General features: G+C 33.7%; 3 protein-coding genes and 1 pseudogene across 6 annotated transcripts; 2 read left to right on the top strand and 2 right to left on the bottom strand.

Moving 5' to 3' along the window:
* Positions 1–25,493: 25,493 nt before the first annotated feature.
* On the bottom strand, positions 25,494–27,028 carry LOC150038047 (uncharacterized; annotated as a pseudogene).
* Positions 27,029–28,065: 1,037 nt separating this feature from the next.
* Positions 28,066–30,040, top strand: LOC150038048 (transcription factor MYB87-like). The gene is made up of 3 exons (XM_090310636.1): positions 28,066–28,289; positions 28,408–28,537; positions 29,388–30,040. Exons 1-3 carry the CDS (start codon positions 28,154–28,156, stop codon positions 29,842–29,844), a joined length of 723 nt encoding a protein of 240 aa, XP_090166762.1. The 5' UTR covers positions 28,066–28,153; the 3' UTR covers positions 29,845–30,040.
* A 13,631-nt stretch (positions 30,041–43,671) lies between these two features.
* Positions 43,672–46,558, top strand: ATMND1 (Mnd1 family protein). Of its 3 annotated transcripts, none has more exons than XM_039024311.2 (10): positions 43,677–43,763; positions 44,301–44,381; positions 44,536–44,652; positions 44,822–44,860; positions 44,956–45,063; positions 45,141–45,203; positions 45,301–45,352; positions 45,463–45,507; positions 45,607–45,686; positions 46,137–46,558. In XM_039024311.2, exons 1-10 carry the CDS (start codon positions 43,761–43,763, stop codon positions 46,203–46,205), a joined length of 657 nt encoding a protein of 218 aa, XP_038880239.1. In that variant the 5' UTR covers positions 43,677–43,760; the 3' UTR covers positions 46,206–46,558. The 3 variants fall into 3 exon arrangements, with proteins under 3 accessions (XP_038880241.1, XP_038880239.1, XP_038880240.1); XM_039024312.2 differs by having other exon boundaries at positions 43,711–43,763; positions 44,295–44,381; XM_039024313.2 differs by lacking the exon at positions 44,956–45,063 and having other exon boundaries at positions 43,672–43,763.
* Positions 46,559–46,572: 14 nt separating this feature from the next.
* On the bottom strand, positions 46,573–49,929 carry LOC120071897 (vacuolar protein sorting-associated protein 32 homolog 2). 2 transcript variants are annotated; one of them, XM_039024310.2, is made up of 8 exons: positions 49,608–49,929; positions 49,319–49,433; positions 49,057–49,156; positions 48,130–48,215; positions 47,937–48,028; positions 47,572–47,686; positions 47,267–47,486; positions 46,573–47,070 (listed from the first exon to the last, which is right to left on the bottom strand). In XM_039024310.2, the coding sequence occupies exons 2-7, from the start codon at positions 49,394–49,396 to the stop codon at positions 47,295–47,297; spliced, it is 663 nt and encodes a 220-aa protein (XP_038880238.1). In that variant the 5' UTR covers positions 49,397–49,433; positions 49,608–49,929; the 3' UTR covers positions 46,573–47,070; positions 47,267–47,294. The 2 variants fall into 2 exon arrangements, with proteins under 2 accessions (XP_038880238.1, XP_090166819.1); XM_090310693.1 differs by lacking the exon at positions 46,573–47,070 and having other exon boundaries at positions 47,265–47,486; positions 49,608–49,830.
* Between the last annotated feature and the right edge of the window lie 22,160 nt (positions 49,930–72,089).

Consider the following 72,089-nt stretch of genomic DNA (forward strand, 5'->3'; position numbering starts at 1 on the left):
TTAGGACATACAACCCAACAAGGACTAAAACTCTAGCAGGGTTATATATACAATGTTAAGTATGAGAGAAAAAGCATAAATATAATAAACTAGGGCATCACATATCGACAATTTCTCCCAGTCTTAGACTCACTAGGTTCAATGATCATATCCACGATTGGACTGAAACCTGCTGAGGTTCCCTACTGCATTGCATATGTCAGGTCGTGTATGCAACATGGCATACATCATACTACCAATTGTTGATGCATAGAGAATATGTTTCTTTTTCTCAAATTCTTAAAGTGTCTTAGGACACTATTCCTTAGATGACATCTTATATCTAGACAACATCTTGTCTATATACGATGCTTGAGACAGGCCTAATGTTCTATTCTTGCGATTCCGAACAATTTGGATTCCAAGAACAAACCGAGTTTCTCCAAAAATTTTCATTTGAAATTGCATTAATAGCCACTGCTTAACGTTAGAATGCTACAATTTTGTTGACAGTCTTCTTGTAGACACAAGGTTCACCAACATTCTGTTCAAAGCCATAAGATTTGATCACGGTGTCAAATCTTAAATTGATCATCTGAGCTTGCAAACCATTTGCTCTTGATCCTGTTCAATGAACCCTTCTGGTTGGGTCATATAGATACTCTCTTCAAGATTTTCATTCAAAAAGGTTGTCTTGATATCCATTTGCCAAATTTCATAATCATAGAGGCGGCTATGGTCAAGAATATCCTAATCTATGGCAATAAGAGAGCAGGTTTCTTCATACTCCACCCACTTTATTTGGGTATCATTTTTTACCTCTAGTCGAGCTTTAAACCTCTATACCTTACCAACTTGGTCTCATTTCCTCTTATAGATCCATTTACAACCAATAGATTTTACCCCATCCGGCTGATCTACAAGTTCCCAGACGAAATTGAAGTACATAGACTCTATTTTGAGGTTCATGGCTTTTATCCACTAGTCTCGGTCTACATCATCCAGTTCCTGTTTAAATGTAAATGGATCCTCAATGTCATCATCAAGTATGATGACCTTAGTTTCTATTAAAACCATATACCAATCAAGCTATTGAATAACCCTCCCACTTCGTCGAGGCACTTTAAACTCTTGAGAAGGATGTGACTAATTAGAAGTACCAACTCTACCAACAAGTCTTGTTGAAAGACCTGCCTGATGAACAACTATGGTTGATTTATCTATAGCTTATTTGGAAATTTTATTCAATACCAGTTTACTATGAGGTTGATGATCTCTTATATGGTTTTCCTCTAAGAATGTAGTGTTTTTTCGATACAAACACTTTGTCACCTTGAGTGTAAACCCCAAAACCTATTTCCCTATTTAAATATGACTAATTAATGTGTTAAGTGACTTATGATAGTTTTATGCTTGTAGGGGAAAGATTTAAGAAGGAAGGAACGAAGAAGAAATGTTTTAAGTGTTAAGCTTAAACTTTTAGGTGTTAAGTGTAAGTAAACAAGGTTAAAAGAGGGAAATGTTGGCTAAGTCTTGATGTTAAGATGTGTTGAAGACTTGATGACCAAGGAAGTGTGCGGAAACCATATGCATTTATTAATGTTAGGATGGGCGTAAGACTTGTGTTGGGGCAAGGAGTAGGTGTACTGGCTAAGTGATGGCCGAGGATAAGATTGTGCGTTGGGCGAGGACTATGCGCCAGCCAAGTATTGTTTTGAGGTTAGAAGGTGTGGACACGTGTGGCATAGGGCAAGGTTACTTTAGACGTTGTGGCAGCGTGAGCATGCGATGGCCGAGCGAAGGCTTGCATGCAATTGAGGCCATGTGATGGCCATAAGACTAGGCGATGGCGTGAGGAGGCGCTAAAGCATGCATGAAGCCGAACATGGTGTATGCGTTCGAGTGAGCTTTCCATTGGTAAGTGCTTGAAGAATGAGCCATGCAATGGTGGTTAGTGAAAGCCCTCATCTTAATCATCGACCTAAATTTTCCAACTGTCAAGGTTAGGGAAACAAAACCCACTTAATGAGCTAGCTGGCGTCTTAAGATTGTGTAAGACATGCAGTTCCTATTATAAAAAGGAAGATTCACTTTAGGCTCTCGATTCAGCCATTTTACTCGTGCAAAAGAAGAAATTCTAGAATTCACTTGAAGCTTAAGGAGTGTTATTGATGCTCTTGGGCTGTTGGAAGGAAATTCCTAAGGAATCGAGTTGATATATGAAGATTTCCTCAAGAAGGTCAAGCTCTCAGGTGACAGACAGCAAGGTATGAAGATTGAATTTTTTTTTTTTTTTTTTTTTGTTAAACCAAGAAGAATTTGAAGCTCAAATTTTAAGGTAAGAAAGTTAAGATATTTATAAACAAGTTTGTAGAAAGAAAATTTCCAAAATAAGGTCTGAAAAAAGAGTTATTCGAGCTAAAAGTTGAATCTGGAAATTTTGGTTGAATAAACAGGTAGCTACTTCAGTTGAGTAAGCAGGCAGCTCAACCAGCAAGGTGGAAGTGCTGGTGGACGTGCACGCAAGGACAAGGTTGGGCGTTAAATGAGCACTAAGTGTGCGTGCAAGGTTTACACTGAGAGGCACAAGGCATGGTGGTATGTGACGGGGCACGTGCAGATGCGTTAAGGCAGCATGCGTTGGCGCATGGGAGAGGCGTGCAGCATATAAGTGTTGTAGGTGTGTCAACGTAAGGAAGAGGCACTTGTGGCCGCATAAGCCTAGAAATACAACTTAAGGTATTTGTCTAAGTGTTTAACTCATAAGATGGATATGCATTGAGAAGGAAGTTTTGATGCTCCAAGTTAAATGTTAAGTTTGTTTAAGTAAATTAGTCTCACAAGGGGACTAATAGTATTGACCAAAAATGTTTATCATTTCCACAGGGTTAACGCCAATTGGGAAGGCTTATGAACCCTAGGAAGGACGTCCAAGGCTGTGAGTAACAAAACCAAGTGTTTCCAAATGCTTTAGTAAATGCATGTTTTATTTTTAAAAAAAACTAGTTTCATACTTGCTTTCATTTCTAAGTATGATTAAGATACTTTCCCAAGAAAACTAGTTTCCAAAGAGTTTCAACGCATGCTTAGTTTAAAGGTGATCATGAAAGGATGATTTATATACTTCTATTCTTCATGTTTATGAAGCATGCGTTAGTAGTTCCATGTTATATAATGAAAATGTTTTAAGCATATGAATTAAGTTAATTATGCTTTCAAAGTATGCTTTTACTTCAAAGTATGAGTTTTATGATGTTTTATGATGAATCCGATACTAAAGGACTTTGAGAAGTTATCCAAGCCTTAGTACCTAAGGTATGACGATACTTAGTTATTATCACATGCACATAGGTAGAGTTAACATTGTTTGTGTTGAGGTTACTCCATACCAACTAAGGATTGACATTGAGGGATTGAGCAAAAGGGTTCTTTCTCAACTAAGGATTATGTTAATTAATATTTCCCAGCAGTTTTATGTTTAAAAGTTTTAAGTATGAGTTTGCTTGGTAGTTTTCAGTACATATGTTTTAAATGATCACTCACTAGGCTAGTAGCTCTTTTTCTTTTTTTCCAAATGTTTTCTTTTCTCCAAGTAGCGATCAAATTCCTAGAAGATAATTGTGCTGTTGCGCTGCCACTCAAAGTACAAGTTAGAGATTAAAGGAAAATTAGATGTTTATCTTGACTATGTTTGTAATGATGTTATGTTCATGTTTAGGTACTTGTAAAGAGTTTTTGGGTTGTTTTTATAAGTATGTTATGAATGCAGTGTGTGTTGAACCCTGGTTACTCAAGTTAAGCCATGTTAAAAGTTATGTAGTGATATCTTGAATCCATGATTGTTAAAACAGTTTAAGGAAGTCTAGATGGATAGTAAGTGCCATAAAAGGAATGGTAACTGTTGCCATCACGTTCTTTCCTTGATTAAGAGGGTAATCTGGGAGGGGATGTGACATTGAGGATCATAATACATACCACCTTTCGTTTCTTTGGGATATCTTACGAATTAGCATAATTTTGAACAATTCCAACTTCTTTGGGTTTTGCACCAACACATGTGTCAGACATCCCCAAATTTTGAAGTGACGTGAACTACCTTTACGCCCTATCCATAATTCATAAGGTGTTTTAGAAATACTTTTCGAATGAACCATATTCAAAATGTATACAATAATTTGTACTGCATATCCCAAAACGAACTAGGCAACTAAGCATAACTCATCATTGAACGAACCATGTCTAACAGGGTTCTATTTCTCCTCTCTGATACACCATTCTGCTAAGATGTAATGGGTGTTATGAGTTGGGACTTGATTCTATGTTCTATCAAATAGTCTTTAAAATCCAAGTCCATATACTCACCACCTCGTTTTGATCTAAGTGTTTTAATTTTTTTTAACTAACAGATTCTCAACCTCAACCTTATATTCCTCGAACTTTTTAAGAGTTTCAGGCTTATGATGCATTCGGTAAACATAGTCATACCTTGAACAATCATCAATAAAACTAATGAAATATTCATACCCTCCTCATGCTTTAACATACATCGAAACCACAAAGGTCTGGATGTACGAGTTCTAAGGGTTCTCTAGTTCTAAAAAATTTTCATGTAAAAGATCTTTTGGTCATCTTATCCTCAAGACATAATTCATATGAAGGTAAAAAGTTGTCTAACAGGAGTCTACTCTTAACCAATCTCCCAATTCTATTGAAATTAATGTCTCCAAGTCTCACGTACCAAAGATAGACATTAGGAGAAACTTTTTGCTTCTATTTTGAGTCTTAGTTGTTTTAAATATCTCAGTAGCTTTTTGTTCAATTTCACGTCGCCATAAAACTTTGTTCCCTGTGATAGCCCATCCACTCTTCTTCCAATAGCAAGCAACTTCAAATTCTCACAAGAATTCAACAATGCAATAAAAATATCGTCATAGGACAATGTTTAAGATTTGGAAAAAACTTCAATGATGGAATATTTAATATTGAAGAAATAGAGGGGGGGAAAAGACTATGAAGATCTATATTAAATTAAAATGGAAAAAATCGACAAAAATATATAGAGAATCTAGACATAATCGTCACTTACAGTTGGTAAAACTAAAAAAGTGGATAAAGAAATATAAATTCTTGTTAATTAATTGAAAAATATAACCGTTTACATTTAAAATCGATTTGATGGTCAAAGATATTGCAACAATCAAATTTTCAAATGAATATATCATATTGTTTTCTCAAATGAACCAAAAAGTAAGGAGGCAGTCCACGTATAGATACCTAATAAAACCGTGCATTAGGTGGGTATAAGATGCGTGAAAGATAAAATCAGAAAATGGGTTGTAACTATTAGGCCCCACTTATCCACTAGTAGATATATTTTAAGAAAATCTAAAAATCAACATCTATCAAAATGTACCCAATGTTTTAGTCATTCATGGCAAATTCTGAAGGTACATCCAAAGAAGTCTTTTATGGGCTTTGACTTTACATAGGCCCGATTAAATTTGAATGGGCTTTATGACGATATAAGTAGCCCATTACTCTTTCGGCCTTTTTAATTCCAGGAATCGGTGAGAGCAGCAAAGTGTGTAGTCTCTATTTCCATTTTTCAATTCACTAATAAATTTTTAATTTTGTTATCAATAAATATTTGGTTTTGGATTTTTCTTCTCTTCTCAAATAAAACTTTATGATTCTTAAATCGTCAATTAACTCAAAATCTTATGCTCGTAAATGAAGGTAAATTTAATTATATATCAGCTAACACTCCCTCTTACTTGTGAACTTGAAATATGAATGAGAACTGTTGGGATTAGAGTCTTAATTCTCCCAGAGTCTCGTAGTTTGTAAGCATTATACACATTGTTATGAATAAAATAAGAGTTATTTTATTTGCATTTACTCATATCCAATAAACAGAGATCCATGGTTATTGTATGTGAACTTAAGCATGTATATGAGATATACTAGTAGATCATGCCTTAAGTAATAACCTTAAAGATCTGTAGTATAAGAATAAAGGAGGGATACTTTATTCTGGTGACACTACAGATACAATCCTTTTTGTAAAAGTTTACAAGTATTGTGAACTACTACAGATGGTCTGATGCTGATCATTCATGTGGAGACATACGAGCGGGGGTGTCCTATACAAAGAGTTTGTATAAGATCGGACCACGAAATGATTCATCTCTTTATATAACACCGTTGACACATGAGACTTACATCTCACCGAAACAACCATAGGTGACATGACTTTAATCTTAAGTGTTTTGGAAACTCCTGCTTTGAGGGAAGTCCTTTGATTAGTATGGGTGAGAGTGGCCAGATTATCAACTCAACAAGCCTACCTTTTTTAGGGTTTATCTGATTGGGAAGTTAGGTACTCAGTTACACAAGATGGAATTCACTCTTTCCCTGAAGCAGGGGTAAATAGATAGATTGCTCCCTTAAGGGCTGATTCCGGGTCTTGAACATAGTGGCCACATCCTCTCTCTAGAAGAGAATACTCGACTATAGTAGGACTATAACGTATGTTCATTAGAGGAATCAGTAGTACTTAAGGAGTTAGATGTAACTATAGGGGCATAACGTAAATTGGCCCAGTTGTACTTACGAGTGATCTGTGAAGGGTTATCGTACTGTTGATTGGTTGATATGGACATAGAAATATATTTATAGTGAGAAGAGTGCAGTTGTCAGTCTTTAGTGGAGTGTTCGATAGTTAACGGATGGTGGATCCCGTGACTAAAGATTTTAGTCAGTTATTCACGTATCGTTGGAGCTTTAAGCTACATGTCCATAAGGTCCCCTTGGTAGCTCAATGGATTCAAATCGAGAATCAGTTCTTGGAGTTCATTTGAAATGTTCAAATTGACAAGAGAAAATTCAATTATATATGATATAATTGGTGTGATATATGAGATACATCATGTGGAGGATTAATGTAAATATGATTTATATTAAATACCATAAAATAGAAAAAGAACTACGGTTTGTATATTTCATGAGATGAAATATTAAAACTATAGGTTATAAATATAATATAGTAAATTGGTTATCATATTTATTTATAATAATATTAATTATTTGATAATTATCTCTTTTTCTCTAAAAACCAATTGAGTGGGAGGTTATTGGTGGTTTTATGGTAACCGTGAGATAAAAGGAAAAATGTTTTCCTAAAATTAGAAGTTACTTAATTCGGAAATAGCTCACAGACAAGGCTATCAAGTGAAAATGTTTCACTAAGCGATAGCTTATAGAGAGACTAAATGATCGTGCACATTGACTATACGATAGTTCATCAGCTGATTGTAGTTAAACGATCGTGTGGCTTTGTCTATATGATAGATTTTCATTTACTACACGATGGAGCACATCATCTATACGATAGACAACTTCCTATCTCCCACTTGCTCGATCTCTACACGATTGTTGTCCTCTAGTCTCCCTCAAGCCAAGATCATACAGAGCCCACAAATCCTGAATTCTTACACCAAAAATACCAAGATAACCATTGTGGTGGTGTCCTCACTCAACTCGATTGATTTCATGAATCCGTTTGGTTATTCGTGTTGTTCGTGTGGTGTTTGATGTTGATCATGTTGTTGTACCGGTCGTTGTATTCGAGCGTTGCTGATTCTTAGACACTTGGAAACTGATCGAGGGAGTTTGAAGAATGGTTCTTCAAAGGTACGCATACTCTATCCCTTGATTATCTTGTTAGCATGCTGTAATTTATAGTTGTTTTCATGAACTGTGTGTTTCCGTTTTAAGACTGTAATTGTTAGTGTTCAATTTTGAATGGAATTTGGAACGATCCTTCCATTGCTCATGTAAATCCTCATGTCTGATTTTCTTCAAGAACAAAATAAGTGGAATTCTTATTAATTTAGGAGGAAACAATGTTGCAAGGGTTTGAATACAGGACCATTATTTTCCCAGGACTAATGCTTAAACTAATAAATGAAGATAAATTTAATTTAATCATCTAACAATGACCTAACACAACACTTAGGAAAAGAAATACTCTAAAACATAACACTCTCTTCTAAGACAAAGGAAGACGAAAAGGCACAAAAAGTTCAAGAGCATCAATGACCAAATTACAAAGTCTTGGACAATACATAAAAGAGAAGACACCCAACTACTATCGCCTCACTCCAACGATATACTTCGAAAACCACCTCCGATAGCCTAATTCCAACAACCACTTTCAGATGACAATCTCCTCCGATGACTATCTCCGCCAATCATCTCTAGCGACCACTTCCAACATCCAACTTTGTGCCATTACCACCTTCTACAGCCAACTTTGATGATCACCTTTGATGACCAACTTTGTGTTAGAATTTGTCCTAAAATCTCGTAGATTGTGTATTTCGTAAACAAATTGTTGATGAATAAATAAAATATTTATTTAATGAATAATTTATTCGACATTATTTGAATAATTCAAAATCCAATAAACTAATATCTGAGGTTATTTAATGTAGCTTGAACAGCATGTAGTTGACATACAACTGGATCGCATTCTAGGAATAACCAGAAAGGTCTATAGTATATGGATAAGGTTGGGTGCCTTATTATCTTAGTAACGCTATGGATACGATCCACTTTGTAAATGTTACAACAGTTGTAAGTGTTACACGATTTGATCTAAATCGTTTATGTGTTAACATGCAAGTGGGGGTATCCTATACAGTGAGTCTGTATAAGACCAAGCCACAAAATATAATCTCTCTTTATAACACTATTAATTGAAGAGTTTTATATTTCATACGATAACCATGTAACTCGATTTTAATCCCGAGTGAGTTATGAACTCTTGTTCATGAGGATCATTCTTTGATTTGTATGGGTGAGAGTGGTCTTAGCTATCAACTTAATAAGCCTACCATTTTGGGGACAATACCATGTGAGGAGCTGAGAACATAACTTCACAAGATGAAATTCACTCATTCCTGACTTTAGGAAAAGTAGACAAATTGTTCCCTTAACTGCTGACTCTGAGACTTGAACAATGAGGTCTTACCCTTTCACTGACCCAAGAGCGACTTTGTTTATGTTTGGACCACAAACAAAATTGTTCATTAGAGAACCAATGGTACTTAAGGTGCAAGAGGTAATAATAGGGGTAGACTATAATTTTGACCCCATTGTAATTACAAACAACTTGTGAAGGGTTGACTTACAAAATATGGTTAATTCAATGGAAACATAAATATACTGCAATCCATAAGTTTGTAACTATGGGTCTTTAGTGAAGTATTCATAGTTAATGAATGATGATTAACTTAAACCCCGTTTGGTAACCATTTTGTTTTTTGAAAATTAAGCCTAGTTCGTCCTCATTTGTTACATGATTTGCATATATTTTAAGTACAATGGTTGAATTCATAACTAAATTCAAAAAAAACAAAAACAACTTTTTAAAAGCTATTTTTTTTTAGTTTTCAAATTTTAGCTTGACTTTTTAAACTATTGGTAAAAAGTAGATAAAGAAAAAAGGAAGAAGAAGAAGAAATTTGGAAGTGGAAGTAGTGTCTATAGGCTTAATTTTCAAAACATAAACAAAAAACAAAATAGTTACCAAATAAGACCTTAATTAAAGAGTTTCATTAATTAATCATGAACCATTGGAGCTTATAACTGAAGTCCATTAGGTCCCTTTGCTAGCTCACAAACGGATTAAAAAAAGATTTTAAAGTGGAAAGAATTTGAAGAGTTCAAATTATTGTAAAGGGTATATGATACAAAAAAAAAAAATAGTATAATGTTTATTGCATATGGTACAATAAATATACATTATAATATAAAGTTAATTTTAAATTAGATTTAAAATTAAATTATATAATATGAGAGTATTAATATTTAAATAAGATTCAAATATTAAATTAATATAAATTAGATTTAAATCAAAACTATACGTTATAATTAATATGAATAGTATTCATATTAAAATTATAGGTTACATTTAAGATATGATTAAAATTAATTAAATTAAATATTGAATATTTAAATTAATTGATTGGTTTTATTTAATTAAATTAATAAATTTAATTTAATTTAATTCCTTTGCATTGTAAGGAAGTGGGGGAGTGGTAGAGTGGAGAGAAGGCAATTTCCCTCCCCTCTTTGTCTTTAAGTTTGCAGTTGAAAAAGGTTGCTTGAATGAGATTCACGTAAAAAATTTATATTCTCACTCTCTCTCTCACACAATCTGACCATCTTTCACATTCTTAAAGAAAATAGTTTTTTGTGTTGTTCCATTTCCCTTCCACAAAGTTTCCACAAACTCTTCCTTATCCAAGAGAATAGTAGAGAAGACTCTTTTGATGGTGTCTTGCACATGAAATTGATTCGTGTAGTGCTGTAAGGATTCAATTCTTTAAGGGTGAAGGTTGTTCTTCAAAGGTACTAGAAACTGAAAATTAAAAAAGTGGTTACTTGCACTCTATATGATTGTTTCACACAACGTCGTAGCAAAAGCAGACAACAAGAAGACAACATAAAGTAAATCAAGAATAAACACACAAAGATTTGTAACCCAGTTCGGTGATGAACCACTTACGTCTAAGGAGCAGTTTGCCCAGAAAAGATAATTCACTAATATATAAAGTCAAGCAATTACAACATTGTACTTATCTAAAATAACAACGATTACAGTGACACGCGTACAGTTTGGCTTAGCTGATCACCTAGGCTCCCCTTAGATGTGAGATTCCCTCTCTATTGAACTTAGGCTCCCCTAAGTATGTGAATATTAGTGTTAGAATACTTAGGCTCCCCCCCCCCCCCCCCCCAAGTGAGTGAGACTCCTTCTCACTTGATGATATCTTTCTTTCTACTTGTGAACTCCCTCCACATGAGAACTTAGGCTCCTCCTAAATCTTGAAAAATCCCTTTATAATGAAACACACCTTAGGCTCCCCCTAAGGCTTGAGAAATCATTCTCGATGAACAAAGTCTTAGGATCCCCCTAAGACTGATCAACCTTTGCGAATTGAAGTAAGAACATACTCGAAAACAATGTAGTGCTATAAGAATTCTGTAAAGCTCACACAATGATCTCACAAACAATTGATGCAACAATCCTAACAATAGGGCAACTTAAGCTTAAATAGAAAAACAGAATGATGGAAAATATCCCCACATAAAATTGGAGGATCATCAAAAAGGAAAATATCCCAAATAAAAGATTTTGCAAAATAAGCTAAATAAGGAAAGAAATATTTTGTAGATTTAGCAACTTGAAGAACAACCTCTGAGACAGATACCACCAGAGACAAGCCAGAGAACTCTTAAAAACCCAAGGAGTTAATGCCAAGAACTTAAACAAATATATTCAGCCAATATTATATTTCTAACAAACTTCTCCTTTGGCTAAGATATATTTTTGAAATAACTTGTAATTAAAATTTAGCAATCTCAGACTGGCACCAATGGGCTCATCTGCTAAGAACAAATCAAGCTCCTTAGATAAAAAAAAGTTCCATAAATGAGTCGACGATAAGCTATACGTAATCTTAAAGCTTATGATTTAATATGTCTTCATAACTGTCCAATGACAAATTTTCCATAGTCAAAAGGAGCACCCTTTCCAATTTGAAATAACAAGGTAGCCAGAGCAACTGATAGATTAGAGTGGTGAGATGAAAGGCATCAATTTGCAATCCTAATGTGAAGTAACACAACATATTTAGTACTGAGTTCAGCTTATACAAGCTGCCTAATCTTGGGCCAATCATTCTTCAAACCTTCAATCAATTCAGAATCTTGCGAAAGTCAAGAGAATTGGAATCATCAAAAGCAGGCGACAGATTCACAATAAATTCTCTTACGATTTTATGATAATAGGGACCAAGATTTAATACAATCTTCATTAGATCAACTTTGACAATAAGTTCCATGATGTCAAGACATTCTTGAGCCCTATTAGACAGTTCTTTTTCAGCAAAAATATTCCTTTTAATCACAAACTTCCAGAAGAAGACACTTTCCTCTTAACGAAAGGATACACCACCGAGAGGCACAGGGAAATACTGTTGAAGTAGTCTTTTTCTTTTGGATCCGAACATATGCTCTAGAACAGAACCCTGAATCTGTTCAGTTTCTTCAGCAAAATTACTTCTTAAAGCCCAATCTCTAGATGGCTTGGATAAATTCTTATCTTCATCAGGAATATCTTGCGAAGTCTCAGAACTTGTGCTAGCATTCTCTACAACATCTTTCATCTTGGACAGCAATTAACTCAGAGGCACATCATTGTGACTGGACTTATTTGACTCATGAGGATTAATAAAAGGTTTTGCAAAACTCTCCCCTTTTTCAAATTGATCATAATCAACATTTAGTCTATCTAATTCACTACCTTCTGCAGTCCCCTTGGCTACATTCTCACTCTAAGTAACAGGATAATAGAGTCCCCAAAAACTTGATTATTTGTTTCTTCATTTTATCAGAACCACAAGTATCATTATGAACAGATTCAATTTTAACAGAAGCTTCAACAACACTTTGCTTTTCAAGCACAGACAATAAAATAGCAGGAACATTGGAATCAGTAGCAGACACATTTACGCCAACGTCAACATTAGAACTCAGACCAAACTCATGCACAAATCAGTTTTGATGGACTAACAATATTTGAAACTAGTTCTAGAGACATTAATATTCTCAGCAATAGGGCTATTTTCAACGGTAGAAGCAACATTAGTTTTATCATAAACTGACGTTCAGAAACCCTAACTTGTACACTTGATGGTTCACCATGATCAATCATGTCTTTTTGCTCAGAAACATGACTCACAACATGGTAATCTTGTTCACATTCAGAAGAACTACCGGAAGATGATTTATTTGAATCAGCCAAGATAGCCTTACTTGATCTTACCAAGTCAGTCATAGTCGGGGCGGTTGTAGATAACAAGTTGATCTTCCTCTTAGTAGATACAGGAGAAGCAACATTCAATCTCTTCTGCTTAACAGAACGAGAAACAACAAGATTATTGTTAGAGGAAGAATGTAACCCTTGCATTTGAACCCCATGTGCATTAGTTGTTGTTGCAGGAACATCTACTTCAACAATTTTTTTTCGATTTGTTTTCTCTTTGAAACAGACCATTTTCTATTCAAGAACATTCACCATCATACAAATAAAAGAACAAAAGAGAGCACACGGCAATTTGAGAAAACGTGGGGAAGAAAATGAATGACCACGTTGAGAGAAGTTAGAGCCTCAATTAATAAGGTCACCTACTTAGTTTCAAATCTAAAATAATCACATCATTAGAGCATATTTGATCCAATCGTAAATGTTCAACAATGGCCTTGTTAATCATGGCCCAGTCATGCTAACAACAACTAATAATTATTAGTTGTTATAAATTAATTTTACGAAGACCCATACTTGCCCTTAAGGCTTCAAATTGAGTTGTGTCCAATGCTTTAATAAAAATATCTACAAGTTGGTATTTACTCCAAACATGCTCAGAACAATTTGCTTATTTTCAACAAGATCATGAATGAAGTGATGTCAAATAACAATGTGTTTAGTTCGACTGTGCTGAACCGTACTCTTTGATATATTGATAGCACTAAGATCGTCACAATAAAGAGTAATAACTTCCTATGGAATATCATACTCCTTTAACATTTGTTTCATTAACAGCGAGTGAGTATAACTACTACTTGTTGCAATGTATTTGAATTCTACAGTAGATAGAGAAACACAATTTTGTTTCTTGCTAAACCATGATATAAGATTGTTTCCAAAAAATAAACAACCTTCTGAAGTGCTCTTTCTACCCTCAGAACTTCTTGCCTAGTCAATACCACAGTAGCCTACAAGAGAACTACTTATATCAAAAGTATAGAATAATCCGTAATCACTTGTCCCATTAATATACTTGATTATTCTCTTTGCATCGAGGAGATGATTAGATTTAGGACAAGATTGCTATTGGCACAGACTCTAACACACAAATGCAATATCCAGTTTACTAGCAGTAAGGTATAGCAAACTTCCAATTATGCTTTCATATAAGCTTTCATCAACACTATTCCCATTTGTATCTTTAGACAGCTTAGAGTGCGTGCGAGTTGGAGTTCATTTGACTTTTGTATTTTCAAGCCCAAATTTCTTCACAATGCTTCTAGTGTACTTACTTCGAGAAATAAATATGCCCTCTTCTAGTTGTTTGATTTGAAAACCAAAAAGAAGGTAAATTCACCTACCATACTCATTTCGAACTTTTTCTTCATTGTTCTACAAAGAGAGCAACCATTTTCTGAGGCATCCCATAAAACACAATATCATGAACATAAATTTGAACAATGACAATCAGATTTTTTTACAAATAGAGTTTTATCCACTCCTCCTCTACTATAGTCATTCTCAATAAGAAACTAGGCCAGTCGTTCATACCAGGCCCTGGAAGCCTACTTAAGACCATAAAGAGCTTTTTTGAGCTTGTACACATAATTAGGATGTCAATGGTCAACAAACTCTTTGGGTTTCTCAACATAAACTTCCTCATTTAAGTATCCATTCAAGAAGACACTCTTTATATCCATCTGAAACAATTTGAATTTTAGTAAACATGAAATACCCAGGAGTAATTTGATAGCTTCAAGCCAAGTCACAGGGTAGAAATTTCATAAAAATCTACTCCTTTAATTTAAGTATACCCTTGTGCAACTAAGCGAGCTTTATTTCTGGTTACATTTCCGCTTTCAATTTGGCAACTTGAAGAACAACCTCTGAGACACATACCATCAGAGACCAGAGACAACTTCTGAAAACCCAAGGAATTAATACCATGAACTTAAACAAATATATTTAGCCAATATCATATTTCTAACATAAATAAACTTGAGGAGGAAGTGTGACTGAATTTGTAATTTAAAACTGAGTTTATTAGGCCCTATTTGATAACAATTTAATTTCAGTTTTTAGTTTTTTGAAAATTAAACCTATAAATATCCTTTCCATCTCTAGGTCTCTTTTATTTTGTTTTTCACTTTCTATCCATGTCTTCAAAAACCAAGTAAAGATTTGAAAACTAAAAAAAGTAGTTTCTAAAAATGTATGTTTTGTTTTTTGAATTTAGTTAAGAATGGAACTATTTTACTTAGGAGCGATGAAAACTATTGAAAGAAATTGAGAGAAAACAAACACAATTTTTAAAAGCAAAAAACCAAAACCAAATAGTTAATAGACGAGGCTTAGATTTTGTTTTAGTTTTCTGTTTTTTAAATTTATGCTTGTTTCCTCTTAACTTTTCAATTTTGGTTTTCACATTCCTTAAAATAACACATGAATTCTTAGTCAAATTTGAAAAACAAAAATAAGTTTTGAAAACTATTTTTTAGGTTTCAAAACTTAACTTAGTTTATAAAAACATTTGTAGAAAGTAAATATTAAACCTATAAACTTATTGATAGAAATAATATCTATAGACTTAGTTTTTAAAAAATAGAAAATAAAAAATAAAATAAAATCTATATTATCTAAAAGAAACTCCCCTATGTAATTCAGGGTTTTTTTAAAAGAAATCCTATTTTTTGCATGTTAAATAATAGTAGATTTTTTTAAAAAAAATATTACATTTTATCCTTCTATATGTCATGTTATATTACGATAATATAAGTAGATTCAAAATAAAATCAAATTATGAAATCAAAATTTTCTCTGCAAATAGTTAAATCCAACCTTTCATTTTCATTAGTATCTCCTCCCCTTTTCTTTTCTTTTTTTTTCAATAATTTTTTAACCCCTCTCTCCAACTTTTTTGCTTCCAATTTTTCAGAAACGGTAGAAATTTTATTGTAACGTTCAAGTATATGTATATATTCTCCAACTTTTTTGCTTCCATTTTTTTTTCTGGGTAGAAATTGTAGAAATTTTATTGTAGCATGCATACATATATATATATATATATATATATATATATATATATATAGTAACATCTTTAAATTTCCTTCTTTTTTAAGAAAAGTTTAATGGTTATGATTCAGGTATCTCTTCTAAGTCTAGAAATTTTTTTTAAAAAAATTATATGCTATCTAAACCTAAAATCTAAAGGGAGGTTTAAAAAGATTTTAAAAAAACACATAAGAAAACTCTAAATCGTGTTAAAAGAAAGAAAAAAAAAAAAGATAAAATTTAAGAAAAACTTTAAATCGGGATAAAAAGAAAAAAAAAAAAATATCACAAAAATGATGTTCAGAAAATAAACATAAAAAATATTTTAAAAAAAATCTATAATACTATCTAAATCTAAAATCTAAAATGGTATACGAAAAAAAATAATAAAAAAACTCGATAAAACTCCAAATAACGTTAAAATATGAAAACCCACATAAATCATGTTAATATATATATATATATATAGAAAAAAATATTTATCTATATACCATGAAAAATCACATTAAAAAATAAATATTTTATTTATAATCTTAAGTTATCTGTAAAAATCATGGATGAAAATTTCATTTTACCTAAAAATAATAAAAATTAACGTTAAAAAAAATTCAATAAATAAAAGATAAAATATATATATATATAATATCTGAATTTAAAATCTAAAAAGGGAGATGAAAAAAATAACGGAATAAGGAAAATTAAAATAAAATTTAAGAAAAATTTTAAATCGAGTTAAAAAGAAAAAAATTAAAAGCATCCCAAAGATCATGTTAAGAAAATAATCATATAGATAAACTATATACTATTTAAATCTAAAATTTGAAAGAGGATATAAGAAAATAAAAATATAATAAAACTCTAAATTACATTAAAAGAAGGAAAATTCTCATAAATAGAAAAATCTAAAAAATATTTACACTCTATAGTAAGAAGTTCTAAAAATACTTTTAAAACTTTTTGCTATGAAGTGTAAATATTTTAAAATATTTAAAAACATCCCTTAAAATAAATAAAATCATATATCACGTTAAAAAATAAAAATAAAAAATAAAAAACTTATTTTCTATCTAAATCTAATCTTCTAAAATCTAAAAATTACTATGAAATGTATTTATATACTATGAAAAATTACGTTAATTTTTTTCAGTGAAAAATTCTAGATTTAGATTTTATCTATAATCTCATGTTATCTAAAAATCTCATTTTATCTAAAATAATAATAATTGACATTAAAAAAATTTTAAAATAAAATAATCTATATATTTTCTAAATCTAAAAGGGAATATAAAAAAATTAAAAAATAAAATAAAACTCTAAATCACGTTAAAAGAAAAAAAATCACATAAGTCACGTTAAGAAAACAAAAAATCTAAAAAGGGCCTCTCTTTATATGTGTGTATATTCTATATTGTGTAATTTCACATTATTTAATTAAAAAATTTCTCCATCGCGTTTTGGAATTCACAAAGTTGGAGTGATAATAGATTTTTTTAAAACAAAAAAATATTTTATTTAAAAATAATTCACTTTAAAAGTTTATTTTTATAGAAAAAACTATATTTAGATTTTTTTTATAATCTCATGTTATCTAAAAATCATGAATAAAAATCTCATTTTATCTAAAGTTAATAATGATTGCTGTTAAAGAAATTTTTAAAAAAGAACTTTGATCTCATTTTATCTAAAAAAACCATTTCCAATAGTTTTATAATATGTAAATATATTTGTTAAAAGAAATATGAGGTTCAAAAAATTTGTTCAATGTTGAAGCAATTTTGAAATCGGAAAGTGATAAGAAAGAGAGTGTTTGATTATTTTATGCTTTTTGATTATTTTATGTTATGTAGTTTTCTTCACTTTTTAAATTTTATAAATGCACACCAATGAGAGGATTTATAAAGATTTATTATTTTTACATATTTTCATATTTTTCTCTTCTCAAATTATTGTAAATGTAAAACAATTTATCTGTGTATAATTTTGAAATAAATATAATAGAAACAGATTTTTTATTAATAATAAAAGTGATGAACTTTTATTTGATGAGCTTTTATTTTAAAGTTTTCTCATCATAAATATAAATATTATTTGTTCGTTTACTCTCTTGCTAACAAAAGATTTGAGCTAAGAGATCAAAAAAATCAATTAAAAAACTTTAAAAAAAAAAACAGTTTAAAAAATATAATAATTTAAATTTGTTTTGAATAATATGATTTTTTAAAAAAATATATAAAAAAAATAATACGAAATAGAAAACATTTATTTCAACTTATACACGAATATTTTATTTTCCACGTCACGAAATACGTGCACCGTGAGTAATTTCGACTCATAGTTGTAAAAGATGTTTAATAATTGAATATAAAGAAATTAAAGGGGAAAAAAAGTGAGTAATAGTGAGAAACCGCGTAAAATCCCCTAATGGGTAAAAAACAGTAAGTGGAAAGGCATTTCGTATTTATCCCTTGAAATGGTAAACCTTTTTTTTTTTTTTTTTTTGACAGCAGCAGAAGCATGCCGTCTCCATGTCTTCACCACGCATGTGTATCCTCCCTCTCTTTCATTAATCCCTCTCTCCCTCATTCTCCAATCTTAACATTATTTTGGTCATTCGACGAATCAAACCTTTATTATAGTCGATATATTAACATTTCTTTCCTTTTAGTTTATATATTTTCGAGATATTTTTTTTACGTTTATATTTTTTATTTTTGTTCATTTTAATTTATGTATTTTCAAGACATTTTTTGGTTCCGGATTAAAGTATCAAAAACACTCTAAAAAGTGAGGAACTATAAAATTTGTTTTAATTTATTTTTAAACTTCGAAAATTTTCATTCTACCCTTATGAGTTTGTTTAAAGACAATCCTTGTGTCTTTTGTCATTGAACCCATAAATGGAAAATTTTGTGTTTTTGCACTTATGTATTATTATTTGTGTGAACAAATCTAAGTATGTATGAGAAGTAAATTTGGGTTAAAAAAAAAAAGAAGATAAATTTAGGGGTTTGGACTAGGAAAATAATCATAAATTAAAATATAAAGAATTGAGAGTATAGAAGTTGAAATGAGAAAGATAACATATATGGTTCATAAATGTCATGTGTCGATTAGTTTTTTTTTTTTTTTCCAACATATGTGTTCAAATTTGTTTACATAAGAATAGATGCAACTTTCTTGCTACAAATTTAGCAATAAAGGACTACATAGGTTATTTTGAAACAAATTTCAATGTTATAGAGCTTTTCAAAGTTTACGAGTATAATTGATCAATCCAACTCCATAGTTTAGGATATTACTTTGGATAATTTAAACATTGGCTTTTTTTTTAATTTCATATATTTCCATCAAAATTTTAGCACAACTCTTTATTCACTCAAGTGTAGATATAAATTTATAGTATCCTAAATTTTAGCACAACTCTTTATTCGTTCAAGTGTAGCTATAAATTTATAATATCATTTGTACATATAATGCGCCAAAATTAAATTTTGTAACTTCTTAAAGGTGTAAAAAAAAAAAAATATCCAATGTTGTGGTTTTTTCTAGCCTAATACATTTTGGTCATTTATTATATTCAGTGGGCTTGTCTTATTTGAGCACATTAATTTAGCTACTAATTGGGCTTGGTATACTCTTTGTAGTCTGCAGGGAAATAGTGTTGTTATTGTTATTTGAGGCCCTTTTTTAAAGTTGTTTGTGAATGAATTGGAAGAAGAATATTCCTTCACTAAATTTGTTATAGAAGGCAGCACAAGATTGTTGGTTGGTTGAGGAATGTCACCTGAATTCATTTCTCCTTCCAGGGATCTTATCTGAATAAAGTGGTCCCAGCTGAAGAGTTTCCTCTGGTGTAATAAAAGGCTGGTTAATCAAGCGTTCAGGGGAGCATCAAGCAAGCGAGTATGCTTGCATTGAGTAAGTGAGTTTGCATACATCGAGGAAGCGAGTAAGCGTGCATCGAGTAATTGAGTAAGCTTTTAACTATGAAGCTTTCAAGGGAATAGTGAGCAACGGGTAAGCGAGTAAGCGAGCGATCGAGCATCGAGTAAGATGCTATAAAGGATCGAGTATGACTTTGCAAACGTTGAAGCACTGACTATTTAAGTGTTTTCTTTTTGTTTTTGTGATAAAGAACCTTATATTTTCTCTTCCAAAAGGAATTCCTCTATAATCCTATTTTTTATTATCAGTAAAGAAGATTGAGAGGCCTTTCACAGTGGGTGTAAATCTCACCCTGAGATTGAACTACTATAGTTTCTGTGTTGATTGTTTTTTCTTCTCTTCCTCTTTTATTTTTGATTTGAGTACTTCCGTTGTGTCATCACTGAGCTAAAATGTTAGTTAGTATAGCTCAAGTCAACAATTTGGTATCAGAGTTTCGGTACTCGGACATCTAAAGAGATGTTGAAACTAGAGCCCAATGGCAGCTAGGTTTTAGATCGAGAGATTCGATGGGAAAGGCGATTTTGCTCTGTGGAAGAAAAAGATGAATGCCCTGCTTGTTCAACAGAAAGTGGCAAAAGCTCTGGATGAGCAAATAGACCTATCGACAACCATGAAGCCAAAAGAAATTATTGAGACGAAGGAAATAGCCTATAGTATTATCATTTTGTACCTTGCAGACAACGTTTTGAGATAGGTGAATGATGCAAATACTGCAGTCGAGGTATGGAAATAATTTGATGCAATTTTTTTGACCAAATCACTCACTAATAAACTGTATAACAAGGAAAGGTTCTTTGGTTTTAAAATGGATCTCATTAAAGATCTAGAATATAATCTAGATGAGTATAATCGAGTTTGATTAGATTTAAGCAATATTGGTGAAACTTTGTCTGATGAGAATAGCGTCATAATATTGTTGAATTCTCTGTCTGATTCTTATAATGAAATTAAAATGGCTATTAAGTATGGCAGGGACAGTCTCACAATGGACATTGTGTTAAATGCCTTAAGATCAAGAGACTTAGAATTAAGGAAGGCTAAAGGAAAAGAACCTGAAGCCTTGATGGCAAGGGGAATGTTAGAGAAGAAATTCAACAAAAATTCAAACTCAGAGAAGAAATCCAACAAAAATTCAAACTGTGGTAGATCAAAGTTTCAAGGAAAAGTGAAGGAGTGTTTTTATTGTCATAAAGAAGGTCACATTAGAAGGAATTATTTTGAGCTGAAAAATAAAAGGAAAAATGAGAATAGAAAAAAGGATGATGTTCAAAATGTCAATGTGACAGAGAACTACCAAGAAGCTGAAGTTCTTACTATTTCAGATGGGAAGTTCAGAATGGATTCTTGACTCTGAATGCTCTTTTCATATGAGCCCTAACCAGGATTGGTTTCAATAGTTCGAGGAGATCAATGGGGGAAAGGTTATTCTAGGAAATCATCAAGAATGCAATGTTGAAGGAATTAGAACAGTGCTAGTGAGGATGTTTGATGGATAGATCAGGGAGCTGACTTCAATAAGGTATGTACCTAATTTGAAGAGAAACCTTCTTTCTCTTGGAGTTTTTGACACTACTGAATACTCTTGTAGACTTGAGAATGGTACCTTAAAAGTCATAAAAGGAGTGATGGTAAAACTTAGAGGAAAGCTTCAACATGGACTATATGTTTTGGAGGGAAATACAGTAGTTGGTGTCTCTTCAGTTTCTTCACAGAAACATAAAATAGAAGCAAGAATATGACATTAGAGGTTGGGGCACATCAGTGAGAATGGTTTAAAACATCTTTTCAAGAAAGATTTGTTGGGAATAACTTCTAAAATCAGCCTAGGTATATGTGAGCACTGCATCTATGGCAAGTCAACCAGAGTTTCATTCAGTAAAGAACTGCACACATTTAAATCTATCTTAGAATGTGCATGCTGATTTATGAGGTCCTGAACAAACTCCTACCATAGGAGGGGCACGGTATTTTCTCTCAATTGTTGATGACTATCCAAAAAGGGTTTGGACCTATTTGCTGAAAAGCAAAGCTGAAACTTATAGAAAAATTGTTGAATGGAAGAACTTGGTTGAAAATCAAATAGACAAGAAGTTAAAGTCATTGAGGATTGACAATGGCTTGGAATTTTTTAGCAATGAATTCAAGCTCCTGTGTGAGAGAGATGGAATTCAGCAACACCTTACAGTGAAAGGAACACCTTAGCAAAATGGCTTAGCCGAAAGAATGAATCGTACATTGTTAGATAAGGTAAGGTGTCTCATGTCAAATGTTAATCTACCAAGGAATTTTTGGGGGGAACCAATTGAAATAGCTACTTACCTTGTTAATAGAAATCCTTTTTCTATTGAGTTTATAACTCCCACGGAAAAATGGATTGGACATCCACCAGACTTATCTAATTGAGGATTTTTGGGTGTGTTGCATATGCACATTCTAAAGAGGGAAAGTTAGACAATCGCGCTAAGAAGTGCCTTTTTCTGGGATACTCTAAAGGTGTAAAAGGCTATAAACTATGGTGCGTAGAAGAAGGACAAGAGAAATGCATCATTAGTAGGGATGTAACTTTTGATGAGATCAAGATGGAATTGACCAACAAAGAGAATAAGACTGCACAAGAGCCAGAGGCAGCATCTGAAACTTATAATGAGTTTGAAGTACCTAGCCACACTTCAAATGAATCTAAAAATCAAGAAAATGCAGAAGATAACTCTCAGGTGGAGACAGTTCAAGCAGAAACTTCATAAGGAAATGATCTTTAGACATATACTCTGGCTAGAGACAGACCGAGAAGGTAGATTAGGCCACCTTCCAGGTATGCAGATGCTAATATTGTTCATTATGAATTTTGTACTGAATTGGAAGAGGCAGATAATGAACCACTGACCATCGAAGAAGCAATAAATTAAAAAGAAAAACTTAAATGGCAGCGATCTATGCAAGAAAAAAGGGATTCTTTGATCAAGAATAAGACTTGGGAATTGGTGGACAAACCACTTAAGCAAAAGATGCTTGAATGTAAGTGAATATACAAGCTTAAACATGATATTCAAAATAAAGATTCATCAAGGTATAAAGCAAGACTTGTTGCTAAAAGGTTCAATCAGAAAGAATGGGTAGACTACAACAAAAAAAAATTCACCTTTAATGAGACACACCTCCATCAAAATGCTTTTATCACTGGTTATTGAGTATAATATGGAGTTGGACCAGCTGGATGTCAAAACAACATTCTTACATGGAGACTTGCCTAAAACTATCTATATGCATCAACCACCTGGTTTTATCAAAGCAGGAACTAAAAATAAGGTATGTCTTCTTAAGGAATACTTGTATGGTCTAAAGCAAGCACTTAGACAATTATATCTTAAGGAATCCTTGTATGGTCCAAAGGAGGTTATCACTTCATGGAATTTGTGATACCATTGATGAGAGGCTTGCTTGAGACCGTAGATGGATTTCTTCACTTTACACACCATAAACTTTGAATTACTAGACACAAAATTTTATGGTTACACCATATAAATTGTCTCATCAATGCTCCCATTAAGAAACGCAGTTTTTACATTCATCTGGTGTAGCTCTAAATCAAAGTGAGATACCAGTATCATGATTACCCTAAAAGAGTCTTTCGATGAAACCGGAGAGAAAGTCTTTCTGTAATCAATGCCTTCCTTTTGAGTAAAACTCCTTGCAACAAGACGAGCTTTATATCTTTCGATATTTCCATGTGAATCCCTTTTAATTTTAAATATCCATTTACAACCTATAGGTTTCACTCTTGATAATAATTCGATAAGTTCTGAAATATCATTGTCTTTCATGGATTTTATTTCCCCTTCCATAGCATTTATCTATTTTTTGGAGTTAGAATTTTGTAGAGCTTGTTGAAAGTTGATTGGAGCATCTTCCATTACACCCACATCATCCTGATGTTCTTGAATAAACATAATATAATCATCTGGAATTTCACTTCTTCTCTCTCTAGTAGATCTCCTTAGTGGCATTTCTTGAGGTTGTTGAGTTTGAACTTCAGGCTCAATAACAGGGACTTCAATGTTGTCTTGTTCTATAATTGGTTCAATAGTGAAATCAGGAATTGGATCCTGAACATCATTTATAATCACATAAGAAAAAGAAACTAATTTCTCTTCAAAGACAACTTTCCTTATGTTATCTTCCCCCCTTCCCCCTCTCCCTAACTCAACATCCTCAAGGAATCTAGCATTTCTCGTCTCAGACAGTGATCTAGATGTGGGATCATAAAATTTGAAATCCCAAGAGCACTTAGAATACCCAACAAAATAGCAGTTAATAGTTCTTGAGTCCAATTTTCTTTCATTAGGCCTATAAGTCCTAGCTTCAGCTGGACAACCCCAAATGTCAAGATGCCTAATACTAGGATTTTTTCCTGTCTACAGCTCATAAGGGATTTTAGCTACTGCTTTACTAGGTACCCTATTAAGGATATATGTTGCAATTTTTAGTGTCTTACCCCAGAGGGATTCTAGTAAAGAAGAATGATTGATCATAATACTTACCATATCCTTAAGTGTTCTGTTTCGCCTTTCCACTACATCATTCATGCTAGGTTTGTCTAGCATAGTGTATTGTGGAACGATCCCATATTCCTCTAGGTATTTGACAAAGGGCCCTGGACGTTGTTCACCTGATTCATCATATCTATCGTAGTATTCATCACCACGATTAGATTTGACAGCCTTAATTTTCTTTCTCAGTTGAAATTCAACTTCAACTTTGAAAGACATAAAAACGTCTAAAGATTAAGACTTCTCATGAATTAAATATTGATACTCATATCTTGAATAGTCGTCTATGAACGTAATAAAATATTGTTGTCCATTCCAAGAAGCCGTAGGGAATGGACCACAAATATCTATATATATTAGTTCTAAGACGTCTGAGCATCTGTTGCCACTTAATTTTCTTATGTTTTTTTGTTTTTCCTTAAGACATTCTACAAAACGTTGAAGTTACTTAAATCAAGGGAATCAAGGGAATCAAGGATTTCATTTAATACAAGTCTCTGAATTCTCTATTTAGAGATGTACCATAACATAGCGGAATTCTCATTTAAGTTACGCTTTGTACCACATGAATTAGATAACAGAATCTTGTTAAATGAAACAAAAGAATCAAGCCTATATAGATTATCAATTAAAGAACCGGTACCAATAAGCTTAGAATCTTGAAAAATACTAACTTCATTATTTTCAAATAACAAAAAAATCAAATTTGTCCAAACTGGAAATAGAAACTAAATTTCGTCTAAATGACGGTACAACAAAAGTCTCATTCAGATCCAAATAACAACAAGTTTTTAAAAGTAATCTAAAATTCCAAATAGCTTCAACTGGAACTGCTTTGTTATCGCCCACATAGATGAATCTTTCAGCATCACTTGGCAGCTGACTCCACAGGCAACCTACATCTATATACTTATGTGAGTAGTAGCACCAGAATCTATATACCAAGTATCTACAGATACAGAAACTAAATTAACTTCAGAACAAACCAAAGTAAGAAGTTTACCATTCTTTACACACCATTTGGTGTACTTGAGACAATCTTTCTTGAAGTGACCTTTCTGTTTGCAGAAAAAATAAAGATTTTCAGTAGCCTATTTCCTGCTCTTATTCTGTTGAGATGTCCCTTCTATAGCACCCATAGATTTCCTTTTCTTCTTATCATGAGACTCAGTTGCCAAATGAACACTTTCCGTCATTTCTCTCTTAATCCTATCTTCTTCTTGCGCACATTGTGAGATAAGCTCATTAATACTCCATTTATCTTTCTGAGTATTATAGCTTATCTTAAACTTAGTGAATTGTGCTGGAAGAGATATAAGTACAAGATGTAAGAGTAAATTTTCATTTATCTCGATATCAAGTGCCTTTAATTTACCTGCGAGATTGGACATTTCCATAATGTACTCCCTTATGTTTCCATTGCCCTTATACCTCATAGAAATTAAAGAAGTCAAAAGATTACTTGTTTCCCCTTTTTCATTTTAGCAAAATATTTCTCAATTTGAGCTAGTAACTTATTGGTATTTTCACTTTCCATGATAGAGCCCCGAAAAGACTCCGGAATAGAATGCTTAATGATCATCAGATGCATGTGATTTGACCGTTCCCAGTTCTCTATATTAGCCGTATTTGGTTGTTCCTCAGTAGAAGTAGGTTTATCGGTCCTTAATGCAAGGTTCAAATCCTACACTCGAGAAGTATCTTTAGGCTTTCCTTCTAAATCTTGAAGTTCGATCCATTCAACTTAGGGATTGAACTCAAATTTCCAGTTATTTGAGTAAGACCAGCTGAAACAATAAACAACAAAACATATACTCACAATTGAAATATAATAAAATAATTTCACATATGTGGTGGGCCCTTTTAACAAGATACCTAACACAATATTGATGGGCAGTCTTTGGGCAAAAAACACCAATTGTAATGGTACTCTTAGTGCAGTAATCAAAGTACTGACAATAAACTCTATCAAAAAATAACCTTTCTTTGGACCGACTATTTTTCACATGAACACTCCTTATAATTGTAACATACTCATTACCACAAGCATACCCACGAATTTGGCCAAATAATTATCTTTCTTTGGATTGATAATTATCTGATGAATATGACATCTTATATTTCATAATGAAATTAATCTAGATAACAAATACTACTTTGGTAACATATTATTTTGACCAACTCAATCTAAAATATAAAATACAATAATATAATAATATTATTATACAAAAATAATGGGAGAAGAACACTAATACACATTTCCAAAATTCATCTAATAATTGCATACACATAATAGAATTAAAGCAACATAAACATGTGAATATCACCAAATTAATCAAATTTAAATTTAAATTCACCAAATCAATCAAATTTAAATTTAATCCACAAAATGATCAATTAATCTTGAATCCACAACATGATTAATCCAAATTAACTTAAATCAACAAATGATTAATCAAAATTAAATGGGATTTCACAAAATTATCAATAAAAAAAACTAGATTTAAAAATCACAAAGTCATCAATCGAGAATTAAAGAAAATGATAATTAAAACCAAGAACCATGGCAAGCCTTTAATCGACAATTGACTGATACCTCTATCTGGCGACAACTCCAGTCGGTCATTAACCGAAAGTCTTGATCGATTTAGCTTTTCAATTAAAGCTCAATGGTAAAATCCACTAAGGTGAGAAATCGGTGCAGTGCCTTTTTTTTTTAATTCTTTAAACTTCTTTAAACTTCTTTAAATTTCTTTACAAAAAAAAAAAAAAAAAAAAAAAAAAAAATAAGATCAATGGTAAACAAATTAAAAACTCAACAATCTAACATAAAATTCAGGCTCTAATACTACTTGTTAGCTAGTTACTTAATATCTATATTAAATGGATAAACCGTATGTTCATTCATGCCAAATTGTCAAGAATAATAATATACTGAATTCCATTGAGAAACTAATAATAGCTTCAACATGATGATAGATGACTATAGTCTTCCTCAATCAAAACTCTGAAAGTCCTTAGTGGGATCTCTCTAGCTGGGGTTCAAGAAAGATGGATTGATTGTTTTGGCATATTGGGGACCATAGCCCTGAGGTCTCTTAATATACTAGTTTAATTCTACCTATTAAGTTCATATTCAATTAGGAATCTAGGGTCTTAATTAGTTAGATCACATAATATGATCCAATCTAAAAAAATAACCCAATGTAATAAATTATTAATCTACATACATAGTCCATACTTTAATTAAACATATTATTATTTAAATATGTCTAACAGGAGCATATCATTATAATGATTGTTGTTGGACTTGGTCGTCAATAGAAACAAACACGTATAGTCATTAAAAACATTGGAGAGAGAAGAAGAGAAGAAGAGAGGAAGAGAGAAAGAAGGAAAGGAGTTACTCAATAAAGTGCAAACTTCAATAGTGAATACTACTAATAAAAGTTGATGTCTTAGTGATTAAGTTAAGTTATATTTAACCACGGACTTGTGAAGTTAGTGAGCCAAACACCGATTTGAATTAACTCAACTCAACCTAAGTCAATATCCCAAACATCTTTAAAAGACAAGTAAAATAGAATTTACAAATTTTTTTATTTAAAAAAGAAAGCTTTTTACCAAACTATATTTATATACAACTCAACAGTAGTCACACAAGTTTTTAATTTTGTCCCATTTAGCAAAGCTCCATCCATGGCAGCCCTCTCTCTCTAATCTCTCTCATTCTTTCTTCACTATAATCTCCATGGGAAGAGCTCCTTGCTGTGACAAAGCCAGTGTTAAGAGAGGGCCATGGTCTCCTCAAGAAGATGCTACTCTTACTGCCTTTATTCATAAACATGGGACCGGTGGCAATTGGATCGCTCTTCCTCGTAAAGCGGGTTTGTTTTGTAATCATTTCATTTTTATAATTTTTTTTTTTTTTTTTAAAGAAGGAGTTGTTTTAAGCTTTTAGATTTAGTGGTAATTTACACATTTCTTTTCTGATTAACTAATTAGGACTTAATCGGTGTGGGAAGAGCTGCCGGCTGAGGTGGCTGAATTATCTCCGACCAGACATCAAACATGGAGGTTTCACTCAAGAGGAAGATAACGTTATTTGTCATCTGTATTCCACCATCGGAAGTAGGCAAGTTCGTTAATTTCCTTTAAAATAGGACTTTATAAATTTTATTATGATTATATTTATTGATGGGTAATGCTAATTCAATTAAATATTATACTCAAAGTCAAAGTTTCATGGCCTTCTTTCTTCCAGAAAATTTTTTTAATGGCATTCAATGTGCTACTGCTCTTTCTCACAATTTAATTAATATTATAGTCACTAAATGGAGTCTGTCATCTTATCAATTTGGCCTTTTTTATTATCGTGTTGATTTTTTTAGTTTATATATATATATATATATATATATATAATTAAGCTTTTCCTATGGATTTATTTGATTTGATGGTCTACTTTTGACAAATAATTTTGAAATTTAAGCTGAATTTTGAAAGCTAGTTTTTAAGGCATACTTATTTTTTTTTTTATAATTAGTTATCATTCTTCGCAATAATTCTTAGTAAGTTTATGAAAATTACTTTTAAGTTTCAAAACTTGATTTTGATTTTAAAGGTGACCATCAAAGAAAAAGATGGCAAAAGAAAGAAAATGATGGATAGAAAAAGTGTTGTTTTCAAAGATTAAAAAATATATACAAATGTAGCTTAAAAGCGTGTTCTTAGTTTTTGAAATCGATTAAAAATTCAAATATTTCTTGTTTAATAACTTATAAAAATTAGGATTAAATTATAAATTTGGTACATATAATTTTAAATTTTAGAATTTAATCTTTGTATTTTATAAAATTATTATAAATTTGATATCTATTGTAGGGACTATTTAAAAGAAAAATTAAATAATTATCAAACTTCAGAAGAATTTTTTATTTTTATTTTTTAAATTGAGTGATGGAATGTGGTAATTTAATTTAATTCAGGTGGGCTGTAATTGCATCACAATTATCTGGGAGAACCGACAATGATGTGAAAAACCATTGGAATACTAAGTTGAAGAAGAAGTTCAATTCATTTCTCCACACACCAAATCCCACCGTTGTCATCGCCGACCCGCGGCCATCTTCCACCGCTGCAAATTCATTAAAACTCAATGATCATGAACACAACATCAACACCAATTTTATGTTTTCAACTCATCCTCCTTTTGATCAATTTCCCATGTTGAGTAATAATAATCATATACTAGAATTATCCACTTCTTCATCTTCCATTTCACTACCCATAGACCAAACCCACCTCCAATTTCCCGACAACCGTGGCGACGGATCCGACGACACCGAAATCCTTCAAAGTTATTTCCATGGGATATATGATCAATACCCATATGAAGATCATCTTATGGAAGGATTTGATGCAAGTAACTATATGGGATTATGATTATGATTATGATTATGATTAATTAATTAGAAATTATTAGGGAGTTGGGGGAATTGAAGACTTGGTCAAAGGAAAAAGGTTATTTTGTGTTGGTAAAGTTTGTTTGGGTTTTCATTTGGTGTAAGGAAGATGAAGTCAGCTAAAGACTTTATGTTTGTTTCTGACTAGTCAGTGCTCACAAACATTGTGTTTGTTTTACCCATTCCCATCATTATTATTTTTTTTTCAATTTATTTTTCTAAATTTGACTCTAGGCTTAAAATGGTCATGTTTGTGTTTCCCTTTTGAACTACTACAAAAAAAAGGCTCCCTTCTTTTCTCCATAATAATATTAATGTTATTATGTATATGACACTAAAGTCTTGTATACACCTTAGAAATTTAAAACAAATTCATGAAATTCTAGAAGGGAAGTCGGATTGAAAATTTGTTTATTTGAAATGTGTGACTTGAATTATTTCTCACGAGACTCTTCTGTTTTATACTCTTAAATTTTTGGATTGTATTAATTAATAATTATATAATTTAAATCTTAATTAGACTTTTTTTTGGTAAATTAATTTAAACCACCATCAATCTTTTATTTTAAATTTATTAAAGCACATAACACTTTTATGTTATATGTAACGTACCATGTTTAGTGTAGATTTTCTTTACTTATTTGGAAAGAATTAGATGATTATTAGTCATTAAGAAATGATGAAAATTTAGGATTTTAATTAATATAATTATTCGAATAAAATTTTAATTAATAAAACAATAAAATGTATAAATTTCATTTTCTTTCAAAATTTTTTAATATTGTATTGCAAGTGAAAATAGTTTTTTATTGCAAACATTTTATATATAAAGTTGTACATATATATTGAAAAATTAAATTGCCTGTTGTGACTGTGAGAAACTGTATACCCACATGAAGCAAAAAAAAAAGGATAAAATAATGAATAAACTTTGGCCACATAGTACTTTAATTAAACAAATATATACCATAAACTATAAAGTAAAAAAAAGCAAAATTTAAATAATTTGGCTTCATTACCGACTAACAAAGGCATTATATCAATATAATCATGTTGACTTTTGTGGACGAGCTGCCTAATGATATTGACCAGAACGATTAGACAATAATTATTTATTTTTATACTATATTGCTTTTATTTGAAATGAAGCCCAGAATAATTGCTACAATTATTTCATTTTATTTCTTCTTTGAAAAAAAAAATAAATAAATCCATCCCTTTCTATTGGATGGATTGTGAAATCAAAGGCTCTTGGAATCAGATAATTCTATTATAAGATTGGTTGTTTTTTATATTTTGATTATCTCTATTGTACTTTCATGGGTTATTGATATGGATTACTAAGTCAATAATGTTCGTGCTATTATGGTATATTATTTTCATGGACTTTAAAAATCTCATTAATATGAAATTCCAAAATAAATGCCTTGCCGATCGACTAATCTTTTGTTCACGTTCTAAAATACACCATATGTTTTGTTCATTTTTATCCCTTCTCTCTCCTTCAACACCCAAATTCTTTACCTCTATTTCTCTCCCCTTTAACCTTCATCTTCCTTTCCCTTCTATTTTGTATATTTAAAAAAATAATTTACACAGATAGAAAAAATGTCAAACTATTTATAGAAATAGTAAAAAATATATATATGAATAGACTTCTATCAACCTCTATCAATAATAAACTTCTATCAATTTCTAAGACCTTAAATTTAACCGAAGAAGAAAATTTCAAGAGAATTGAGATAGTCTGGTTGATTGAATTTAAAAAATATCGTTTTCAACTAACGAAAATATAACATGCCAAATTAGACTTTCAATTAAAATTTTCCATGTTTAAACCAGTAATGGACTAAATCACATTTGTAATGGTAGATTTTGTTTTCAATAGAACATAATCATTAGAGTTGGCAATGGGGTCGGGATGGGGATTCTTCATCCCCATCCCCGATTTTTTTTTTTTGTAATATTTATAATTATATAAATATTTGTAAAATTAATATATATTTATACGGTATATATATGAGTATATATTATATATGTTTATTTATAAAATTAATAATATACACTACAAAAATTGAAAAAATTAATCAAGGTCGAGGTTAGGGGAGATGGGGCGAGGATACTTTCTTCGTCCCCGTGGAGATTTTTGCCAACCCTAATAATCATCAAAATTTGAATTCGGTGGATCAAGTTTAAGATAATTAAAATAAATTAAAAATATATATAAAAAAAGTTAAAGCATTACTTTTTTTTCAATATAAAAATTTTAGTTAATAAGTAAAAAATTGAATAATTAGATAAAAATAGAAAAGAACATTTTAATTATTGTCTAATTAGTCCCTTAAATTTTAAGTTTGTCTAATTAATCCATAAACTTTAAAACATGCTTTATTGTGTAGACTTTCGTAAGATTACATCTATTTGATCCATGAACTTTAAGAATGTCTAATTAATTAGTTTTTGGACTTTTAGTTTTGTATCTAATAATTACTTGACATTCTCATTATCTTTACAATGAATTGATATATTATACATAAAGTTACATTTTATATCCCATGAGCCCCAAACTTCCAATGTTTTGTTGCTGTAATGTGTGTCTATAGGCCCATGAATATGAAAGAAAAAGAAAGTTATATAGACCCAAAATTTATTAGACACAAAAATTAAAATTCAAAGACTTATTGACGTTAAATTTAAAAGGACAGTTGCAAATATAACAATCAAACTCAAAGTATTAGCTATTATAGTACATGCAAAAAAAAAATTAGATCCAGCTCTCGTGGTCTATCACATATCGCTAATAGAAGTCTATAAGAGATGAAGTCTATCAATAGTAGAAGTCTAGGGATATAATTTATCACTAATAGAACTGACTATATTTGCAATTATTTTAAAATGTTTCTATACACTTAATTATTAGAGCTAAAAGTGTTATCAATTGCAATTACTCAAATTAAAAGTTAAGGACTCATTTCCCATTTTCTAAAGTTTAGAGAACTAACAAACCTACTTTGAAATCTAGGGATTAAATAGACACAAACCTAAAAGTTTAAAAACAAAATATAATTTAACCTAAAATTATTTCATAAATTTAGTAGTAAAAGTTTAGATTTAACCAAACCAAATATTTAGTTTAATTTGTTAAACCCACTATTTTTATTGTTTATAAATATATACCAAACTATTATAAATATTATGATAATAGATGACCATTAGAGCTCATGCGTAGTGTCCATTGACCATATGTCATGTTTCCATTTCCCAAGGTGCTGTCCATGTATCTCAACATAATGTGTTCATGTAATCCACCTCATATTTGCCAAATTGTCTATAAATAGTGGTATTTGGTGGGTTTTGGGAGACACACATTGGGCAAATTCCATGAAAGTTTAAGTGGATAATTTAGAGAAATTTCTTATTTTATATTTTGCTAATTTATTTTATTTTATTTATTTATATATTATGTTTAATTTATTTTAATATCTATTTATTTTATTATATGTTATATTTTCTCCATATCCATGTTCTCGTTGTGCTCCTCAAATTCACAAGTTATCAGCACAAGCTTCTATTAATGTTATTTTGCATATTTAATATCTATTAAATTTCTAATATAAATACAATATTTTATGATAGTGCTGCCATGACAAATCTCACGAAATTAGAATTTGTCGCCTTTGATATTAACGACAATAATTATTTGTCATGGATGCTTGATGTCGAAATCCACCTGGATGCTATGAATCTTGGAGAGACTATTAAAGAAAAAAATACGAAATCTAGTCAAGACAAAGCAAAAACTATGATTTTCCTTCATCATTATCTCCATGAGGGATTGAAAATGAAGTATCTTACCATAAAAGATCCCTGTGCTTGTGAAAAAATTTGAAAGAGAGGTATGATCATAAAAAAAAACAATTATTCTTCCTAAAACTTGTTATGAATGGATGCACTTGAGGCTACAAGATTTCAATTCAGTAAGTGATTACAACTCCACATTATTTAAAATCAGTTTGAAACTGTGATTATGCAGAAAGAAAATTACTGATGTTGATATGTTAGAGAAGACGTTTTTTACATTTCATGTATCAAATATGCTCCTACAGTAACAATATCGAGGAAAAGGTTTTAAACAATATTTTGAATTAATTTCATGTTTTCTCATGAACGAACAAAATAACGAGTTATTGATGAAAAATCATGAATCTCAACCAACCGGGACAACATCATTCCCTAAAGTGAATGCTGTGAATTTTAATAATAATCGTGGTCGAGGTCGTGGTTATGGTCGAGGTCTTGACCGTGGCAAAGAAAGAAATAATTTTTATTTTCGTGGTGGTCATTCTAATCATTCAAATTTCAAAAGAATCACACAAAATGATGATCACAAAAGAAAAGCTCCACAAGATGAGAGTTCAAAAGGTGTTGAAAATAAATGCTTCTGATGTGGAATGACTGGCCATTGGTCACGTACCTATCGTATGTCAAAAGATTTAGTTGATCTCTATCAAGTATCCCTAAAGGAAAAAGAGAAAAATGTGAAAGAAAATTTTGCATACCAAGATAATGACATATTTGACCCATCCCATATGAAAATTTTGTATGTGGCGAACTTCTTTGAATCTATTGGAGAGAAAATCAACAGAATTGATGGAAGATCAAATGTTTCATTTGACTTTAAAAATATCTAGACTTAATGTTGTCTTTTTCTAATTTATCTCCATACTTTTTTTCTCTTAATACATGTTAACATTTGTATATTCCAAATGTTGTTTTTCTTATTGTAATTATTTTCTTGTAATGAAGAAATCGGGATCATTTTCATATGTTGGATGACTAAAAAATGAGTAAAGAATATCTATGTCTGGCAGACAGTGCAACTACACATACAATACTTACAAGTAAAAAATATGTTTCCAAACTAACAATACTAGAAACAAAATTCAATAAAATATCAGGTTACGCAAACCTAATTGAAGGGTTTGGAAAAGCAAATATTATTTTGCCTAGAGGAACAAAATTTACAATTGACAATGCATTATTCTCTAGTCAATGAAAGAGAAATTACTTATTTTTAAAGATATATGTTGCAATGATTATCATATTGAGACTGATATAAAAAATAATATTGAGTATCTTTATATCATATCTACTGTCTCATATGAAAAACGTATACTGGAAGAGTTGCCTGTTTTATCTTCTAGATTATATTATACTCATATACGAGTCATTGAAATATGTACAACAATGAATCTAAAGTTTATGAATCCAGACATATTTACAATTTGACGTGACCGATTGGGTCATCTAGGATCTAAAATGATGAGAAGAATTATTGAGAATTCAAATGGACATCCATTGAAGAGCCAGAAGATTCTTCAATCTAATGAATTATCATGTGATGTCTGTTCTCAAGGCAAATTAATCATTAGACCATCACCAGAAAAAGTGGGGACTGAATCACTTGCATTTTTTGAACGAATTCATAGTGATATATGTGGACCTATTAACCTACCAAGTGCACCATTTAGATATTTTATGTTATTAATAGACGCATCCAACAGATGGTCACATGTGTGCTTATTATCAAGTCGAAATCTTGCATTTGCAAGATTACTTGCTCGAATAATTATAAGAGCACAATTTTCTGATTATATAATTAGAATCAAACGAAATTGGAGAAAATATATTTAAATATGATTTAAATATATGAAGATGAATTTCTATAAAAATTAATTTAATATTGGATATTAAATTAATTAGAATTATTTAAATAATTTTTTATTAATTTTATTAGAAAATTAATTTACGAAATTAATTTGTAAAATTAATAAATTTTTATTTTAGAAATAAATATAATTTTAAAATCAATTTTAGATTTTGGAAATAGAAAAACACAAATAGGAAAAATAAGATTTTTCCATCTCCATCTTCAACTTGCTCACAATGAAAACCACCATCTTCAACCTTCATTTATTCCATGCATGAGCTGCATCCCATGCAGCAAATCTCTTTGCATGATAGTCTGCAATATATTGAAGTGGAGTGAAGTGAAGGTGATGATTTGATTGAATTTTTCTGAAAATTTCGGATGAAGAAGATGTTCTTCATTTTGGGTGTTGTAGTGAGTTTTCTCCAAATTTCCTTTGATTCCAGCTTATTTTGAGTCTCACAACTCAATCTAGAGCACCAAGAGAATAGTAGGGAAGATCTTGTAGTGGTCTGCACAAAGATTTGGAGGAATTTGCAGTTGGAAATCAAGATTTCAATGGTTCTTCAAAGGTATGTCCTTGAAATCCATTAAACTTTGCTTTAGCGTGTTTCTTTTCTGCCAAACTTAATCAATTAGAGTGCTTATGGATCCTGTTCCCTTCCACTGCGTGCTGCTACCGATCTAACAGTTAAATCATTGCTTATGAGAGCTAAGCTTCTTACATCTGTATGGGGACATGCTATTTTGCATGCAGTGTCACTTATATGCATTAGGCCAGTACCTTATCATAAGTACTCACCATTAAAATTAACTTATGGCCATGAGCCAAATATTTCCCATCTGATAATTTTTTGATGTGCAGTTGTTCTTAGAATATGCCAACACAAAACTTGTTTATTGTCTCTGTAATTGCATGATCTATCTTCTATGTCTTAATTGCGATAACAGATGATAAATGATATACGATGTTATAGAGTTTGTTGTAAAATACCAATTTATGCGTTCAGATAGTGTTATACGCATCACAAGTTTTCTCGCGATGAAGCCAAGTATAATTCCACCGCGAGTTTCTCAAAATGATCCAAGGTTGAACGTGGGGATTTGCGATGTTTGTGCGATAATGAGATGATATGTGCGATCTTAAACAAATTATGATTGTGAAGTGCTAGAGAATAAAATGTGATGGTAAATAAACAAACAGATAACAAATAAAGCTGAAATTGTGCAAAGTGTGCGTGAGTGAATGTGATGGCAAGTCTTGTGGATAGAAACGTAAAGTGAAACGAGTTAGGGGAAAAGATTATCGTGAGTTTGTCAATCCAGTTAAGGATGCAACTAAGGTTCCGTCTTCTTTTGGCTTACACCTCTCGGTGATCGCCTGTGTTACCATATTTCTATGATAATCAGGGACGAACATTTCCAAACGCAAGGTTCTTTCCATTTCTAAAAATACTTCTTGCTTTAGTTAACATATTCTATCAACCTTCTTTCGAGAGGTGGATTAATATCTTCACTTTTGCTCTCGCAGGTGAAGATGCCATTGAGCATACGTTAAATAAATTTAGCTGACATCTTCAACATGGATTGACTCACTCGCTCAGTCCTTCCCCCACACCCTAGAAGTTTAGTGACTCATGGTGAAAGAAGTGAATGATGGATGCATAATGGTGAACGGAGAGATGAAGATGAACATGGTAGTGATATTAATTGGTAAACCGTTTGTTACAGAAATATGAATGATAGATAGAAAATGAACAATAAATGATGAACAAAAAGTAAGAACAGTCGAGAGCTACTTGTTAACGTCCTGGCACGGATCTCGGTCGAGGCTACTTATTTTTCGGCGCGTTGGATGAGTGGAGAGCTTCCTTCTCATGAGAGTTCTTGGGAGAAGAGTGTTCATTGCACAAAACTTCTTTTTGTTATTATCTTCGTCTCTCTTCAACTTATGCTGAGTATTACTATTTAGAGATTTTAGCGCCTCTTACCTCAGTGGTCCTACTCTAAAAAGTTAGTTTTTCTTGTCGCGGCTGGTGGGAATATCCATTCTACTCCACGTTCCATTTGTCAGGCCGTACGTTAGAAAAAGTTGTACGATTGCAGAAATCCCCGAGAATCCGTTAATCTTATTGTCCATGAGCAATTGTCGCATGCGGTGATACTTACTACCTGCAAAACAAACGTTTGGATATCCTTTTTGCCCTCGCAATGTAGTCAATACTAAGATGTGTCCTCAAAGGAGGTTAGAAATATATAATGGATATGATTCCCCATCAATTATTAAATATCTTGAACCCCTGATAGGTAATGTATTTATTGCACAATTTTTCGATTGTCATTTTAATCAGACAAATTTTTCAACATTAGAGGGAGAAATTAAGAAGTTGGAAAAAGAAATTATATGGAATGCATCGTTATTGTCTCATTTAGATCCCTGTACAGATCAATGTGAACTTGAAGTTCAGAAGATAATTCATTTACAAAATATAGCAAAATAGTTACTAGATGCATTTATAGATGCAAAGAAAATAACTAAATCACATATATCAGCTGCAAATGTTCCATAAAAAATTGATATCCTAACATAGCAAGTTGTCACTAATGAGTCTGGAACACACCAGAAGCATGGTAGACTAGTGAGTTTCAAAGATAAAAATCCTAAAAAATGAAAAATAATTAATAGTAAAAAAGACTTGGTTGAAGATGTAAATACCCATGAAAAAATCCTTGACATGATTAGGAGGAAGGTGAAATACCTAAAGATAATAATGAAATTTCAATAAACTATGTCATGGCAGGAAAAAAATGGAATCGAACTCATGTAATTATTGACAACATTTTTGTGTATAATATTGCTCTTCATATTATATCTGAAAATGAAGATTTTAAACCAAAATCTGTTGAAGAATGTCGACATAGAAAATATTGGCTTCAGTGGAAGAAACAATTGAGGCAGGATTAAACTCACTTTCAAAATGTCAGGTTTTTGGATCAGTAGTCCGAACACCAAAAGGTGTCAAACTTATGGGATACAAATGGATATTTGTGAGAAAAAATGAAATAATGTGTGTTAGGGTTGATGCCCTAAATCTCGTAGGGTCTTGTAGTTTGTAAACACTTGTATGAACAAACACTTTGTGATTTATAATATATGATATTTTATTCACTTCAGTCTATGAAATATGATATATTTTAGTTGCATTAATCACAAAGCAACAAACTAAGATCCATTGTTATCGTTGTAACTTAAACATGTATGTGGAGACATATAAGTGGATCGTGCTTTAAGTGATAACTTAAATGGTCTGTAGTATATGGATAAAGGAGGGATACTTTATTCTTGTGACACTATGAGTGTGGCCCGCTTTGTAGGTGTTACAAATATTGTAAAGTGCTACAAATGATCTGATCTTGATCATTTTTGTATTAGATATGCGAGCGGGAATACTCTATACGAAGGGGTTTGTATAAGAACGGACCACGAAATGTTTAGTCTCGTTATATAACTAATTGATACTTTCATTTCACCAGGATGATCATAGGTAACATGACCTTAATCCTGAGTGAGTTGTGAACTCTTGCCTATGAGAGCAGTTCTTTGATTTGGATGGGTGAGAGTGGTCAGATTGCCTACTCAACAAACCTACCATTTTGGGGATTCGTCTGATTGAGGAGCTAGGAACTCAGCTACATAAGATGGAATTCACTTTTTCCCCAAAAAAGGGGTAAGTAGATAAATTTCTCCCTTAAGAGATGATTCTGGGGATTGAACAATGTAATGCCACACCTTCTCTTGGCTCGAGAAGGGTTTAGTCATAGTGGGACTATGATCTATTGTTCATTAGAGGAATCAGTGGTACTTAAAGAGTTAGATGTAACTACAGGGACAAAACGACAAATTGGTCCAACTATACTTACAAGCGATTTGTGAAGGGTCATCGTATTGTTGATTGTTTATATCCAATGGACATAGAATATATCTGTAGTGTGCAGAATGCAGTCGTCAATCTTTAGTGGAGTGTCCGACAGTTAACAGATGATAGATATCATGATTAAAGGATTTAGTCAGTTATTCACGTACCGTTGAAACTTCAAGCTACAGGTTCATAAGGTCCCTTTGGTAGCCCAATGGATTCAAGTTGAGAATCAGTTTTTGGGTTAGTTTGAAATGTTCAAATTAACAAGAGGGTATTTGATTATATATGATATAATTAAATTAATTAAATTATATATGATATGATTGATATGATGCATTTGATACATTATTATTTTATTAGAGGAGTTAATATAAATATAATTTATATTAAACGCCATAAAATAGAAAAAGAACTATGGTTTATATGTTGCATATGATGCAATATTAAAACTATAGGTTATAAACATAATATGATAAGTTAGTTATTGTATTTATTTATAATTTATTAATTATGAGATAATTGATAATTCTTTTTCTCCAATAACTGACTTAGTGGGTGGTTACTTAATTATTATGGCAAAGTGGATAAAATGAAAAGTAGTTTTTCATTATTAATCCCACGCACAATGAAACAAGTTTCGTTTTCATAATCGAGAGAGTAAACGATAGTTATCAAGTTTTTTATATGATAGAACTCGTTACTACACGATCGAGTATCAAGTCTATACGATAAACCTTCTTCTTCTATATGATTGGTTATCACATACTCGATCGTCCACTTCCTCCATCCCTCTATCCAAATTCATATAGAGCCCACAAATCCTGGATTCTCACACCGAAAATACCAAGGTAACATTGTGGTGGTGTCGAGTCCTATTCGAGGATCGAGGATCGAGTTGTACTCGCTGGTGATCGAGAATTTTCTAGTTGCTCGTTGCGTTCATGATTGTTTGCTGAGTTGCTGGATGATCAAGGGAAATACGTGAAGAAAGAGTTCTTCAAATATATTGTTTACTCGATCCCTTGTATGTTTGTTAAGAAGCATGCTGTAATTTATCTTTATGCATAATCGTTTCTGTATGATTGTAAATGTTCATGTTATTTCATAATGGAGTTTGGAATGATCCGCTTCTGCTCACTGGTTCTCTAGCTTTAGAGTTCCTTCAATGTGGTCACAAGATATAAAGCAAGACTAGTTGTTCAAGGTTTCTCATAAAAACCTGGTATTGATTATGAAGAGACGTATTCTCTAGTGGTGGATGCAAGATATTTAATTGGTCTGACTGTATATGAAAATCTGGACATGCATCTTATGAAAGAAGTCACAACATATTTATATGGATATTTTGATAATGATATTTATATGAGAGTCCCAAAAGGATTTAAGGTAGCTGGAACATATAAATCAAATTCTGGGAAATTGTATTCAATAAAGTTATAAATATCGAACAATCAGGACCAATGTGGTACAACCACCTGAGTGGATATTTGTTGAAAGAAGGATATTAAAACAATCCAATATGTCAATGTGTTTTTATAAAGAAATCACAGTCATGATTTGTTATTATAACTGTATGTATTGATGATTTAAATATAATTGGAACTTTTAAAGACAATAGAATATCCTAAGAAAGAATTTGAGATGAAAGATCTCGAAAAAAATTTTTTTTGCCTTGGTTTACACATTGAGTATTTAGCAAATGGGATATTTGTTCAGCAATCAACTTATACAGGAAAAATTTTGAAAATTTTATATGGACAAAGCACATCCATTGAACATTCCAATGAAAGTTCGTTCACTATATGTGAAGAAAGATATATTTCAACATCAAGACGATGATGAAGAACTTCTTGGTCCTGAAGTACCATGTCTTAGTGCAATTGGTGCATCTATGTATCTTGCTAATAATACAGGTTCATATATTGCAATTCCAGTAAATTTATTAGCAAGATATAGTTATTATCCAACAAAAAAAATATTTGAATAGAATTAAACATATACTCCATTATCTCTGAGGAATGATTAATATGTGTATGTTTTATTCAAATAAAACAAAATTTGATTTAGTTGATGATGCAAATTCTTAAATTCTAGATATTTATCTGATCCACACAAAGTTAAATCTCAAACAGGTTATCTATTCACATGTGGAGGAACTGTATCGTGGTGGTCAGTGAAACAGACCATAACAATTACTTCCTCAAATCGTGCTGAAATTCTTGTAATTCACGAGGCTAGTCAAGAATGTATATGGTTAAGATTAATGACTTAGCACATTCGTGAAACGTGTGGTTTTTCTTCTAATAAAAATCTTCCAACAATATTAGACGAAGACAACACAACGTGCATATCCCAAATTAAAGGAGATAGAACAAAGCATATTTCACCAAAGCTTTTCTACACTCATGGTCTTGAAGAAAATGGTGGTATTACTGTACAACAAATTTGTTCGAAAGATAACTTAGCAGACTTATTTACAAAGGTATTACCTACCGCAATCTTTGAAAAACTGGTGCACAACATTGGAATGCGGCGACTCAGAGATCTCAAGTGATGTTTCCATGAGGGGAGTAAATATACTTTTTAGGAGTATAAATTATATGAAATATATACTATTTTCCTTTACAAAGATTTTTTCCCATTGAGTTTTTTTCCTAGTAAGGTTTTAACAAGACATGTTTCATATATATATTGGGTATCTAAGAGGGAGTATTATAAATATTATGATAATAAATGTCCATTAGATGCTCATACTTAGTGTCCATTGACCATGTGTCATGCCCCATTTCTCAAAGTGTTGTCCATGTGTCTCAATATTACACATTATTAGTGTCCATGTAATCCACCTCCTATTTGCCAAATTGGTTCCAAATAGTGGTATTTGATGAGTTTTGGAAGATATACATTGGGCAAATTTCATGAAAATTGGAGAAAGTGGAGAATTCAGAGAAATTTCTTATTTTATATTTTGCTATTTTTATTTTATTTTATTTTATTTATATATTATATTTAATTATTTTAATATCTATTTATTTTATCATATATTATTATTACACTATATTTTCTCCATATGTATATTCTCATTGTGCGCCGTTTTGATCCTCAAATTTACAACATAAACGGATTTATAATAACTTTTTAAATTGAGATACAATTTAAATTTGCAAACTACCACATATTTGAAACATATTGGAAATAATTAGTTTTCATTAACCCATGTTTTCAAATTTATGTTATCATTCAAAAGTGAAAAAATCTATCATGAACTTTTTAAAGTTAAAGAGACTAGATAAAACGCAAGTTTGTTTGATGTTAAATGTTTTAATGTTGTATATCTATTAGATTTAAATTAAAAGTAAAAAATCGATTAGACACAAAATTAAACTATAGAGACCTACCTCAAAATTTAAAATATAAACTTGCAATTGTTAAAGCGAGTATAACTTCACCGTAATTAACATATACTTATTTTATTTGATGTTAAAGATTCAATTTTATATCCAATTTATTATACTAATAAATAATAAATAAATAAACATGTAATTTAACCTTAAAAAAACTCAAATCAAGAAAATAAGCTTGTAATTGAAGTTTAATATTTTCTAAAAAAAGGAAAGATTAAGCTTAATAATTTTCTTGGTTTAAATTCTATATATGTCTTTGAACTTTGAATATTATTCTATTTTTGTCCTTAAACTTTTAAAAATGTTTAGTCCATGAACTTTTTTAAAAAATGCTTACTTTGGCATTCTATTAAAATTTTGTCAACTTTTTAAAAAATGGTTAGATGACTTGTAACTTTGGATAACTAAACTATCAAATAAGTTAACTACGCTAAAAAAATCTACGGTTTTAATCTTAAATAAAGTGGTGAAGTGATTTTATATTGAATATGGTACTAAAGTGAGTTTTTTATTTTTTTTAAGATTTTAGTCATTCACTAAAATGTTGACATTTTACTTCATATTAATCTTACTCATTTGCTGTCTCAAATTTTTGTTTAAGCTTTAACAAAATTTTAATTAGAGAGACTAAAATAAATACTTTTTAAGAATTCAAAAACTAAAATAAATATTTTTAATAGTTTTTTAATTTAAATAAAACAAAATTTAAAGTTTAAGACCAAAATAGATTTTTTTTTAAAAATTTTTTAATCAGGAATACGGATGGAGCGAACAAATAAAAACATTCCCGCCTTGCAGAACGTCTTCATTCTTCCCGCATTTCTCTGGAGGCTTCTCCGATACTCTTAAGCTTAGAGGATCCATGGTAATGTTTCTTCTCAAACCCTAAATTGCTAATTGTTATTTTGTCAATTCATCAAGTTCATCTGTTAGAATCGTAGCTGTATTTATTTTATCATCCAATCGTGAAGAATAGTTGTCTTTTTTGTCTGTGAAAATCTTCTGCCGCGCTTGATTTCCAATTGATTTCTGCTCAGAATTCGCGAATATTTTCGATCGAGAATTCGGATGTCGTTTTTCCTTTCTTTTGTGTTTGACAGGTTGATTTTTCTTTACTTTCTATCTTGACGTGGAAAATTAGTGTCGGAAAGGTTTGAATAGTTGACGATTCTTAGTTTAGGATATTAAGTTGAACGTGTAACAAGCATTTATCCGAACGGATCCTTCACTATGGAGAGTAATTTTTCACCTAACAAAATTTAGGGATTTCCTGGTTGCCACTATGGATTGGATAGGGATCTTATTGCTCTCCGCTTGATGATTTTTACAATATATTGATTCTAGATATCAGGTTTTGTGGTCTAACATTTATGCACTTCTTGAAATTTAATTTGAGAAATAGTCTAAGAAAAGAGGTCTTTCCCTGGATGAGAAGCGTGAGAAGATGCTTCAGATCTTTTATGAGTCTCAAGACTTTTTCCTTGTGAGTATACTTGCATTTTTATTCTTCAATTGTGGAAGTCCTGCAATTTCATTTTCTATTCCTGTTTGATTTGAAGGATTTCATGTTTTCAGACCATAGTGTATCCCTTTTACTTCATTACATACTATTAGAAACTTCCTTTTTCTCGTTTCAGCTTAAGGAGCTTGAAAAGTTGGGTCCCAGGAAAGGTGTGATTTCTCAATCAGTGAAAGATGTTGTGCAAAGTTTAGTGGATGATGACCTGGTTTCAAAAGAGAAGATTGGAACTTCAGTGAGTAAAAGTTTTGAGATGAAACTTCCAGTCATCTATTCTTGTGTTTATCCTGTTTGCACCATGTCTTATTCTTTAAATATGGGTTTTAGCCTTCGGAAATGATTCTCTCATGCATTGTGAATGTGATTTTCAATTTGCTATATATTTGTGTGGTTGTAAACTTCAGGTCTATTTTTGGAGTCTACCAAGCTGTGCTGGTAATCAGGTGAAGGAAATTATTCGTATCATGATTTGTCTAACTCATTTGAATGTTCATTAATTTTTCACTTCCAAAAGATCTCATGACTCTATTCTTACCAGCTGCGTAATGTGTGTCGTAAACTTGAATCTGATCTCCAAACCTGTAAGAATAGACTAGAAGAACTTACTGAGCAGAGTAATGAATTAAAGAAGGGGAGAGAGGAATCTGTGAGTTATTATGTTTTAAAAGAAAGGTAATTTATGAATAATATTTCCCTTTGGTCATGAATGTTTTTTCATGCCAGGAAGAGCGAGAGGAAGCCCTAGCTAAATTAAAAGCCATTGAACTGAAGCATAAAGAGCTAAAGGTTTTGCTCGTGTTCTGGATTTCATTTATTTTATTCTTAATCGATCACAATGATCCTTTCAGTTTTCACGCTACTTTGACAATTTAGTCACTCCCAGGATGAGATGCTACAATATGCAGATAATGATCCAGCAGCCTTTGAAGCAATGAGTTGAGTTATTCACCATTTTTTAGATTCTTACGATAGAAAATGTGTCTCAGCTGCTTATTCTTTCTTGAAATCGCTGTATGCTAAACTTGGGGTTGTGTGAATTTGACAGAAAATGCAATTGATGATGCTCATGCTGCAGCCAACCGATGGACTGGTATGCATTCTGCACCTAAGCTGTCAGCTAGTTCTCAATTTTTTTTTTTCTTGCGTTCCCACTTGTAATTTCTTTCGAAACTCTGTTTATTACACGCAGACAACATTTTCACTTTACGACAATGGTGTTCAAACAACTTTCCACAAGCCAAAGAACAACTAGAGAACTTATACAAAGAGGTAAACCACATTCCTTCGGTAGAAATGCCCTCCTGTATGAACTAGAGTACGTTCGTCAAGTGCCTTATCTTCAACTTTTCACAGTTTTGAACCGATAAGAAAGTAACTTAATAGTAAATGATGAAAATATCCGTTGACATGTTGATATATCTGTAACTTGAAGGGTTTGACATGATATTAAATATTTATATATATCTACATTATCTTTTATAAATACTTGTAAAACATGGAAAAATGTCTCTATTTAGTCTAATACGAATAAGAATACTAATAACAATATTCATAACAACGTTAGGGAGTTAAAACAGCTTATTTATTAATCTAAATAAATTTTATAAATTCTGTGACTTGCAGAAATATCTATCGATATCGATATATTCATAAAATTAAAATCTCAATATCGACATTGATATGGATATCGATATTTTAATCTTTGTTAATGTAATGTAGGTTGGCATGACGGACGATTTTGATTATTTGGAGTTGTCACCAGCCCCTCTGAGTTCAGTTATTGATTAAGTGAGCAGCAGCTTCAAAGCTGATTTAACCGTATGCTTGATGTCTCAAATGATATTCTGAAGCAAACATTATAGAACATGGGCTACAGTTTGTCACCTGAAAGTCACCCATCATGTGTATAGTTCGCCCGTCCATTAGTTACGTGGTAAATAAGAAATGTGTCGATTCTTAAATGAATTTTTCTCCGATCCCAGAACACTAAGCGATGTTTCATGTGAAACCGACACGATGTTGCGTTCATGGCTCATGAATCTGTAATTTGTTCTCTTCTCTTGGTCGTTATAGGCATTGGAACAGTCTGATGTATTACAATGAATTCCTATGTTTCGAGCTACACAGAAGAGTTTACAGAATTTGATGTATTAGATTAGATATAAATTTTAATTTTATTTCTAATGGAATCTTAAACTAAGCTTAGGGCTTGGGGAAATACACATTATAACCTGAAATACATGGAGCACTGGATGACCTTATTTGTAATTTTGAAATTTTTGGTACAAAGATGCTTAACCTCAAAGTTTAGAGATTAAATTTATAATTTAATTTAGAGAACATCAGATGCCCTTATTTTTTAAATAATCAACCGAACACATGGATTTTCAAATAACCAACTCAAATATAACACCCAGCATTCGTGTAATTGAGACACACACATCAGCTCCATATTAGGTCAAATACTAACCACATTAATGTTATATTCATTTACAGAGTATACAAGACCTAATTTAAATTTGCATTATTGTCTGGTATTATCACAAAGAGACCTTGTTCATCAGGCTTTGCTGAACATAGCAAAAAATGTTCAAATCTTCAGAACAACCTCGGGCCAATTCTTCACATCGCCTCTCTTTCAAATTCTCGCCACCTGCAAAATTCCATAAAAATCTTTTAGCCTTGGCAGCTTTAGCTCTAGATGCAAATTCAGGTACAATGCACAAATGTTGATGTTTTCAGGCACGATCAATAAACAACAATTTAGTCTTTAGATGGCCTAGGGCATGTATGTAGGATATTCATTGCTCACAAAGGGAAAGAACTCATCACAGGATTAACCCGAGGACCTGCTTCAGAACATTGTTGGATATCACATCAAAGTGCCATCTCAGCCTGCAGAGCTGCCAGCTCATCTTCTTCAGCAGTTCGTTTCTGAGGCACAGGTCGAGCAGTTTGTCGGCCTGCAGGGACTGAAATTGGAGCAGCAGGAGCAGTTGTTGCAGGTTGAAGAAGTTGCTCTTCCAACTCAGCACCTTCTAGCTCTTCAAGTTCTGCTTCCAGTTCATCCTGTGCGTACAAAGATGTGTTTAGTAGATAAACTTCATAAAATTGCATGTACAAATGAAAAGATAAACTGAAAGTGAATAAAAACCTCATCAAAATCGGCTGCAGCACCAATTGGATTTGACAATGCTTCTTGGATCTGTTTCATGTTCTCAGTTTGTTCATTGATCTCATCCATTGTTTTGTCTACATCATCAATATTCCTGCAAAAGAAGAATATTTCAAGTTCCATCATCAACCTCATCTTCTAAACTCCTTGTTAAGCACTAAACATGCAGTTTCATAGAATTTAATGGGAACACAGGTTTCATGTGTCGTTATGCTCTGCCAGCACATAATTCAAAAGATTCTCACAATCTTCAGGTTGGGAAAGAGAACAAAAAAATATGGACGGACTCAAAACATCTAAATTTAACTAATCATCAAAGTACACTGAAACAATGCGGTACTCACGTTGCTTTCTGCATTGCTTTCATTGCAGCTGCCCCTGTCCTCAATGCATCTACAGTCTCAGTTGTGGCTTTTGCACCTTCGAGTAATATCATCTGCAACACAAATATGTAACACAAAATTACATAAACATGCAGCAAAAGGAAACATGCATACGTCTAACTAGTCTCATATCAGATATAACATCAAAGATAACCTGATCATGAATCCGCAATTGGAAGTTGCCGAGCTGCTCTATCTGTTGTTCATATAGCCTCTTCCTCTTCAAACATTGTATAGCAGCTATAAAATTACAATAGTTAACAACAACGCCACATCTCCAACTACAGTTTGAATTGCAAATTGAAAGTGGAAAGTTCCAATATAAAGGTGGAGCAAATAGATCCCTTTTTTTTTTAACCAAAACAAATGGATCCTATTATAAACTGCCCCAAGATATTAACACAATAAACATAAGAAGGTAACAGGATTCTACAAATTTGTGATAAGAAATGTGAAAAATGAAATGCAGATACCCCAAAATCAAGAAGTACAAACAAATGAACGTCTTGCATCCGCATTGAAAATGAAACACATCCCTAATTTGAATAAGTAACAAACACAACTAACAAAAAAGATGAAATTTGACAAAGAGGCATAAAAGAAGGCCAAAACAAGCAATTACCGTTTACAACTACATAGATGGTTAAAATATGTCTGTAACCAAATCAACAAGTTATCTCCTTGACTAGGAAGCACCCAAACTTCACAGGCACAATTTTAGAAATTATGAAATCAGTACTTTTTACACGTAGGAGTGTCCGGAGATTCCGAACCATCTCTCTAACTTTCAAAATATTTAAAATGAAAAAAATCATAAGGAGGAAAAGAAGGTAGAGCTTACACTAAAGAAAAAAAATATATAAATAACAACCAAAGAACCCCCAAACACGAGAAGAAGAAAAAGTATTTAAATTTACTATAGTGTTACAACTTAAACTGCATTGCTATGTCACCCTTGACTTAATTATCAACAAGCTAGCAAATTTACTCACATCATTATATTTCAATACTTGTAGTACTTAATGCCAAAATGTTTCGCTCATAACAAACTGCCAGCATTTATTTAAACTTAAAGTCATACCCCGCTTGTTCTTTGCTCTGGTATAATCTTTGGCCTTCTCAACCTCTGTGGCAGCCTTTTTCAAAAGTACTTTCTCCTTCTTCTCCAGCATTTCCAGTGTCTGAAAAATTACAGAGCATAAGAGAATTCCTTTCAGCCTAGGACAAATCCCTCTAGTTCGTGTCAACTAATTCGAAATAATTAGCCAAATTGGTGGTTTAAAAAACACACGAGAATCCCAAATAAGCAAGATCCTGAAAAAATCTAGCATGATAGATGATACCTCGTTTAATTTATCAAGCGTGGCCAGGGCATTAGACTCCTGTTTAGGTTTACCAAAAAGCTTATTGAACATTGACATGGCGGAAAATGTGCGATTCGAACCGACCTCCAAACTTCTGGAGCAATAGCAAGAAAATAACCAATCATATCTGGTCTGAGAAGAGATGAATTCTCGAAACTCGACCGGAATCGGGATTGAAACAGACGGGGAATTGGATAAAAAAAAAAAGAAGATGGTCAACTACCAAACTGAAACAAGAAAAACAAAAAATTGATGAAGAAGTATGTACCTGAGAATTGATGATCGGAAATCGAAGAGCGATCGGTGTGAAGAAATTGAAAGTAAAGAATTAAGGGGAGATCTGGTTGATAGGCGAATTGGATTCGGCTTTGCTTAGGCGTGTTGTTTTAGTGTAGGATGCGAGAGAGAGAGAGGAAGCTTCATAATCCTTAGCCTTTTTCTTCACGGCGTTGACAGCGCCGTTGGGTTCCACATCGGTCACAACTCACGACAATAAAAAAAAATATCCATCAAAGGTCCATATAGGCAAAATGTACCGGGATTAAAATGTCGACTCTTAATTTTATGAAAATATCAATAAAAATATAGACAAGGCATTCTACCTAAAGGTATTTGTGATCAGCTTACACTTTGTGAGCATTGTGTGATAGGGAAAGTTACAAGACACAGTTTTACTAGAGCACAATATTCAACCAAGTCTATCTTGGACTACATACATTCTACCTTTAAGGACCAACCCCAACTTCAAGCGTAAACGACTCAAGGTATCTACTATCCTTTACTGATGATTTCTCAAGGAAAAGTTAGGTTTTCTTTCTCAAAACTAAAGATCAAGTATTTGATAAATTCAAAGAATGGAAACTCATGATAGAGAAGTAAACTTATAAGGATATTAAATACCTAAGGATAGATAATGGGCTAGAATTTTATAGTGAGGAGTTTAACAAAATTTTCAGAGAGAATGTAATTATTAGACACAGGACAATCAAGTTTACTCCTCAACAGAATAAGACGATAAAGAGGCTGAACAAAACAATCATGGAAAGAGTTAGATGTCTATTGTCTGATGCCATTCTTAGTGAGAAATATTGGGTTGAAGCTACTTTCTATATTGTGTACACCTTTAATAGGCATTTATACACATCCTTAGATTTAACTTCTAAGGAGAAGTGGTCCAAACATCCTTTTAACTTCTGAGGAGAAGTGGTCCAAACATCCTTTTAACCTAGAATACCTAAGGGTATTTGAATGTGTTAGATACATACATCAAAACCAAGGAAAACTCAAGCCTAGGGTTGTTAAGTGCATGTTTGTAGGATGAAACACATCCAAAAAATGCGTTTTCTAAGCTCAGAATTTAGTTAGTTTTATGCTTAATTTGAGATCTTTGATGCTTTTATTGTTTGATTATAGAAAATCAAGCAATTGGATGGGAATAAGAAAATTTGAAAGATTAATGATCAAAATACCCTTAAGAAGGTCAAAGTTTGGACCTAGAGCATGGATCAATGTAGAAAAAGGAAAGAAAATGTGGAATTCGGAGGTAGGGTAGCGTTACACAAGAGTTACAACGTTGCCCTGTGACACTGCAAGGTAGAGAGCTCATGGAAACAGAGTAGCATTACGATGCTATGATTAGAAGAAGCGTGGACTTAAAGGCTTAACGCCAGTATTGCGACGCTGGTTAGAGCGTTGCAACGCTGCGACTGCTGTCTATATAAATAGTTTTTGGCTGATTTGATTCGAAGAGGCAAATAGAGGCACTTTTAGGGCTATTTTGAGAGTGTAAAGCAATATTTCGGTGAGGCCTCCCTGGGGAGTGTAATTCTAGATAGAGGCGACATCTCGATGCTTCAAAGGATCAAAGATTTGAAGAGTTCGTTGGGTTGCGATTCTAGATTCGAGGACGAGAGTCAAGAACACGGCTTGCAATTTCTTCTCTCTTTTATTTTCTGTCCTTTGGGTTTAGAAACCTAATGAATGGTCTATGTTTGTGTTGTAACCATGAGTGACTGATTTGTGTTTCTAGGGTGTTGATCTAGTTTTATGGATTACAAAAACTGATTTGGTTATTTCTTGGATTGAATTTATGCACAATTATTTTAGCATGTTTGTTCTTAATGCTTTTGATTAACTGATCACTAATTGAATGTCCTTTACTTAATGTCTGTCTCGAGAGAGAAGGTATTGAGTTGGATCTAGCATGTTAAATTGTTAATCGAGTATGCACGACAGTGATAGGAGATTAATAGAGATTGTTGACGGAGGAACTTAATGTTGTGGCTAGTCAAGCAATAGAAGAGATTCGAGTCGATGGTTAGTCCTTAGAAAGGGTTGAGCTCGAGAGAGGATACCTGGATAAAATACTCCTAGATCTATAATTCGCATGAATCAATCTAAGGTAAAAATAATTAATTTGGTTAATTCATTTAACGAAACCATACCCTAGAACGTGTCTTTGTCTAGTTTCACCCAAATTTTATCTTTTCTTGTTTTTTAGGATTTGATTAGTTAGGTTCTCATCACAGTTTGGCCCCCTAAATAAAATTAGAAGAATCTCTGAATAGCTAAAAAAGTCAAACCAATTCCTCAAAGGATGATACTCCATCTCTTGACCGTTTTACTATATTATAATTTGACGTGTGTGCTTGCACTACCATCATAGGGTTCACAAATGGTGTGAATGGTTTCAAGATATGCAATCCAATTGAGAAAACGTTTATAATCAGCAGATATGTTACTTTCAAAGATAAAGAAATGTTTATGCAAAGGGAAAGTGTGATTATTGAAATTCCTAAGAACCTTACCACTAGAATTGACGTGGAGAATCCTAAAAATTCATTACAAAAGACAACCCTCTAAGTGATTCAGAAGAAGAATATGTTGCTATAGGTGAGCAAGTTGAAAGTGTTGAAGCTCAGCCTGATTTGAGTCAATACTCATTAGTTAGGGATAGACAAAGAAGGGTGATTGTTCCTCCAGCTAGGTATACTGATACCAACTATATGAACCTAATTTTGAATGCTACTGTGATCCCAAGTGACCAAGAGGCAACTACTTTTGATGAGGCAATAAGTTGCCCCAAGGCTAGAAGTTGGATTGAAGCTATTAGTGAGGAAATACAATCATTAAGTGTGAATAACACTTGGACCCTAGATCCTCTTCCTAAAAGTGAAGGAACTCTTAATCAAGAGTTCCTACGAGTGGAAGCGGATCTTTCCAATTCATTGTGAAAGAATTTTCACATATACATTCAAACATACTAATATGCATTCATAATGCTAAATTATTGACATGCTCAAAAGAATAATAAACAAGAGATCGAGAGATCATACCAGTTGAGGACTTATTCTTCATAGAAAATCTTGCTTTTGCTGAGACGGTAAGTTATTGCTCAGCAAAACCCAATCGTCTACTTCGAACAGTCTCCACATAAACAGAAGAAAACGGGGATGACACCACCATTCAGAACCCTCAGTATTCTTGGAGTGAGAATCCAAAGGGTGAGCTTTGTTCGGATTTGGTAGAGGGAAGGAGGAAGAGAGATCGCATACAACGATTAAGCAAGTGGGAGATAGGCTCGTCTATCGTATAGACAAAATGCTTGATCGTTTAGGTGAAGTGTACGATCGTATAAGAAAAAGGTAAGTGATCGTCTAAACGATCGTGTAGGAAAAACTAAGCGATCATCTATATGATCGTTTAGTAAATATCGAGCGCTAAACGATCGCTTAGGAAAAGGTAAACGATTGTTTAGTAAATAGCGCGCGCGGGTGGAATCGTTAAGCGATCACTCAACACTATCATATAGTAAGCGATCGTTCAAGCATTATCATATAGGCACAGGTTTTTCTAAGCGATGAAACTCTTCAACACAATGTCCACGCATACCATGCTTAACACACCGTGAGCTATTTAAGCTTCTCAAAGTGATTTTTCAACTTACTCATCCATTATGAAAACAGAAGAGATGTCATCCTATTACCTCTTCAATCATCCAATTAATGGACAATGAATATCATCACATCATATTCATAACTTATGAATTAATATCATATATTAATTATAGTATTTTTCCTCCACTAGATATAAATCATATTTATATCCAATTTCTTCCAAATTAATGTATCTCATACATATAATTAACTAGTTCAATACATCATATATACTTGAACTCTCTCTTGTCAATTTGAACATTTCAAATTGACCCAAAAACTGACTCTCAACTTGTATTCAAGCTACCAAGGGGACCTTATGGACCTATAGCTCGAAGCTCCAACGGTACGTGAATAACTGACTAAACTCTTTAGCCACGATATCCACCATCTGTTAACTGTCAGGCATTTCACTAAAGATCGATAGTTGAACTCTTCTTACCATAGATATATTTTTATGTCCATTAGATATAACCAATCATCAGTATGATGACCCTTCACAGATGCTCGTAATTACAGCAGGCCAATTTACCATTTTTCCCCTGTAGTTACATCTTACTCCTTAAGTACCACTGATCCCTCTAATGAAAAATATAACATAGTCCTACTATGTGTGAACACCTCTCGGGCCATAAGAAGGTGTGTGGCGTCACATCGTTCAAGTCCGGGGATTAGCCCTTAAGAGAGCAATCTATCTGCTTACCCCTGCTTCAGGGAAGGAGTGAACTCCATCTTGTGAAGCTGAGTTCCCAACTCCCAAATCAGATGAATCCCCAAAGTGGTAGGTTTGAGTCGGCGCTCTGGCCACTCGCACCCATGCAAATCAAAGGACCGCCCTCAATGGCAGGAGTTCCCAACTCACTCAGGATTGAAGTCATGTTACCTATGGTCATCTTAGTGAAGTGAATTCTCAGTCATGAACGAAGTTATATGACGAAACGTTAACACTTCGAGGTCAAGTCTTATACAAACTCTTTGTATAGGACGCCCCCGCTCGCATGTCCCCTACATGAATAATCAGGATCAGACCATCTATGACAAGTCATAATACTTGTAACAATTCCACAAAGCGGGTCGCGTCCGTAGTGTTACTAGGATAAGGTTTCCCTCTTATATCCATATACTATAGACCATTTTGGTTGTCACTTAAGACATGATCCATTTGTATGTCACTACATATATGCTTAAGTTACATAAAGACAATCAGGGATATTAAGTTGATTGGTTTGTGGTAAAATAAAAAATATCTAAATGTGCAAAGTCAAGAAGTGAAGTAAATATCATATATATTATACATAACAAACGTTCTTACAAAGTTGTTTACAAACTACAGAACACAAGACTTTGGGGCACAAACCCCAACAAAAAGATGCAAGCCAATAGTATCTAAATGGATCTACAAGCTAAAGAAGTGTATTACTACTGATCAGAAGCCTATATACAAGGCTAGACTAGTGGCTAAGGAATTTACATAGGGAAAGTGCATTGATTATGATGGCATTTGAATCTCGAGGGGAAGCGTGTGACCGCCTTACATCTCGCAAATTGATTTTTACATAAACAAAATTAGTGTACCAAAACAGAATATGTGTAGAATAAACATGTGAAATAACATGCTTTAGAGAAAGGAAAGAACCATTCGCACCTTTGTAGATTCTCAAGCTCCTAGTGTTGGGGTTGATGCCCTAAATCTCGAGGGTCCTATAGTTGGTAAACATTGTATGAACTTTATATAATTAATAAAAATAGGTGATATTTTATTCACTTTATCTATAAAATATATGATATTTTAGTTGTATTAACCACAAACCAATAAATTAACATCCAAAGTTATTGTTGTAACTTAAACATGTATGTGGAGATATACAGGACGGATCGTGTTTAAGTGATAATCTAAATGGTCTGTAGTATATGGATAAGGTTGGGTGCCTTATCCTTGTGATACTACGAGTAGGGATCGCTTTATAGGTGTTACAAATGTTGTAAAGTACTACAAATGATTTGATCCTGATCATTCACATATTAGACATGCGAGTGGGGATATTCTATACACAGGATTTTGTATAAGACCGGACCACGAAATGTTTAGTCTCATTATATAACGCCGTTCATAATAGAGACTTTCATTTCACTAGGATGACCATAGGTAACATGATCTTAATCCTGAGTGAGTTGTGAACTCCTGCCTATGAGGGCAGTCCTTTGATTTGTATGGGTGAGAGCGGCCAGATTGTCGACTCAACAAACCTACCATTTTGGGGTTTTGTCTGATTGAAGAGCTAGGAACTCAGCTACATAAGATGAAATTCACTCCTTCCTTGAAGCAGGGGTAAGTAGATAAATTGCTTCCTTAAGGGCTGATTCCGAGTCTTAAACAATGTGGCACCACAACCTCTCCTAGCCCGAGAGGGGTTTTGTCTTAGTAGGACTACAATCTATTGTTCATTAGAGGAATCAGTGGTACTTAAGGAGTTAGATGTAACTACAAGGGTAAAACGATAATTGGCTCAACTGTACTTACGAGCATCTATGAAGGGTTATCATACTGTTGACTGGTTATATTCGATGGACACAAAAATATATCTATAGTGAGAAGAGTGTAGTTGTCGGTCTTTAGTGGAGTGCTCGATAGTTAACGGATGGTGGATCTCGTGTCTAAAGAGTTTAGACAACTATTTACGTACCGTTGGAGCTCTATAGGTCCATAAGGTCCCCTTGGTAGCTCAATGAATTCAAGTTGAGAATCAGTTTTTGGGTCAGTTTGAAGTGTTCAAATTGACAAGAGGGAGTTTGATTATATATGATATGATTAAACTGGTTCAATTATATATGATATAGTTGACATGATGTATGAGATACATTAATTGGAGGAAAAGAATATAAATATGATTTATATCTAGTAGAGGAGAAAAGGATTGTGGTTTAAATGTTGCATATAATGTGATATTAAAACTGTAGGTTATAAATATAATATGATAAGTTATTATTATATTTATTTATAATTAAAACAATTATGAGATAATTGTTGGTGGTTTTCTTCTTAATTGTGCGTGAAAGTGGGAGTTTGCATTCAGTTTTCATAACTTAAAGGATAAAATGAAAAATGTTTTCATTTTGGAAAAAGCATCGTATAATTGCTTCACAATTGTACATTGCCTATCGTTTAGCTCATGAGAGCCTACACGACAGCTCAAAGTGTTTTCCTAAACGATCGTGTACATGCACTGTTTCTTAAACGATCGTATAGCTTTTACTAAGCGATCACGCGCCTGAGCGAGATTCACTAGACGATTGTCTAAACGATTAAACCTGATTACCTAAACAATTATGCCCTTTTTCTAAACGATCAAGCACCAGTCTATACGATAGACTCTAAACTCTCCCACTTGCTTGGTCGTTGAATACGATCGTTCTTTCCTCCTTCCCTCTACCAAATCCAACAGAGCCCACACTTCTTGGATTCTCACTCTGAGAATACCAAGGTCACTGAGTGGTGGTGTTCAAGTTGTTGCTTGTTCATGGAGAAGACTATTCATGATAATCGACAGTGAGATTTGGGTAAATGATTGGGTAGACGTTTGCAGCAACAAAAAGAGGTGTTGTTCTTGATGAGAGCGAGAGATAAATGAAGGGTTCTTCAAAGGTCAGTCTCTCATTTCTTTGTATTTAAGTTATTGAAAGCATGTCGTAATTTATTTTGAAATGCATTTGTTTGTATGTTCGTGAATGTTTATAATTCTATCACAATAAATTTGGAATGATCTTGCTTGTCCTCTTTGATAAGAGTTCCTTCAATTGGTATCAGAGCCAGGTTCTGATATTCCAAATCCATTGTTGTATAGAAAAGCATTTACATTCTTGGTGGGTGAAGCATGTCTACATTTTGTTTAAGTGTTAAATAGGTTTGTGGATGTGGATTAATGGAGTTTTATGGAATGATGCCTCTGGTTGTTTAATTCTTTTACATTAAAAGTTAATTGTAAGGGCCCCTGTGTTTTTGGGCATATTAACTTGCTATCGAGTCTGTAATTCAAAGTGTTTGAGTTAGTATGAGTCGCTTGTGATAAAGCTTCAAGGCAAGGAGTTGCGTTATACTTCGAGGAAGAAGAAGACCAAGCATTGGTTAGATCATGTAACCGATGGGGTAAGCGATCGTTGAGTATAGGATACTCGGTAGCAAGGTGAACACGCACGCACTAAACGATCGTGTAGCTCAGCAAGCTTCATCGCTTAGTCACTGACTACACGATCGTATAATAAAAGTTACTTAAGTGTCTACTCTATGATCGTCTAGACGATCATGCTTCACAGCAATGTAGTCGTCTAAACGATCATTTAGACTTGCGTGTTTGAATTTATTACGCTAAACGATTGAGTGCCTCATGCTTCATCACATTGTAAATGGTACTCGATCTTAGCTAAACGGTCGTGGATACTCGACCAGTTTACTAAACGTTCAGGGAGGCTTCGCCCGGGCGGTTCAAGACCTGGTTTGCCTGTGAACCAGTTTGCTCGATGGTGTTATATAATAGATAGAATTTTAATTTTTGGTTTTTGAGGCTAATCATCTCGGTCCATTAGTCTTTGGTGAATGTACATAAGATGTATGTATGATTATATGTCATATGGTTATGCCATATAGTTGAAGTCCCATCCTAGGTTATGTATTGGTCATTCATCATCTCTTTATTGTAAGTGTTATGATATAGTAGTTTGCATGATTAAAATTACATAAGAGCATGCTCATGCATCATATAATATAAGAGTTATATTTATGCATGCATTAAGCATAAACATGCATCATCTTTATATTATAAGTGTTATATATAAAGGTATATGGAAGCTTGTTTGCTTAGTTCATTACAAGTATATAAGAGTTATATATAGTAATGAATGGACATTGCATGAAGCATGACACATAAATTAAATTTATAAGAGTTATACATACCTAGTTGTGCATGGCAATGTGAATGGGTTTTGGTTGTTTCTTTTATAAATGTTATAAGGGAAATTAAACTAAAATCAATAAGAAAGACATGTATGCAAACTTAGGCTTGAATCATGGTTTTAAAAGAGTATTAAAACTTGGTGGAGATAGACCTAAGATCACGGTTCTAATGAAATTAGTAACCTAAGGTTTAATCTTTTAATCAGTTTAATAGGATTAAATTGACTAATAGAAGATTAAATATGTAGCAAATCTATCTAGAAGGGACCTTTTGCCTAAGATGGGTTCTGTCTAGGCTGGGGTATTTAAGCTAACAGAAACGGAACATCCTTACCTGGGGACCTACCTGGAAAGGTGAATTAGATAGATTTGATGCATGCATGCAAGAGTTTAATGGGACTACTTGAACTTGTTTAATTTCAAAGACAAGAGTTGTTTTTTAGCAAATTAAACTGACTTAGATAAAATTAGTAGCCGGATGGTCTAATTTAATGAACCCCTAGATAGAACATTCAGTGGGAGGTACTTGGGGTATATGATACTTCATTTAAACCTCTTCACATTTCTCCCTTTTTGTCCACACCGTGAGATCTATCCTCAGCCTCGTGGCACCCTGGGAGTGTCCTCCTAAAGGATGGCGTTTGAGTAGGTCAATATCAAGGTGAATGGAGAGAATGTTCATAGTAAGTGGGAGTGAGACGTGCGAAATCATATCCAACGGACTCTCTCATTAGGTTGGATAACGTTTCTGTGTATTGCCTCGAGGCACCCTGGGAGTGTCCCCCTATAGGATGACTGTTTTGCACGACTCTTTATCTGATCTCCTGTATAGGATAAGGTTTCTTTAGTCTCTTGTCCTAATCTGTTTTTTTCTTACGGTGAGTGCATTAGGGTAGGACTCTAGGCCGAAAATGAGGAGATACACTTACGCGAAATTGTTAAAGGTTAACAGTTTTGGACTGAAAAATGGTGACTGTTAGTGTCAGTTACAAGAATTGTTTTTGCCTAATGGTTGAGAGTGTCTCAACCCAATGAAGGGCTATCTGATCACCCCACTAGTGACGTTTCTCCTACCTCGCTGGGGTATCATTGTAAAATAGATGTCATTTTATTTAGGGTACATGGAAACTATTTTGCTAAATCTAAAATCGGTGTTAAAATGTGGTATTGCATAGACTCATTAAGTTTGTTCGTTTTTCAGCAATGTAAAAATGGCTACAGCCACATTAGCTCTATTAAGCACCGACAAATTGACTGGCGAGAACTACGCTAGTTGGAAACAAACAATCACAACCATTTTAATCATCGATGACTTGAGGTTCGTCCTTACAGAGGAGTGTCTTCCTATTCCACCTCAGAACGCCATTCAAAATGTTCGAGAGGCCTATGAGCGTTGGACACGAGCGAACGAGAAGGCTCGAGCTTATATCTTGGCTAGTGTTAATGATGTTATGGCCAAGAAGCATGAGCCTATGGTTTCAGCACGTGAGATCATGGAGTCCCTACGAGGAATGTTCGGACAACCATTTGGGCAGCTCAAACATGAAGCTCTAAAATGCATTTTCAACTCCAAAATGGAGGAAGGCACCTCTATTCGTGAACATGTGCTAAACACGATTGTCCACTTCAATGTGGCGGAGATGAATGGGACGCACATCAAAGAAGGAAGCTAGGTTAGCATCATTTTGCACTCATTGTCGGATAGCTTCCTGCACTTTGTTAGTAATGCTATACTGAACAAAGTGGACTATACCTTTACAACTCTCCTCAACGAGTTGTAGATATTCCAATCCTTGCTGAAAAGTAAGGAGAAGAAGGTAAGTGAGGCAAATGTTGTTTCATCTTCCAAGAAGTTCTATAAAGGTTCGACCTTAAGAACTAAGTTTGCACCTTCTACTTTAACACTTCTAAGTAGAAGAAGAAGAAGGGTAGTAAGGGGAAGGGGAAGGCACCTGCTAACCCACAACCTGTCGCCCAGTGGGGTAGGCGACTAGCGCCAGTTGACAAGGAAAAGTGTTTCCACTGCAACCAGGATGGGCACTGGAAGCGGAACTGTCCTCACTAGATCAAGGAGAAGAAGAAGGCTAAGGCCAAGGCAAAACAAGGTAAATATGATTTATTAGTTTTGGAAACCTGTTTAGTGGAGAATGATGAATCTGCCTGGATTATTGACTCTAGAGCCACTAATCATGTTTGTTCTTCTTTTCAGGGGATTAGATCCTAGCGGCAGCTTGAGGCTGGAGAGATGACGATGTGAGTAGGCACCGGGCACGTAGTCTCAGTTGTGGCAGTGAGAGGGCTCCAGTTGACTTTACAGAAGAAGTTTATCATTTTGAATGATGGTTATATAGTTCCCGAGTTAAAGCGAAACTTGATTTCTATAAAGTATCTAATTCAGTGTAAATACACTCTTAATTTTGATTTGAATAATGTGTTTATTCATAAAAATGGAGTTGAGATCTGTTCAACAAAACTGGAAAAAAACTTGTATGTGCTAAGGTCATTAGCAACGAGTTCCCTCCATATCATAGAGATATTTAAAACTTTCGTAACTCAAAATAAACGACAAAAGGTTTCTCCTAAGGAAAATGTCCAACTTTGGCACCTTCAATTAGGGCACATCAATCTTAATAGGATTGAGAGGTTCGCAAAGAATGGACTTCTAAGTGAGTTAGAGGAAAAATCTTTACCGGTGTACGCATCTTGCCTTAAAGGCAAGATGACTAAAAGACCTTTTACTGGAAAAGGTTATCGAGCCAAAGAGCCTTTAGAGTTAGTGTATTCTGACCTTTATGGTCCGATGAATGTGCGAGCCAAGGAAGGCTATCAGTATTTCATCACTTTCCCTGATGATTACTCTAGGTATGGGTATGTTTATTTGATGCAACGAAAGTCTAAATCCTTTGAAAAGTTCAGAGAGTTCAAGGCTGAAGTTGAAAATGCATTGGATAGACAGATTAAAACACTTCGATCGGATCGAGGTGAAGAGTTTTTGGATTATGAGTTCCAGAACTATATGATAGAATATGGAATTGTTTCCCAACTCTCAGTGCCGGGTACACCTCAATAGAATGGTGTAGCAGAGAGGAGAAACAGAACCTTGTTGGATTTGTTTCGGTCGATGATGAGTTAGCTTCCTTACCGAACTCGTTTTGGGGTATTGCAGTGAAGATTGCAGTGTATATCCTTAACTATTTTCCTTTCAAGAGTGTTGCGAGAACACCTTTGGAGTTATGGAACGGGCGTAAAGCTAGTTTGCATCACTTCTACATATGAGGTTGCCCAGTACATGTGCTTGAGGTTAATCAAAGAAATTGGAGCCACGTTCGAGGTTGTGCTGTAGGCTACCTCAAAGGTACACAAGGGGGTTACTTTTATGATCCTAAGGATAACAGAGTGTTTATGTGGACGAATGCTACCTTCCTTGAGGAAGATCATATGAGGGAGCACAGTCCACGTAGTAAGATCGTGATGCGTGAACTTTCCAACGAAACTATTGAAACTTCAACAAAAGTTGTTGAAGGGCCTGCTCCATCAACAAGAGTTGTTGATGGTAGTTCATCTGGTAGGTCAGTTCCACTTCAGGAGTTAAGGGAACCTCGACGTAGTGGGAGGGTTGCGAACCCACCTGTTCTCTATATGGGTTTCACAAAAATCTTGGCTATGGTAGCCGATGGCGAAGTTGAGGATCCGTTGTCTTATCAGAAGGCAATGGAGAATGTTGGTCAGGATGAATGGATCAAAGCCATGGATCTCGAGATGGAGTCGATGTACTTCAACTCAGTATGGGATCTTGTAGATCAACTTAATGGGGTAAAATCTATAGGTTGTAAATGGATCTACAAGAGGAAATGGGGTGCCGATAGGAAGGTGCAAACCTTCAAGGTTAGACTTGTGGCAAAGGGTTATACTAAGGTGGAGGGAGTCGACTATGAGGAGACTTTCTCGACTATTGCCATGTTAAAGTCTATCCGCATCCTCCTGTCCATTGTCGCATATTATGATTATGAAATATGGCAAATGGACGTCAAGACTACCTTTCTGAATGGTAATCTTGAGGAGACCATTTATGTGGTGGAACCCGAGGTATTCATAGTCCAAGGTCAAGAGAAAAAAGTTTGCAAACTGAATCAGTCCATTTATGGGCTGAAACAGACGTCTTGATCTTGGAACATTTGGTTTGATACTGCGATCAAATCGCATGACTTTGACCAAAACGTTGATGAGCCTTGTGTCTACAAGAAAATCTTCAACAATTTCGTAGTTTTCCTAGTGTTGTATATAGACGATATCTTAGTCATGGGGAATGATGTAGGTCTACTTGTTAAGATTGGTGTCCTAATTCTCCTGGAGTCTCGTTGTTTTGTAAAGACACATATTGTTCAATGAATAAAATAAGTGTTATTTAATTCTGGCATTTACTCATATCCAATAAACAAAGCTCCTTGGTTATCTTATGTTAACTTAAGCATATATATGTGATATACAAGTGGATCATGCTTTAAATGATAACCTAAATCGGTATGTAGTATAAGGATTAAGGTGGGATACCTGATCTTGGTAGCACTACGGATACGGCCCGCTTTGTAGAGGTTTGCAAGTGTTGTAAACTACCACGATGGTAGATCCTGACCATTCATGTGGAGACGTGGAGCGAGGGCGTCCTATACAAAGAGTTTGTATAAGACCTGGACCACAAGATGACTAGACTCTGTATATAACGCCGTTGATACTAGAGACTTGCATCTCACCTAAACAATCATAGGTGACACGACCTCAATCCTGAGTGTTTTGGGAACTCCTGCGTTTGAAGGCAATCCTTTGATTAGTATGGGTGAGAGTTGCCAGATTGCCAACTCAACATGTCTACCTTTCTAGGGATTTGTCTGATCTGGGTGCTAGGAACTCAATCCACAATATGGAATTCACTCCTTTCCCAAAGTAGGGATAAGTAAAGAGATTACTCCCTTAAGAGCTGATTCCGTGGCTTGAACATAGTGGCCATAGCTTCTCTTTGGAAGAGAAGACTCAGTCATAGTCGGACTATGATTTATGTTCATTAGAGGGATCAGTGGTACTTAAGAAGACAGATGTAACTACAGAGGCATAACGATTATTGGCCCAGCTATACTTACGAGCGATCTGTGAAGGGTTGTCGCACTGCTGTTTGGTTAAGATGGACACATAATATATCTGTAGTAAGGAGAGTTCAGCTGTCGATCTTTAGTGGAGTGCCTGGCAGTTAACACATGGTGGATCCCGTGACTAAAGATTTTAGTCAGTTATTCACGTACCGTAGGAGCTTCAGAACTACAGGTCCATGAGGCCCCCTTGGTAGCTTGGATTCTGTTGAGCATCAGTTCTTGGTGTTGATTTGAAATGTTCAAATTGACAAGAAGTATTTTGATTATATATGATATAATCGATATGATGTATGAGATACATCTAGTGGAGGATTGATGTAAATGAGATTTACATTAAGTACCATGGAATAGAAAAAGAACTATGGTTTATATATTTCATGAGATGAAATATTAAAACTATAGGTTATAAATATAGTATTATAAGTTGATTATCATTTATGTTTATAATAATATTCATTATTAGATAATTAATTCTTTTTCTTTTAAATAACCAAAGTAGTGGATGGTTATTGGATCATGGTAACCGTGAGTTTAAAGGAAAGTGGTTTCCTATGTTGAAAAAGAGGTTTTACAAACGATTGAAAAAAGTTTTTTGAGTTTTTCTCTCTCGCGCAAAGAAACTCACGAAGTCGTCAAGTAAATTCAGATTTAATAAACGACGGCTGGGCGAGCTATATGATCATGCAATGGCGAGCTAAACGATCGTGCAATATTTACTAAACGATTGCATAGTTTTGCTAGACGATCACTGGGCCAAGGTAAATGATCGTGTAGAGTCTGTAGGCGACAAACCGAGCTAAATGATAGATTAAACGATTGCATAGCTTTTGCTATACGATTGGGCATCGACCTAAATGATAGGTCTCTGCCTTCTCCCACTTACCCAGTCGTGTACGCGATCAATGTTTCCTCCATTTATCTACCTCATATCAAGTTCGAACAGAGCCCAACCTCTGTATTTTCACACCGAGAATACCAAGGTCGCCTTGTTGGTGGTGTCAGACTCAACTCGACACTATCGAGGTTTTCTAGAGGTCGTTCGTGGTGCTGTGGAGGCCGTTCGCTGTTGCGGAGGAGTTCGTGATCGAGGAGATCATTGAGGACGAGCGTGAAGAGTTCGTGCAGTGTTATGGTCGTGTAGATCGGGTGTTCATGGTTACTGTTGTTTGAGCGATCAAAGTGCACATAGGTGCGTGGAGACACATCTGTTATTGTTCGTAGAGTTTGTCTCCCTCGTTCGTTTGTTGTTCATGTTGTAATTTCTACATTGTAATTATATAACCATTTGTATTCAAGTCGACTATAAATGATATGTTCATTCATGATTGTAATTTGGAATAGTCTTGTTCCGCTGCTCATGGAAATCTCGAGTTTGATTTCCTTCACTACTGACATTAGTTAAGAACTGGCTAGTGACCCAATTCCAAATGAAAGATTTTGGAGAGGCTCAGTTTGTTCTTGGTATTCAGATCTTTTGGGATCGGAAGAATAAAGTGCTAGCGCTGTCTCAGGCATCGTACGTTAACAAGTTGTTGCTCAAGTTTTTTATGCAGAACTCCAAAAGAGGCCCACTGTCTTTCTAGCATGGAGTTACATTGTCTAAGGAAATGTGTCCTAAGAAACCTCAAGAGGTTGAGGAGATGAGACGAGCCCCTTATGCATCTGCATTGGCAGTTTGATGCATGCGATGTTGTGTACTAGACAGGACATCTTCTACGTTGTGGGGAATGTCAGTAGGTATCAGTCTAATCCAGGACAGAATCACTAGACTGCAGTCAAGAACATCCTCAAGTATCTTCGGAGAACAAGGGACTGGATACACGAACTCTGACTTTCAGATTGATAAGGATTCTCAGAAATCCACTTCAGGGTCAATGTTCACTCTTAACAGAGGGGCTGTAGTGTGGTGAAGCACTAAGTAGGGGTGCATCGCAGACTCCACGATGGAGGTCGAATATGTAGCGGCTTATGAAACTGCTAAGGAGGCCGTTTGGCTCAGAAAGTTTCTGACTGATCTGAAAGTTGTTCCAGACATGTCTAGGCCTATCACTCTCTATCGTGACAATAGTGGTGGCGAACTCTAGAAAGCCCAGAAGTCATAAGCGCGGAAAATATATAGAGCGGAAGTATCATCTCATCTGCGAGATAATGCATTGAGGGGACGTGATAGTCATAAAGATCGCTTCGGAGCACAACATTGTTGACCCGTTTATGAAGGCTCTCACGACTACAGTTTTTTAAGGTCACTGATGACGAGCAGAAATGCACGTCATTATAAGCCTTTTAAGTAGAAGATGCAGCAATTATATTAAGAATTCATGAGAAAACGAGCTTGCGTCGATCGACAGTAAGAATCTCAGCTAACCTACTTTTATGCGTTATTATGCGTTCAATTGTCTATCTTGTAGCTAACGCAGGAAGCGGTCGCATACACGGAAGCTAGGCTATCGCAAAGACGACCGCATGCGGGAAATCTCTCCATCGCAGAGGCGAACGCATACGTTCGACATATGGATGTTGCGGCCATTAACCATATGCGTCCATCGCATAGAAGTTGCGACTGTCAAGCGAATGTGGTCATCGTAGAGAGAGATTATGGCTGCAGAATAATAACCATAATAGAGGGATGACCGCAAGGGTGGTGGAATGCGTTGATACTCCAAAAACCAAGCATGAACACATACCTCGAGAGTATCAAAAGGTGATGTTGACATTTCACCTACCATGTCGTTAGCAACAGAGATTCAGAAAATGACCATCACACCATGAGTGTCAGATTCAGAGCAGGTCCATAAATGCTGTCGGTGATCAAGCTCTATAAATAGAAGTCGTAGAGCAGAATTTCAAATCATCCAAGGTTTTTCGCCTGAGGTTCTCTGCCTTAGGGCATATCCTTGTGATCCAGACCAAAACGTGAAAAGATAGCCGTGAGAGTTTTTTCATCCCCTCAACCATTCCGAGTGACGCCTGGAGCCTTCGTCAGAGTTAGAGCTCGCGAGAGTCTACTCCACCGTCCATCCATGGCACCACTGGCAGCCTTGACGCACATCTGATGGAAGCAAGACATTGCTTTCATCCGCCCCTCCATATCTCTTCTATCCTTATATTGTATTACATTTTGGCTTAAGAGATTAATACATTTTGTGATCAATGCATTTCTATGCTTTCCTTCGATTCCATCTCCATCTTCATTTACTTAGTATCCTTTACTTTCATTGCATTAATAAGTAAGACTGTTAGAGTATCGCATACTTAATCGTGCGACATAGAGATATGAAACATGTAGTAAACCATCGGGAGGTGTGCGTTGCACGAGTGTTGTGAGAAAACCTTATTTGTTTAATGTGAAGCTGTAGCAACGCTTGTCTATAAGCGGACGCAATGCTTGTCTATGAGTAGAATCAACAGCAACCAACTGCCCGGGAAGGTAAGTAGTTGATCGCATTAAGCAATGTAAAGAAGTGTTCACTAGAGATAGAAATAATCTTACGTCAACCATGTTTATGTGATTTACCTTGTCTTATGAGCACATCATTCATCATTTAGGCATACTTGGGAGAGTAGTCTAAAGACCAAATCTAGACTCAAGAGAGCGAATTGGATCGCATAAGCAAGAATGGGGAACTTAGGAATAAGCTCCATTTGCTACTACATAGCGTATGCACCCTTTAAGTAGGACATGGTGGTATGTGGTCATCTTGCTTATGTGTGAGAGCACGTGAGCAAGAATAGAGACTTAGAAATAAGGCCTCGCAACCTATCGCATGCGTCTTCGTCAAGTGTGTATAGCATGATCGCATAGTTTGCGTTGGCTGGGGTTACCCTTGCGATCAAGCTTAGTGTTGCAGTGAAGACATACTCACCATTTTATCTATTTTTTCATGCATTTTACTACGTGTTAACAGTTGTCGTGTCTCTACCTCTCGGCCATACTTTCATCGCTTAATCTGATAGTTAGGGGTAGGAGTAGTGCATAGCCTATAACTTTCAACATTCTTTTATTCTTCCCCGAAAACACATTACCACATAACATTTAGCTACAAGTCCCTGAGTTCGACCTCAGATCACCGAGAAACTTACGATCTCGTTATACTTGGCGAGAGCGCAAGAAAACTTGTGATAGGAACGTATGGTCATTACATAAGAGATTAACGCATACTTTCCATTCCAACGCATGACCATCGACGCATGAGAACAAACGCATAACCTAAGACATGCATCACATAATATGCGTCCCATAATTTTTATCACCAGTCACCTTCAGAGCATGGGTCTACGGGACCGCCCGCGGCTGGGCTAGGGTAAGTGGGAGATTTTTCTACTGGGCTTTAGTGCCCTAGTTTATTGATCGTTACTCGTTGTTATGTACACCCACTTGCTTTAGGACAAGTGGGAGATTGTTAGGGTTGATGCCCTAAACTCTCGTTAGGTCCTGTAGTTTGTAAACACCCGTATTGAACAAACGCTTGTGATATAATAATATGAGATATTTTCTTCACTGTTGTCTATGAAACATGAGATGTTTTATTTGCTTTACCACAAACCAATAAACTAAGATCCCTAGTTGTCGTTATAACTTAAACATGTATGTGGAGACATACAAGTGGATCATGCCTTAACTGATAACCAAAATGGTCTGTAGTATATGGATATAGGAGGGAAACCTTATCCTGGTGACACTATGGATGCGGCCCACTATGTAGATGGTTATAAGTGTTGTGACATGCTACAAATGGTCTGATCCTAATCATTCATATGGAGACATGCGAGCGGGGGTGTCCTATACAAAGGAGTTTGTATAAGACTAGACCACAAAGTGTTTAGTCTCGTTATATAATGTCGTTCATGACAGAGACTTCACTTCACTAGGATGACCATAGGTAACATGACCTTAATCTTGAGTGAGTTGGGAACTCTTGTCTTTAAGGGCAGTCCTTTGATTTGCATGGGTGCGAGTGGCCAGATCGCCAACTCAAATCTACCACTTTGGGGATTCGTCTGATTGGGGAGCTGGGAACTCAGCTACACAAGATGGAATTCACTCTTTCTCTGAAGCAGAGGTAAGTAGATAGATTGTTCTCTTAAGAGCTGATTTCGAGGTTTGAACGATGTGGCGCCACACACCTTCTCATGGCCCGAAAGGTGTCCACTCATAGTAGGATTATGAGATATTATTCATTAGAAGGATTAGTGGTACTTAAGGAGTTAAATGTAATTACAGAGGCAAAACGGTAAATTGGCCCAATTGGAATTACAAGTATCGTACTATTGATTGGTTATATTCGATGGATACAGAAATATATCTGTAGTAAGAAGAGTGCAGTTGTCGGTCTTTAGTGGAGTGTCCAACAGTTAGCAGATAGTGGATCTTGTGGCTAAAGATTTTAGTTAGCTATTTACGTACCGTTGGAACTTCAAGCTACAACTTCATAAGGTCCCTTGGTAGCTCACTGGATTCAAGTTGAGAATGGGTCAGTTTGAAGTGTTCAAATTGACAAGAGGGAGTTTGATTATATATGATATGATTAAACTAGTTTAATTATATATGATATAGTTGACATGATGTATGAGATATATTAATTGGGGAAAAAGAATATAAATATGATTTATATCTAGTAGAGGAGAAAAGGACTATGGTTTAAATGTTGCAATTGATGTGATATTAAAACTATAAGTTATAAATATAATGTGATAAGTTAGTTATTATATTTATTTATAATTAAAACAATTATGAGATAATTGTTGATGGTTTTCTCCTTAATCGTGAGTGAAAGTGGGAGGTTACATTCAGTTTTCAATGAAGAAGTTCTTCGAGGAACGTGACTATTTGAAGGTGTTTCACAAAGAAAAAAAGTCTTCAAAGGTAACGTATCTTGAATCCTTTTTCTTGTAAAAGCATGTTGTAATTTATTTTGAATACATATCTTTTGTATGTTTACTGTAAACTTATTATTTGATAACTAATGAAATTTGGACAATCCATTTCTGTTCAAGGTTCTCCTTAGACGAGTTTCTTCACCTAGAACAATCCTCTCGATATTCCAATGAACGACTCCTCTAACGATCTTGAACACGAACGTCTCATCGAACAATCTTGAATAAGACCACGAGAATAACCTTGTTATTCTCAATGATTCCAATAGAAGGATAGGTAGTATCCAACTATTGGAAGAGGTTGGGGAGGAAAAACCTTTGGGAGAGTAGAGAGGATTTCTTTTTGTGGCTTAGGGAAAAATTTGCACAATGAATCTTTTTTCAAAAGGGCCATAAGGAAAACTTTATATAGAGAAGGGTCAACCCCCTTCTCCAAGTTTTTTTTTTCCAATTTTTTCTTATGCACAATTAATTAAATAACACTTATTTAATTAATTAGAACATTAATTAAATAACTATTTATACATTAAATCCAATTTATCGTGTATATATATTTAATTATCATAAACATCGTATGTCTATGTTCAACACCTCTCTAATTATTAATTATTTCTTTTTGAATCTAATTCACTTAAATTAATTATTTGAATCTCATTCAAATGTTTCTTTCCAACTTAATTTGAATTGTAGATCACATTCATAATCAATTACATATTAATCATATTAATATACGATTTCCTCAAATTGAATTTGAACAACTCAAATCATTCATCTTTAATATCCTTTAGTGAGCTAACAAGGGGATCTGGTGGACCTGTAGCTCAGAAGCTCTAATGATATGAGATTAATTAGCTAAACTCATTTACCAAGTTAATCAATATTTGTTAACTGTGGTTACACTCTACTAAAGATCCACAGCTGCACTCTTCTCACTAAATATATATTTTTATGTCCACGGATGTAGACCAATAATAGCAAGTTAGTCCTTCACGAGTGTTCGTAACTCCAACTAGGTCAAATTACCATTTTACCCTTGGCTACCTATGTCTTCTTAAGTACTAGTGCTCCTCTAATGAACAACCTGTTTGTGGTTTAACCAATAAACAGAAACTCTCATGAGCCAATGAGAAGGTAAGGCCCTTTATTCAAGTCCCGGAGACATCACTTAAAGAAGCACTCATCTACTTATCCTAAAGACGGAAATGAGTGAATTCCATCTTGTATTATTATGTTCCCAGCTACCCACTCTGTCTTGTCTCCAAAATGGTAGGCTTATTGAGTCGGTGAATTAGTCACTCTCACCCATACAAACCAAAGCACAACCCCTCATGAACAGAAGTTCATAATATACTCAAGATTAAGACTAAGTTGCCTAAGTCATCCTAGTGAAATAGAAACCTAACTAGTCAGCGGTGTTACATCTAGTGGTTACTATTTTGCGGTTTGGTCTTATACAAACTCATGGCATAGAATACCCTTGCTTGCATGTCACCTACACAAACACATCGGATCATTGCATTTGTATCAAATACAAAGTGAGTCGTATTCATAGTTTTACCAGGATAAAGTACCCAACCTTATCCCTATATTATAATCCTTTAGGTTGTATCTTGAACATTGATCCATGTATATCTCCACATACAGTTCAAGACTCATAAGATAGTCTTGGATGTTAGTCTATTGGATTTAGGGTTATTAAGAAAAAATAGAAAACAACATAATAACATTTATTGAATTAACATCTATAACTATTTATTGATGATGGTCAATTAATTATACTTTCTACCTATGAGTTTTAGGGCATAAAACCCAACAGATTATACAGAGATATTTTCACTAATGATAAAACAGACCTCTTCAGACTCCTATTATCATTGGTTTCTCAAAACAACATTGAACTAGATCAGTTAGATGTCAAGACTGCCTTTTTACATGGACATTTAGATGAAACTATATATATGGTGTAATCTAAGGGATTTAAGGTAAAGGGGAAAGAGAACCTCTATATTTTTCCAAATAAGTCTATTTATGGATCTAAAGAGTCCCCTAAATGTTGGTACATAAGGTTTAATGACTACATATAGACTATTAGGTTCCAAAGAAGTCCCTATGATATATGTGCCTATGTCAATTCATTCTTCTATGGAGACAAGGTATACCTACTTCTCTATGTTGATGACATGTTGCTAGCAGGGAGTTCTAAAGAAGATTTACCACATATCAAAGCTCTCCTAAAAAGAAAATTTGACATGAAGGATATGGGTCAGTCAAGAAAGATTCTTGGGATTGAAATCACAAGAGACAGAAACTTCTCTATCCTAAAATTCAGTCAAGCTAACTACTGTGAGAAAATTATAAGAAGATTCAACCTATCCAATGCCAAAGTTGTGACTGTTCTTATGACATGTATATGCTTACTAAGCTAGCATAATAGGATTTTGGTTAAAGAGCTTAATGGAAAACTTTGGTATATCATAAACAGTAGTTAAAATCTACTGTGACAACCAAAGCATTATCCATCTTTCAAAAACCTTAATCTCTTCCTCTCTATTTGAACTATAGAAAGTATGCTTAGGTTTATGTTTTTTTATGGTTTCTGTCACTCTGAATATTGTGTATTTTGTAGAACAAAATTTAGAGATTGATGCTCCAATTGTTTCCGCTGCGGTGAATTCCAATCCCTTCACCTTAGACCATGGTCAACCCTAGTCATCGAGGTAGAAGAAGAATCTGAACCCTACTCTGTTTCATCATCTGGTATTTTGTATATTTTTTAGTTTTCTTCTTTCTGTTCTCAAGAGTATGTCATGTGTTTTTCTATTTTGAACTCATTCAAGTCCCTTGAGTCT

Source organism: Benincasa hispida, chromosome 2 (genome assembly GCF_027475165.1).
Source record: "Benincasa hispida cultivar pf3 chromosome 2, pf3_genome.v1.1, whole genome shotgun sequence".
Classification (NCBI taxonomy): Eukaryota; Viridiplantae; Streptophyta; class Magnoliopsida; order Cucurbitales; family Cucurbitaceae; genus Benincasa; species Benincasa hispida.

Excerpts from the sequence above, each read along its gene's own strand:
- LOC150038048 (XM_090310636.1), top strand. The coding sequence starts at position 28,154 with ATGGGAAGAGCTCCTTGCTGTGACAAAGCCAGTGTTAAGAGAGGGCCA. Across the intron at positions 28,290-28,407 it reads CGCTCTTCCTCGTAAAGCGG|GACTTAATCGGTGTGGGAAG; the intron begins GTTTGTTTTGTA and ends TTAACTAATTAG. Across the intron at positions 28,538-29,387 it reads TATTCCACCATCGGAAGTAG|GTGGGCTGTAATTGCATCAC; the intron begins GCAAGTTCGTTA and ends AATTTAATTCAG.
- ATMND1 (XM_039024311.2), top strand. Across the intron at positions 44,382-44,535 it reads AGTCTCAAGACTTTTTCCTT|CTTAAGGAGCTTGAAAAGTT; the intron begins GTGAGTATACTT and ends TTCTCGTTTCAG. Across the intron at positions 45,687-46,136 it reads TAGAGAACTTATACAAAGAG|GTTGGCATGACGGACGATTT; the intron begins GTAAACCACATT and ends AATGTAATGTAG.
- LOC120071897 (XM_039024310.2), bottom strand. The coding sequence starts at position 49,396 with ATGTCAATGTTCAATAAGCTTTTTGGTAAACCTAAACAGGAGTCTAAT. Across the intron at positions 48,216-49,056 it reads CAGAGCAAAGAACAAGCGGG|CTGCTATACAATGTTTGAAG; the intron begins GTATGACTTTAA and ends GTAATTTTATAG. Across the intron at positions 47,687-47,936 it reads AAAGCAATGCAGAAAGCAAC|GAATATTGATGATGTAGACA; the intron begins GTGAGTACCGCA and ends CTTCTTTTGCAG.